The sequence below is a fragment of the Elephas maximus genome, chromosome 21, assembly GCF_024166365.1.
Source record: "Elephas maximus indicus isolate mEleMax1 chromosome 21, mEleMax1 primary haplotype, whole genome shotgun sequence".
NCBI classification, from domain to species: Eukaryota; Metazoa; Chordata; class Mammalia; order Proboscidea; family Elephantidae; genus Elephas; species Elephas maximus.
In genome coordinates, this window is record NC_064839.1 from 7646790 (window position 1) to 7707737 (window position 60948).

The 60948-nt window shown below is 43.0% G+C and overlaps 2 protein-coding genes across 6 annotated transcripts; both read left to right on the top strand.

Moving 5' to 3' along the window:
- The first annotated feature begins 682 nt into the window (after positions 1-682).
- SIAH1 (siah E3 ubiquitin protein ligase 1) lies at positions 683-51517 on the top strand. Of its 5 annotated transcripts, none has more exons than XM_049864929.1 (2): positions 683-785; positions 48782-51517. In XM_049864929.1, exon 2 carries the CDS (start codon positions 48784-48786, stop codon positions 49630-49632), a length of 849 nt encoding a protein of 282 aa, XP_049720886.1. In that variant the 5' UTR covers positions 683-785; positions 48782-48783; the 3' UTR covers positions 49633-51517. The 5 variants fall into 5 exon arrangements, with proteins under 5 accessions (XP_049720886.1, XP_049720885.1, XP_049720888.1 ...); XM_049864928.1 differs by lacking the exon at positions 683-785 and adding an exon at positions 1295-1578; XM_049864931.1 differs by lacking the exon at positions 683-785 and adding an exon at positions 1851-2315.
- A 6975-nt stretch (positions 51518-58492) lies between these two features.
- LOC126065070 (collagen alpha-1(I) chain-like) lies at positions 58493-60442 on the top strand. Its single transcript, XM_049864736.1, has one exon. The coding sequence runs from the start codon at positions 58493-58495 to the stop codon at positions 60440-60442; it is 1950 nt and encodes a 649-aa protein (XP_049720693.1).
- The last annotated feature ends 506 nt before the right edge of the window (positions 60443-60948 follow it).

Here is a 60948-nt window from a genome sequence, read left to right on the forward strand (position 1 = left end):
AATAACAATTAAATTGCCTCTGCAAACACTTGTTGTTTAATGAATGCTAACACCACCAAGAACTGCGTGGATCTGTATAACTCAAGCTCTTCAGCTGACTTCTGGGCTTTGGGGACCAGCACTATTAGTAGTATATGATACTTGCGGCTGAGAACACGTTGTTTTTTTTACTTTTCCAGCCTCAAGAAATATGTTTGGATGTGCTAATAGTCCCAAAGGAAGACAACAGCCACGATAAGCCAAGTATTACGTTGAGAACAGAAGTTGAAGTTTCAACACAGGCACAGTCCACAATTTTGCTGAGGGAAGCTGAAGTTAGCAACTTGCATTTAGTACTGAAAGTAACTTTCGTTGCCTTCAGCTTGTGAGCAAAAACTTCTGTGTTCTCAGTGGTGTGCTTGCATAAAGACTCCCACGAAGAGATCTGCTGCTGGTGGGGAGGTTGGAGGTGAGGGGAAGGCTATTCCCTGGGTGTTTTCTAAAATCCCATATAAAAAGTACCTTCTTGTTTTCAAGCAGAATGCCGTATTTATAAAGAATCCTACATGGAAATCCTATCAGTCTGTAGATGTCTCAGACACCGGGATTGGTTTAAGATCTATACATTACACCCATCAAAGAACTGTCAATGACGTTTTCCACTTATTATTTATAGGACAGGAAGGCAAAGTCCCATTTAGCGTCTAGCGAGCGAGAGACCGAGGACTCGCGTGCCTCCCAGTACCCACTTCAGCTAGAAGCCGCCTCTGGAACTCGTCTCGCTTTTTCTGAAGAGCGACTCAAGCGTAAGGCAGCGGCTCGGGCCTCTTCTCTTTCAGGGGTGGGGGTCCCCGACGGCGGTCCTGCCGGCGAGTTATTTTCTCCGGGAATGAAGGGTTGGGAAGGGCCATGGGGGCGCTGTGCGAAACCAGCAAACAACCCGGGGGTGTAAACAGCCCCCGGCGGCCTCGCAACGGGCGGCGGCGAGTGTGGGCTCGCATTCCAGGTGGGGCCGCGGAAGGGTGGTCGCGCGGGCCCCTGGACAAAGTCCAAGTGGGGCGCGGAGGGAGAGGTCGCGCGGGGCAGGCGCGCGCTCGTTTCTCCCCACGCGGAGGCGGTTGAGGGGAAGAGCGTGGCGTACCGGCGTCGGTCGGCCTGAGGTGTTAAGTCGCGGCAACGGTAACCCTGGGGGCCGAGACCAACCGCCACCCGAGGCGCCCTACGGCCCGCCGGCGAGCACGCGAGCGCCTCTGCGCCTGCGCGAGCGTCCCTGCGCCTGCGCGCCCGCCGAGGCCCCGCCCCCCGGAGCTGCCCGGGCGCGGTGCCGCGCCTCCTCATGGCGGCCGCCGCAGCGTGTGGTATTTAGCGGGAGCGCGCGGCGGGCCCGAGGACGCGCGCAGCGGCGGCAGCGGCGGCGGCCAGGGGGGAGACCGGGCGGCCGTTGCGGGGCGCACTCTCGAGCGGCGGCGGCCCAGGGTGTCCCGTCGGTCTCGGCACGGTGAAGAGCCGGTGGCGTTGCCCGCGGTGGCGGGGATTGGCGGCGGCGACGGAGCGCGTTTGAGCGGGGACTGGGGTCCGAGACGCGCTCTCCGCCCACAGGTAAGTGGGGCCCAGCCTGGAGGGAGGAGCCGGGTGCCGAGGGGCCCCGGGAGGAGGGCCCCGGGAGTAGGGCCCCGGGCCCGCTAATGGCGGCGAGGGCGGCCGGGCCGGGTCGCGCCGCCCGGGCGGGGACGAGGGACCCCGGCGCGGCGACGCCTTTGTCCGGCCCGAGCCCCGCCGCCGGCCCCGCGCCGCCCCCCGCCCCTCCCCTGCCCGCCGCCGCGAGCCGGCTCGCCCCCGCCCCCGGCGTCCCTGCCCGGTGGGCCAGCGGCGGGGTCGGCCCGCGGGGTCGGGCCTGACGGGGAAGGGCGTCCTCGCGCCGGGGGCGGGCCGGCCGGGGGAGGCGCCGTGGCTCCCGCGCCCTCGTGCCGCCTTTGTTGTCAGGGGTCCCGGGGTGTGCGGCCAACATGGCGGAGGTCAGCTGGGTGCGGGCAGCGCCGGCCCTCCCCTCGGGCCTCCCCGCACCGGCCGGGCCCGGGGGCAGCGGAGCGACCCGGCGCCCTTGGGCGCCCCTCCGCCCCCGCACCCCGAGCGCCGTCCCCGATTGGGGTGCGTTCTTTCTGTCTCCGGCCTGAGGCTTCATTGTGCAGCGAGAAGAATGCAGCCTCCTCCCTTGTTTATGTCGCCGGAGAGGAGCGCGTGAAGGGCTGCCAGTGCGGCGCTGGCCTTCTCTGACAAACCCTGGTGCTTCCAGGCGGCCTTTGCCGAGCAGTTTGGGTCCTAACTTAGGAATGTGGGTAAGCTGGGCCACGGCGATGCCGAGGTGTTTTATTTCTGCTCTCGGCCCGTTCCTGGAAAGATTCAGAATTCCTTTGCCCTGACATTGAGCGAAGTCCAGTTTGTGCGTCTGGAAAATCAGAGTCCTGAAGCCACGGACATGGGTACAGGACAGTGACCCGTCTGCCCGTTCCTAAGAGTTGAACATTTACCAGCTGTTGATAGGCGGCTGTCAGGGGTAGATTGTCGGCTCTCCAGCAGTTGAATGTTGAGGGCGTGGGTTGTGAAGTCCCACTCCTGTCCCACCGATTTGTGACCTTGGGCGAGATGCTTAACCTCTCTGTGCTGAATCTTCAGATGACAGTACCTGCCTCCCAGGTTGTTGGGAGAATCGGTGAGAGGACACAGGTGAAGGCCTCGGAGCGGGGCCCGCACATAGTAGGTGCTCAGTCAGTGCTGTCCTTACAGCTGTTGTTGCTCTTAGTGGCTACTGGATTGACCTCGGCATGATGGTTATGTGGGACTCCAAATTGTTAGCACTTGGGTTTTTTTCTTTTAGTGGTAATGTTAATTGTCATAAAGTGAGGGAGGTTGGACCATCAGTTGACAGGCGATCTGAGATGATGGTACAGATATGCTTAACCCCTGTTCGGGCCACATCCGCCTGTGCCTCTGTGGCCCCATAAGGTTATCTTGGTGGGAGAAGGGACTTATTGGAGTGGGGAGATCCCATCTGTCTCTCACGAGCTCTCCTGGCCTTCGTCGGTCCACACCAGCCCTGGGGTGGCAGGGGGTCCCAGCGCCCGTTTGGGGCTGCCTGTCCCACTGCGCCGGCCCCAGGCGGGGACCACGCAGAAACTCCGTGACGCCCGAGGCCGATGCTGAGAGGCAGGATTGCTGCGGTGGCGGAGCGGGAAAGGCGACTGTCCTGCGTGCCTCTCCTGTGTTTAATACGGTGTTCACACAACGTCCAAATCACAACACATCCTGTTTCACCGGACGTTCAGCGTTACCTGTGTTTGGCAGTTTCTATTGTATGGGATTTGAATGGGAAGATCTTATGTGGTTTGGAGTTTAAAAAACCAAATTAGATTAAAATCAGGTTCCCTTTTAGTAGTTTTACGTTTATGGATCAGTTCACTTTCGAGCAGGGCTTCAAACCGGTTCCTTCAGATTTGAACCGCTGCTCAGCATTTGCTTTTCTAACAAGTTTCCTGCTGAGAGTTTGTATTTCCACCCCAGATATACTGAATCAGAATCTACATTTTAACAAGATCCCCAGGTGATTTTTATGTATAACCTACGGGGAACTTGTTAGAAATGCAAATGTCAGCAGGGGTTTGAACCAGAACAACCGGTTTGAAGCCCTGTTTTCAAGAACTTCTGAGTTCACGAACTTGAAAAAGTGGGACAGTAAACCGTTTAAATGAGTGTTAGGTGTCTGTGGTGTCCAGCATCTCTTTTGGAAGTTACTAAAGAGCAGACTATAGTGTGGTGACAAATGCGATGGTAATTTTATCAGGGAGATGCTGCCTTAAATTGTGGTGGAAAGGATTTGGTGAACTGTTGGGAAAACTTTGTTATGGGTGGATTATAGAAATCAGAAAGTAAATAAAGGCATAGATTTCCTAGTTTGGGATGGCTGGTTGCAATCCTACCCAGAAATTTTTGCCTTTTCTTCTTTTCTTTAGATACGTTATAGAATTGGTTTAAATGGCCCCTTTTAGCATCTTTCTAGCATAATTTAGTAACATCTTAGTCATATTTTAAACCGACCAAACCAGTTGATGTTGAGTGGATTTTGACTCAGTGACTTTATAGGACAGGGTGGAACTGCCCCATAGGGTTTCCAAGGCTAAATCTTGAGGGAAGCCAACTGTTACATCTTTCCTGAGGAGAGACTGGTGCGTTTGAACCATTAACATTTTAGTTAGCAGCTGAATGCTTAACCACCATGCCACCAAGGCTCCTCATTTTAAACTGAAGTATGGCATAATTAATAGATATGAAACTTAACTTCCTAGGATAAGTATTCCACAAAATGCAAATTAAGATGCAAACTTAATTCAATTTAGCTAGTCTGTTTCCTCTAAGCTTTGGGAAAATTCTTACAAAATTGCTGGAGAGCAATATTCTTTAATATCTGTAATTAGAATGTTATAATTAGACTAAAATTAATTTGAGTTATAAAGGAAATATCTAGCTATGGTAACATTGACATAAGGTGAAAAATAGGACTTTATATTCAGCAGTGAGTTTTAAGCGTGGTGTTTTGAAAACAGGTCTTTCACAGTCAGGGTAACAAAGCTAGTTTAGTGACTTTGCATAGTGGTAAGTGACCAGGTAAACTGTATTTTAAAGCAATTGGGTAGTTGATTTTTTTCTTTAATTTTACTCATTCCTAGGGTTGGAGGTTTTTCTCTTTGCATAATGAGATCTATTACAGAATTTTTTCTTGTATTAATTATGGAATTTTTGTATATAGTTCGTAACATTCAAATTTTAGATTTTTTTTGATACAGATAATCTCACTTTAAACAAAACCTAGTATATGAAAACTTCAGGGCCCCCCTCACCCAAACAAACAAAAACCAGGAGTGATTTTTTTTCTTCCTTACAAAAAGTACCCTTAATGGTATTCTGTAAAATAGCAATATTGTGAATGTACTGTATTATTTTTTTCTATTGAGCTTTAGGTGAACGTTTACAGCTTAAGTTAATTTTTCATACAAAAATTTACACACGTATTGTTATGTAACCCTACTTGCTATCCCTATAATGTGACAGCACACTCCCCCTTTCCACCTCGCATTTCCTGTGTCCATCCAGCCAGCCCTTATCCCTTTCTACCTTCTCATCCTCTTTGGACAGAAGCTGCCCATTTGGTGTCCTGTATCTGCTTGAACTAAGAACCATACTCTTCATGAGTATTATTTTATGTTTTATAGTCCAATCTAATGTTTATCTGAAGAATTGGCTTTAGGAATGATTTTAGTTCTGAGTTAACAAAGTCCGGGGCCATATCTTCGGGGGTTCCTCTAGTCTGAGTCAGACCACTAAGTCTGGCCTTTTTATGTGAATTTGAGTTCTGCACCACACTTTTCTCCAGCTCTGTCATGGAGTCTCTGTTGTGTTCCCTGTAAGGGTGGTCATTGGTGGTAGCCAGGCACCATCTAGTTCTTTTGGTCTCAGGCTGATGGAGTCTCTGGTTTATGTGGCCCTTTTGTCTCTTAGGCTAGTATTTTCCTTGTGCATTTGGTGTTCTTCATTCTCCTTTGCTCTAGGTGGGTTGGGACCAATTGATGCCTCTTAGATGGTCGCTTGCAAACTTTTAAGGCCCCAGATGCCGCTTAACAAAGTGGGATGCAAAACATTTTCTTAATAAATTTTGTTGTGCCAGTTGACCTAGATGTCCTCCAAAACCATGGTCCCCAGACTCCTGCCCCTGCTACTCTGTTCCTCGAAATGTTTGGTTGTATTCAGGAAACTTCTTAGCTTTTGGTTTAGTCTAGTTGTGCTGACTTGTCCTGTATTGTGTGTTGTCCTTCCCTTCACCTAAGATAATTCTTGTCTACTGTGTAGTTAGTGAATTCTCCTCTCCCTCCCTCCCTACCTTTGTAACCATCAAAGAATGTTTTCTTCTGTGTTTAAACTTTTTCTTGAGTTCTTATAATTGTGGTCTCATACGATATTTGTCCTTGTGACTAATGTCACACAGACAATGCCTTCCAGATTCATCCCATGTTGTGAGATGCTTTGCAGATTCATTCTTCTTCTTTATCATTGCATAGTATTCCGTTGTGTGTATATACCATAATTTGTTTATCCATTTGCCTTGTTGATAGGCACATAGGTTGTTTCCATGTTTTTGCTATTGTGAGCAGTGCTGCAGTGAACATGGCTGTGTATATATCTATTTGTATAATGGCTCTTATTTCTCTAGGATATATTCCAAGGAGTGGGATTGTTGGATCGTATGGTACTTCTATTTCTAGCTTTTTAAGGAAGTGCCAAATGGATTTCCAAAGTGCTGTACCATTTTACATTCCCACCAGCAGTGTATAAATGTTTCAGTCTCTCCTCAACCTCTCCAACATTTATTATTTTATGTTTTTTGATTAATGCTAGCCTTGCTGGGGTGAGATGGTGTTTCATTGTAGTTTCGCTTTGCATTTCTCTAATGGCTAATGATGGTGAGCATTTCCTTATGTATCTGTTAGCTGCCTGAATTTCTTCTTTGGTGAAGTTCCTGTTTGTATCTTTTGCCCATTTTTAAGTGGGTTATTTGTCTTTGTTGTTGAGATTTTGCAGTATCTCGTAGATTCCAGAGATCAGACCTTGATCAGGTATGTCGTAGCCAAAAATTTTTTCTCAGTCTGTAGGTTGTCTTTTTACTCTTGGTGAAGTCTTTTCATGAGCGTGTTTGATTTTTAGGAGATCCCAGTTATCTGGTTTCTCTTCTGATGTTTGTTCATTGTTAGTTATGGTTCGTATTATGTTTATTCCATGTATGAGAGCCCCTAGTACTGTACCTATTTTTTTCTTCCACGATCTTTATAGTTTTAGATTTTACATTTAGGTCTTTGATCCATTTTGAGTTAGTTTTTGTGTATGGTGTGAGGTGTTGATTCTGTTTCATTTTTCTGTAGATGGATATCCAGTTTTGCCAGTACCATTTGTTAAGGAAACTTTCTCTTCAGCATTTTTGGACTTCAGCCTTGCTGAAGATCAGCTGTCCGTAGGTAGATGGATTTACTTTTGAGTTCTAAATTCTGTTGCATTGGTCTGTGTGTCTTTTGTTGTATCAGTATCAGGCTGTTTTGACTACTGTGACTGTATAGTAGCTTCTGAGATCAGAGAGTGTGAGGCCTCCCACTTTGCTGCTGTTCTTCAGTAATGCTGTGCTTACCCGGGGTCTCTTTTTCCAGGTAAAGTTGGTGATTTGTTTCTCTGTCTTGTTAAAGATTGCTGTTGGAATTTGGATCAAGATTGCATTGTATTTGTAGATTACCGTGGATAGAATTGATATTTTAACAATGTTAAGTCTTTCTATCCATGAGCATGGTATGTTTCCATTTACATAGGGCTCTTTTGGTTTCTTTCGATACTGTTTTATAGTTTTCTTTGTATAAGTCTTTTATGTTGTTAGATTTATTCATAAGTATTTTATCTTTGGGGGCTGTTGTAATTGGTATTGTTCTCCTGATTTCTTTCTTGGCATTCTCTTTGTTAGTGTAGAGGAATCCAACTGATTTTTGTCTGTTGATCTTGTACCCTGCCACTTTGCTGAATCCTTCTGTTAGTTCCAGTAGTTTTTTGTGGAATCTCTGGGATTTTCTACGTATAGGATCATCTGCAAATAGGGATAGTTTTACTGCTTGCTTATCAATTTGTATGCTCTTTATTTCTCTTTCTTGCCTTATTGCTTTAGCTGGGACTTCCAGTACAGTACTGAGTAAGATTGGTGATAGAGGGCATCCTTGCCTGGTTCTCATTCTCAAGGGGAATGCTTTCAGTCTCTCTTCGTTGAGAATAATTTTGACTGTTGGTTTTGTATATGTGCCCTTAATTATGTGGAGGAATTTCCCTTCTATTCCTATTTGCTGAGAGTTTTTATCAGGAATGGGTGTTGGACTTTATGAAATACTTTTCCTGCGTTGATTGAGAACATCATGTTGGGCCATCCTTGCATAGCTGGTATGAGTCTCACTTGGTCATGATGTATTATTTTTTTGATATGCTGTTGAATTCTGTTGGTTACAATTTTGTTGAGAATTTTTGTATCTGTATTCATGAGAGATGTTGATCTATAATTTTCTTTTTTAATGATGCCTTGGCCTGGCTTAAGGAGCCCTGGTGGCGCAGTGGTTAAAATCACTCAGCTGCTAACCAAAAGGCCAGAGGTTCAAACCCACCAGCTGCTCTGCGGGAGAAAGATGTAGCGGTCTGTATCCATAAAGATTTATAGCCTTGGATATCCTATGGGCAGTTCTTCTCTATCCAGTAGCGCCGCTATGAGTTGGAATTGACTCGACATCAGTGGGCTTGGTTTCGTTTGGTTTGCTTTGGGTTGCCTGGCTTTGTATCAGGATTATGCTGACTTCATAGAATGAATTCAGGCATATCCTTTCCTTTTCTTTGTTCTGGAATGGTTTGAATAGTATTGGTGTCAACGCTTCTCTGAACGTTTGATAGAATTCTCCAGTTAAGCCGTCTGGGTAGACAAGGGCTTTTTTTTGTTGTTGTTGGGAGTTTTTTTTATGGTCTCTTCAGTTTCTTTTTTTGTTATGGGTGTGTTAAATTTTTGTACCTCAGTTTGTGTAAGTCTAGGTGTGTAATGTGTTTCAAGAAATTTGTGCATTTTTTCTAGGTCTTCTAATTTGTTGGAGTATAATTTTTTTTTATAATACTCTGTTATCCTCTTTATTTCAGTTGGTTCAGTTGTAATATCACACAACCCATTTCTTGTTTGGGCTGTTTGCATCCTTTCTTTTGTCATTTTGGCTAGTGGTATTGATTGTTTCAAGAAACCAACTTCTAGTCTTGTTGATTCTTTAGATTGTTTTTCTATTTCATTTATTTATGCTCTAGTCTTTATTATTTCCTTTCTTCTGGTGGCTATGGGCTTTTGTTGCTCTTTTTTTATTTGTTTCAGTTGTAGGATTAAGGTATTGATTTTGGTCCTTTCTTCTGTTTAATATGTAAGTTTATTGCTATAAATTGACCTCTGAGCATTGCTTTTGCTGTGTCCCAAAGGTTTTGGGATGTGTTTTCATTCTTGGTTTGATTCTAGGAATTCTTTTATTTCATTTTAAATTTCTTCTATTACCCAGTGGTTTTTAAGCAAGGTGTTATTCAATTTCCATGTATTTGATATTTTTCTTTGTTCTTCCTGTTATTGATTTCTAATTTTATAGTGCTGTAGTCAGAGAATATGCTTTGTAATTATTTTGATATTTTTGAGCTTATTGAGGCTGGCTTTGTGGCCATAAAACATCTATTTTGGAGAATGATCGATGTGCATTGGAGAGGAATGTGTACTGTACTGTTCTTGGGTGGAGTGGTCTGTATATGTCTGTGAGGTCAAGTTGGTTGATTGTGTTGTTTGAGTCTTCCATATCTCTGTTGAGTTTCTCTCTGATTGTTTTGTCCTTTATCAAAAGTGGTGTGTTAAAGTTGCCTACTATTATTGTGGAATTGTCTGTTTCTCTTTTCGATACTCTTAGGGTTTGTTTTATGTATTTTGAAGCTCTATTGCTGGGTGTGTAAATATTTCTTACGGCTATGTCCTTTTGGTGGATTGACCCTTTAATCATTATGTAGTGCCTTTCCTTGTTTCCTATGCTGCATTTTATCTTAAAGTCTCTTACCTTCGGTTAATATTGCTACTCCTGCTCTTTTTTGATTACTGTTTGCTTGATTTATTTTTTTATGTCCTTTGATTTTTTTAGGTTACTTTTTTTTTTTTTATTTTTATTGTGCTTTAAGTGAAAGTTTACAAATCAAGTCAGTCTCTCACAAAAAAACCCGTATACACCTTGCTGCACACTCCCAATTACTCTCCCCCAATGAGACAGCCCGCTCTCTCCCTCCTTTTTAGGTTACTTTTATCTTTGGGAAACCTTGGTGGCATAGTGGCTAAGAACTAAAAGGCAGTTTGAATCCACCAGGTGCTCCTTGGAAACTCTATGGGACGGTTCTACTCTGTCGTATAGGGTCATTGAGTCGGAATCGACTCGACGGCAGCGGGTTTTTTACAGGGTTTTATCTCTGTGTCTAAGGTGTGTTTCTTGTAGGCAACATATTGATGGGTCATGTTTTTTTTAATCCATTCTGCCATTCTCTTTCTATTGGGTGGTGCATTTAAACCATTTACTTCAGTATGATTATTTGTAAACATGAATTTACTGCTCTTTTTTTTTTCAGTTTTATGTACTGGGTTTTCTTTGTTTTTGGATTTTCTTTTCATTTTTATCGTTGTTGATTTTGTGTTTACTGAGTCTTTATGATTTTCTTCTTTTTTTATTTTTGGGAGTAGGCTTATCAGTTTCCTTTGTGTTTACCCTGAAGTGTACCTGTACCTTTACCTTTGTATGTTTAAAACAGTCTGTTATATCTTGATTTCATCTCCATATGGAAGTTCTGTAACTGCACCGTTTATTCCTCCTTTTTATTTTGAAGTTGGCGTCACTTACAGATTGATGGCTCTGGTTCCCTGTTTTCAGTATTGTAGCTTTTGCTTTTTTTGTTCTTGAGAATTATTTACCTGAGTTGGTATCTGGGTAACGGTGTTAATCTCAGGTTGTTGTCTGATGTTGTTGGACTTCCTTTATTTAATATTTCTTGTAAGGTTGGTTTGGTTTTTACAAATTCCCTTAATTTCTGTTTATCTGGGAGTGTCCTAGTTTCACCATCATATTTAAAAAATTTACTGGATATATAATTCTCGGTTGGCAGTGTTTTTCTTTAAGGGTTTTATATATATGCTATTTCATTACCTTCTTGTCACTTTTTTTCTGCTGAGAAAGCAGAGCTTAATCTTATTGGTTTCCCTTTGTAGGTGAGAATTTGTATGTCCTGACCTGCTCTAAGGATTCTTTATCTTTGGTTTTGGGAAGTTTGATTATGTCTTGGTGACTTTCTTTTGGGATTTGTCTTGTATGGGGTTTGTTGAATTTCTTGAATGGATATCTTCTCATGTTTCATATTAGGAAAGTTTTCTGCCAGCAAATCTTGAAAAATTCTCTCTGTGCTTTTATTTATTTATTTTTGGTCTCCTGTAATTCTGGTCACACATAAATTAGTTCCTCTTTATAGTGTCCCACGTAACTCCTAGGCTTCTTTTTTCGTCATTCTGTTTTTCTGATTGTTTCTCAAATTTGTATCCAGGGATTTGTCCTCTGTTTTACTGATTCTGTTTCTGTTGATTGAGTTCTACTCCTGTGTCCTTCCATTAACTTATCTATTTCTGATATTTTATTGGTAATCTTCTGGATTTCTCATTGCTGTTTTGGTATGGATTCTAATTGTCTTTTTTGTCATTTTGTTCTCGTACTGTTATTCTGAATTCTTCTAGAGTTTTGTCTTTGTTTCCTTGATTTTGTCTGTATTCCCTGATCTCTTTCTCGATCTCTTGGAGGATCCTCTCTCTCTCTCTATATATATATAGTCTTTTGAATTCCTTATCAGGTAGTTCTGTTACCATTTCTTCCTCAGGAGGGTTTTCTGGCCCTTGAGTTTGGTCAGTTGTTTGAGGCATCTTGTCCTACTTTATGTGATGTGATATGGTCTGTTGTCTCTGAGGAAACTCTGGTGGCATAGTGGTTAAGTGCTACGGCTACCAACCAAGAGGCCGGCAGTTCAGATCCACCAGGTGCTCCTTGGCAACTCCATGGGGCAGTTCTACTCTGTCCTATAGGGTCGCTATGAGTTGGAATCGACTCAACAGCAGTGGGTTTGGTTTTCGGTTTCATTTGTCTCTGAGGCTGTAAGGTGTTATTATATTTATTGATTGATCGAATGTTTGCAGCTTCTTGATTTTTTGTTTGGTTTTGCTACACCTGGGCAGGCAAGGTGGGTGTGCTTTGTTGATTGCTAGTCTGGCAGCACTGGAGCACTCACTACCTGGCTCCAGGTGGGTGGGGCAGTGGCTGGCAGTGTGGACACGGTATGTGTTCACTGGTCTCCTGGAGCAGCTGAGGACAGACTGGGCAGGCATGTCCACCGTCTGTCATTGATCCAGTGGTGCAGGAACTGGCACGTGCTGAGTGGGCAGGGTGGCAGGTATGGTGGGGGAGCAGAGCCATGGGGTGTGTACTCTCCTTTGCTTGACTTGGGTATTTGGGTTGCCAGAGTAGTCCTGGGCCTCTCTGAGGGGTGGGACAAGGGTCGGGAGGCGGGGTCAGGTGGGGTGGGTTGTCTGAGCGGTTCTGCGCTTCTTGGAGGGGTAGGGCGTGGGGACTAACTGGGCAGCCGGACGCAGGGCCACTTGGTGGGTGGGCAGGGGGGCATGATGGACGGGGTTTGGTAGTGAAAAGGGGGGGCTTGGATTATGTCCCCAGCAGTTGGGGCTGCAGGGAAAGAGGGTTTGTTCCTGTAATCACCAGGAGGTTGGTGGAGTGGGAATGAGCACCTCAGGCCACCAGGTGAGGGTGCCTGGGCACTTTGTGTTGGCTGCAGTCAGCAATGGGGATCTGACCCTGATAAATGCAGAGTGGAGTCCGCCTGTAGTCCACGTGGGTGGAGAATTTCCTGCAAAAGCTCTGCAGATCTGTCACCCCATGTGCACCACCCACTCCAGTGGTCAGGGACTGCCGCAGGCAAGCTGCCCTGTCTCTGGGTCTCAGCTCCCTCCTCAGTCTGTGGACACCAGGATCCCTGGAGCTCTTGCCTTCCCTCCGTACACTTCCTTGCTGGGTCCAGTTCAAATCCTGCTCACCCATCTTCCCTCTGGGTATGTCAACGCAGTTTCTCTGTCTTTGGGAATTTCATGAAGTTGCCTTTCTGTGTTCCTCACTCGGGATCATTGTTGGCTTTGTCTCAAGATGGCCACACTGGGTCAAGTCAGCTAGCAGGGCCCCTCTGCTCTGTATGTCTCCTTGTTCGCTGTTTTTGATCAGTTTCTTCTTCCAGTCAGTGTTCGATCTAAGTCTTTATCGTTTCATTTCATGTTCGGGGTTCCAAGATTGTCATTTTTGTCTTTCACTTGGCTCCTCCAGTCTTGGCTGTAGAGGGATGGCAAGGTACTTCTGACTAAGCTGCCGTCTTGGCTCCTCGTCTCCTTTAATATTCTTTTTCAGGCTTATTTCCTGCATTCCTTTTTACTCTACCTTGTAGTCTAGTCAAACTGTATTCCTTGTGTTCTTTGTGTTCCTTGAACACTGTAACATCTCTGTGGCTTTGCTCATGATTGTACTTAATACCTCAAAAGTCTGTCTGTGCTACTTTGGGCAGGTTGTCGAACCTCTCTAAGCCTTAGTTTTCATTAGCACCTGGACAGCTATTAAGCATGTTGTTGCTCTGTATTCCCCATTGCCCAGCACACCTTCCTAATGCTAGAGTGACAGTGTAGTGCAGTGGTTAAGAGGAAAGATGTGGACCTGGATGTGTCTCTCGGTTCTCTCACTTGTTAGTTGTGTGGTCCGTGAAAGCAGGGACACTGGCTCATTTTGCATACAAAAGCACATTTCCTAACACACAGAAGATGCTTAAATGTTAAAAAAAATTGTTGAACATGTTACTCAGTTTCTTTAAATATTACTGCTTATGGGGAGATAGAAACCCTGGTGGCATAGTGGTTAAGAGCTACGACTGCTAACCAAAAGGTCAGCAGTTCGAAACCACCAGGTGCTCCTTGGAGACTCTATGGGGCAGTTCTACCCTGTCCTACAGGGTCGCTGTGAGTCAGAATCCACTCGATGGCAATGGATTTGGTTTTTAGGTTTTTATGGGGAGATAGGGACAGAATAAACAGAATTACAAATTGTGATGTGTACAATAAAAGAGTCAGAAATGCTGCAGTTGAAGTAGCAAGGGTGGGAGGAAGACCTGCTGTCTGAGGTGGTGACATTTAGTCTATAATAAATGGGTAAGAAGCTACCCTTCTGAAGGAGGGAGAAGAGAGCATCTCAGACTGAAGGATTTAGGCCCGGAGGGAGGAATGAACATCCTGAGGCGGGAGTTGGAAGAGTTGAGTTTTTGGAACAAATGGATGAGGAGGATCATGGTTTGAAATGAGGGTGGAGAATAGGCGGGGAATCTGATCCTGCAAAGCAAAGAATTTGATTTTAAGTGTAGTGGGAAGCCATCAAAAAGTTTTAATTAAAGGAGTAATGTAATCCATTTTTAACTTTTAAAATTGCTTTAGCTGTTGTTTGGAGATTTGATTGGTTAGAAGGCTGTTTCTTTAATCATGCAGTAATTGATTTTGACTGAATTGAGGTAAAATGGACAAGTAGATGGATTTGAGATATGTTTTGGAGACAGGATTCATGGGACTTCCTCAGAGGTGATATGATTTGAGAGACGAGGGAGGGAAAGAATTAGGTTTCTGACTTGAGCAAGTGTATAAATTGTGGTGCCTTTTACCAAGATGGCAAACACTTTGGGTGTGGGATAGGACAGGAGGGAATCAGTAAAATATATTGGATTTGAGATGTCTTTGAGACATCTGAAATGATCCAGTGAGGAGGAGAATAATTGGATGTGGTGTCACAGAAGCCCAATGGGATCTACTAGAACATGTTTGGGAGCTGGAGGGAATGATCCACTAGAGAAAGGGAGGGAGAGATTGGTGCAAGAGAGAAGAGGTGATAGAGTGAAGTCTGAAGGTGAGAGGACAGTGCTCAGGTGTAGGATAACTACTTCTGTTTTAACGGGAGGGAAGGAGGTGGTAGGTGAGCTTGTAGGCTTGCTGGTAGGAAGATGAAGTAGTTTGTATTTGGTGGCTTTTAGGAAGCCCTGGTGGCGTAGTGGTTAAGTGCTACGGCTGCTAACCAAAGGGTTGGCAGTTCAAATCTGCCAGGTGTTCCTTGGAAACTCTATGGGGCAGTTCTACTCTGTCCTATAGGGTCGCTATGAGTTGGAATCGACTCGATGGCACTGGGTTTGGTTTTTGGTTTATAATGTTTTTGTAAAAAAAAGTATGGAGTGAGGCCACAATTAAGTACATTTATAGTTAGTGAATACTGTGGCCGGTCAAAGGCGTATTAGAATGACAGGGTGACAGGGAAAGATTCTATGAGGTGTTAGCTGGTATCAACCCTGATTGCTGTTGTTCACAGAGAATTAATACAGAACAATAATATTACTCCCCCCATGTGAACTTTTTGTTCAAGGATAGCATAAATACAGGCAGAGAAATACTCACAGTGTAGGTGTATGGCTTAAATTTTCACAAAGGGAGCACACACTTGTAACCAGCTTTCAGGTCAAGAAACACAACCTTCACAACAGCAGCAGCTCCCTTCTTCTCCTTTCTAATCATCCCCCTGCCTCTAAGGAGACCACCTCTTTTAACACCATAGATTGAGTTTGCCTGTTCTTGAACTTCATGTGAATGGAACAGTGCAGTATGTATTTGACTGTTTTGTTTGACTTCTTTCATTTGAAATTATGTTTATGGGATCCAGGGGTATTCATTACTTCTTAGTTTGTGCAACAATTAATGTTATGTGTTAACTTTGCTAGGCTATGTTCTCAGTGGTTTGGCAGACATTGGACTAATTGCTCTGGCATAATATGATGTAATCATCTCTTTGATGAGATCTGATGTAATGTTATCACCCCATGATGAACTCTGTTATGAGCAGCCAGTCAGAAAGGGAATTTCCTTGGGGGTGTGGCTTGCCTTTGATATATAGATGGGTATTCGAGCAAGGCTCATTCTCTTTTTGGTCCTGCATCTGACTCCTCATTATCTGACCTCTGTTTCTTCGGCCATAAGCCAGTATCCTGCTGCCTGAGCTGCATATTTTGGGTTTGTCAGCCCCTGCAACCACTTGAATCAGGAGGAGCCTCCAGTCTGATGCCTGACCCACGGATTTGGGACTTGCTAGGCTCCACAACTGCGTGAGCCATTTCCTTGAAATTAACTCTCTCCCTCTGTTGATACATATATGTTTCACTGGTTTTGCTCCTCTAGAATCTCAGCCTAAGACAGTTTGTCACCAGCTAATTACCAGGAACTAGCTGATCAGCCATGTGTCCTAGTACTTCTATTTTGATTTTGTCTTAAATCTTCAGGAATTCTAGGCTGAATGATACAGACCAGGTAGTCCATTTGGGATCAGTTTTTTCTTTAGGCTTCAGCCACAGTGACCAGAACGGTATTGGCAAAGATGTTAGGTTTGAGGTTGTCTAACCATGGCTTATATTGAACTGAACTTATTTGTGTTTCACACTGGGCCTGGGGCACATACAGAAGAAAGACAAGATTGAGAGAAAACTTTCGGAGAACTAGGTTATTTTTATAAAGTAGATATTAGCAGTGAGAAATATTTTTTTAAATTAGAATTAATTTAATGTTAGATTTTATAGGAAATATTATACGGTACTTGTATATAAATGTTATCATCACATCGACAGGCTTAGTTAGTGGTGGTTAATATAGTGAAAGTGAGCACACACTACCTTCTTTGCAAAGACTGTACCTTCAGAGGATCACTTTAACTACGTTAAGTAGTCCTCTGTTAAAAATTGCTTACTGGTTTTCAAACCCCTTTGTCTTTTACCCTTTGCTCCTTAGAATTCGCTAAGGCTCAGGCTTAATAGGTAGCATAGCTCTACATTAAGGTATAAGTTTGTCAAGGGCCCTGATGTAGCTTTGTTAGGGACATCTTTAGGAGTCCTGATGGTGCAGTAGTTAAAACACTTAGCTGCTGACTGAACGGTCATTGGTTCGATGTAACAGTTTACTTTCGTAAAGATTACAGCCTTGAAAACCCTATGGGGATTTGTCCTACAGAGTCACTTTAAGTTGGTATTGACTATGGCAGTGGGGTTTAGGGACACCTTTAGATGTCTGTCAGTACACATAGCTGTGAGTTGAGTTAATTTCTGCAGGCTGTTTTTGAGTATTGGAATAATCAGAAATTTTATTTTATAAATTAACTTTTTTTCTTGAGGTGAAATTCACATACATAAGATCAACCATTTTAAAGTGGACAAACCAGTGGCATTTAAATATTCGTGGTGTTATACAAGCACCACCTCCATCTAGTTCCAAAACATCGTTACCACCCCAGAGTAAAACTCTTCACCGGTTAAACAGTTACTCTTCGTTCCCTCCTCTCCTCAGCCCTTGGCAGCCATCAACCTACTGTTTCTATGAATTTACCTACTCTGAATAGTATATGTGACCTTTTGTTCCTGGCTTCTTTGACCTGGCATAATGTTTTTGAGGTTTATCCACATTGTGGCCTGTATCAGTACTTCTTTCTTTTTATGGCTGACTAATATTTTTTTTCTTTAATATGCCACAGTTTATCCATTTAGCTGTTGATGGATATTTGGGTTGTTTGTATCTTTTGATTGTTGTGAATCATGCTGCTGTAAACTTCTGTGTTCAAGTATTTGTGAGTACCTGTTTTCAGTTCCTAGGAGCAGAACTGATTGTCCCTTTGGCAATTTTACGTTTAACTTTTTGAGGAACCGTCAAACTTGTCCGCAGCCATTGCATTATTTTGCATCTTCATCAGCATTGTAGGAGGGTTCCATTTTCTGCACACCCTTGCCGTCACTTTTTACGGTTTTTGTGTGGCTAGAAGACATCCTAGTGGGTATCTCATTATAATTTTGATTTGCATTTCCCTAATGACTTAATGGAAACCCTGGTACCATAGTGGTTAAGAACAATGGCTGCTAACCAAAAGGTCATTGGTTGGAATCCACCAGGCACTCCTTGGAAACCATATGGCTCGGTTCTGCTCTGTCCTATAAGGTTGCTATGAGTCGTAATTGACTTGACGGCAGTGGTTTAATGACTTAATTGGAGCCCAGGTGGGGCAGTGGTTAAGAGCTCGGCTGCTAACCAAAGGTCAGCAGTTTGAATCTACCAGTTGCTCTTTGGAAACCCTATGAGGCAGTTCTGCTCCATCCTGTAGGGTTGCTGTGAATTGGAATTGACAGCAACGGGTGATGACTTAATTGTGCTCATGAGGAAACTATATATAGACCAAGAAGCAGTCAATGGAACAGAACCAGGGGATACTGTGTAGTTTAAAATCAGGAAAGGTGTGCGTCAGGGTTGTATCCTTTCACCATACTTACTCAATGTGTATGCTGAACACATAACCTGAGTAGCTGGACTATATAAAGAGTGCAGCATTGGGATTGGAGGAAGACTCATTAACAGACTGTAATGATGACTCAGCTTTGCTTGCTGAAAGCAAAGAGGACTTGAAACACTGAATGAAGATCAAAGCCTACAGCCATCAGTATGGATTATACTTTGACATAAAGAAAACAGAAATCCTCACAACTGGACAAATAAGCAACATCATGATAAATGGAGAAAATATTGAAGTGGTCAGGGACTTCATTTCACTTGGATCCACAATCAATGCCCATGGAAGCAGCAGTCAGGAAATCAAACGTTGCATTACATTGGGCAAATCTGCTGCAAAAGACCTCTTTAAAGTGTTGAAAAGCAAAGATGTCACTTTGAGGACTAAGGTGCACCTGACCCAAGCCATGATATTTTCAGTCACCTCATATGCATGCGAAAGCTGGACAATGAATAAAGAAGACCAAAGAGGAATAGTGTTTTTTTGGTGCACACAAGTTTTAAATCTTGATAAATTCCGATCTGTTTATTCTTTTGTTGATTATGCTTTCAGTGTCATATGTAAGAGTCCATTGCCAAATCTCAGGTTAAGAAGAATGCATGCCTGTGTTTTTAAGAGTTTTATAGTTTTAACTCTTCCGTTTAGGCCATTGATCAATTTTGAGGTAATTTTTATATGTGGTGTGAGATCGGGGTCCAACTTGAATGTGATTGGTTATCCCTTTGGCCCAGCAACTATCCCACTTGTTAAAGAGACTGTTTCTTCCCTATTGCATGGCCTTGGGACCCTTGTTGAAAGTCACTTGACTAGAGGGTAGTTTTACTTACAGTAGCTGTGTAGTGAGCTCTGAAATTGGGACTATGAGTCCTCCAACTTTGTTGTTCTTTTTCTTGATTGTTTTTGCAGTTTAATATGAATTTGAGGATTGATCTTACCATTCTACACGAAAGGCTATTTGAATTTTGGTGGGGATTGCATTGAATCTGTTTATCACCTTGAGTAGTATTGCCATCTTAAACAATATTAAGTCTTCCAATCCATGAACATAGGATGTCTTTCCATTTATTTAGGTCTTTAATTTCTTTTAACAATATTTTATAGTTTTCAGTGTACAGTTATTTCATCTTCTGGTTAAATTTATTCCTAGGTATTTTATTCTTTTGGATGCCACTGTAAATGGAATTGTCTTTTTCTTCTTAAAGTGTACTATTTTTTTTTTTAATGTACCTTAGATGAAGGTTTACAGAACAAACTAGTTTCCCATTAATAACAGTTAGTACACATATTGTTTTATGACATTGCTTAACAACCTCATAACATGTCAACACTCTCCCTTCTCAACCTCGGGTTCCCTATTACCAGCTTTCCTGTCTCCTCCCGCCTTCTAGTCCTTGCCACTGGGCTGGTGTGCTACTTTAGTCTTGTTTTGTCTTACAAGCCTTTCCAATCTTTGGCTGAAGGGTGAGCCCTCATTACTGAGCTGAAAGGATGTCCAGGGGCCATACGCTCAGGGTTTCTCCAATCTTTGTCAGGCCAGCAAGCCTGGGCTTGCTTTTTGAATTCGGATTTTGTTCTGCATTTTTCTCCAGCTCTGTCTGGGACCCTGTATTGTGATCCCTGTCAGAGAGGTCAGTGCTGGTAGCAGGGCACTATCTGGTTGTACTGGACTCAGTCTGGTGGAGGCCATGGTAGATGTGATCCATTAGTCCTTTGGACTAATGTTTCCCTTGTATCTTTAGTTTTTTCAGTCTTCCTTGCTCCCGAATGGGTGAGACCAGTGGAGTATCCTATTTGGCCATTCATAGGCTTTTAAGACCCCAGACGCTACTCACCAAAGTAGAATGTAGAACATTTTCTTTATTAACTATGTTATGCCGTTTGAGCTAGATGTTCCTCGAGACCCACAGCCCTCAGCCCAGCAATTTGATCCCTCCGGCAGTTTGGATGTGTCTATGGAGCTTCCATGACCTTGCGCTGTACAAGTTGTGCTGGCTTTCCCAGTATTGTGTACTGTCTTACCCTTCTTCAGAGTTACCACTTAACTATTGTCTGTTTAGTGTTCTTCTATCCCCACGCCTCCCTTCCCTCATAACCGTCAAAGATTGTTTCTTTTTGTGGGTAAACGTTTTCATGAGTTTTTACAGTAGTGGTCTCATACAATATTTGTCCTCTTGTGATTGGCTTATTTCACTCAGCATAATGCCCTCCAGATTTATCCATGTTATGGGATGCTTCAAAGATTCATCATTGTTCTTTATGGTTGCATAATACTCCATTGTGTGCCATTCATCTGTTGATGGGCACCTAGGTTGTTTCCATCTTAATGCTATTATGAACATTGCTGCAGTGAACATGGGTGTGCATATGTCTATTCATGTGATGACTTTTATTTCTCTAAGCTATATTCCTAGAAGTGAGATTGCTGTATTATATGGTATTTCTGTTTTTACCTTCCTAAGGAAGCATCATATCGTTTTCCAAAATGGTTATATCATTTTGCATTCCCACCAGCAGTGCGTAAGAGTTCTGATCTCTCCAACATTTGTTATTTCCTGTATATTCGATTTGTGCCAGTAATGCCAGGGGGTGAGATGGTATCTCATTGTGATTTTGATTTGCACTTCTCTAATGGTTAAAAAAAAATTTTTTTTTTTTTAATGGTTAGTGATTGCAAGCATTTCCTCATCTGTCTGTTGGCCACTTGAATGTCTCCTTTGGTGAAGTGTCTATTCATTTCCTTTGCCCATTTTTCAATTGGATTGTTTGTCTTTTTGTTGTAGAGGTGTTGGACTTTCTTGTAGATTTTAGAGATTAGACCTTTGTAACAGGCCAAAATTTTTTTCCCAGTTTGTAGGTTCTCTTTTTACTCTTTTGGTGGATTCTTTTGTTGAGCATAAGTGTTTAATTTTTAGAAGATCCCAGTTATCTAGCTTATCTTCTGGAGTTTGTGTGTTGTTACTTATGACTTTTATCCTGTTAATGCTATGTACTGGGGCCTCTAGCATTGATCCTGTTTTTTCTTCTAGGAATTTCATAGTTTTTGGCTTTATATTTAGGTCTTTGATCCATTTTGAATTAGTTTTTGTGTATGGTGTGAGGTATGGGTCCTGTTTCATTTTTTTGCACATGGACATTTCGTACTGCCAGCACCATTTGTTAAAAGGACCATCTTTCCCCATTTGATGGACTTTGGGCCCTTGTCAAAGATCAAATGACCTTTGGTGGATGGATTTACATCTGGGTCCTCAGTTCTGTTCCATCAGTCAGTGTATCTGTCTTTGTACCAGTACCAGGCTGTTTTGACTACTATAGCTGTATAGTAGATTCTGTGGTCAGGTAGTGCGAGCCCTACTACTTTTTCTTCTTCAATAGTGCTTTACTTATTTGGGGCTTTTTCCCTTTCCATATAAAGTTAATGATAAGTATTTCTGTCTCTTTAAAGAATGTTGTTGGTATTTGGATTGGGATTGCATTGTATTTGTAAATTGCTTTGGATTGAGTTGTCATTTTCACAGTGTTGAGTCTACCAGTCCATGAGCATGGTATGTTTTTCCACTTATGTAGATCCTTTTTGGTTTCTTGCAGTAGTGTTTTGGAGTTTTCTTTGTATAGGTCCTTTAAATCCCTGGTTAGATTTACTCCTAAGCATTTTGTTTTTTTTTAGGGGCTATTATAAATGGTATTGTTTTCACGATTTCCTTTTCATCGTTGTTTATTGCTGTGTAGGAATCCATCCGATTTTTGTATGTTTGTTTATCTTGTATCCTGCTACTCTGCTGAATCTTTTTATAAGTTCCAGTGATTTTCTTGTGGAGTCTTTTGGGTTTTCTATGTATAGTATATCATCCACAAAGAGGGGCAGCTTAACTTCTTCATTACTAATTTGGATGCGCTTTATTTCTTTTTCTTGCCTTATTGCTCTAGCTAGAACTTCTAGCACAGTGTTAAATATGTATGGTGATAAAGGGCATCCTTGTCTTGTTCCTGTTCACAAGAGGAATGTTTTCAGCCTCTCTCCATTAAGAATGATGTTGGCCATTGGTTTTGTATAAATGCCTTTTATTATGTTGAGGAATTTCCCTTCTATACCAATTTTATTGAGCGTTTTTATCAGGAATGGGTGTTGGACTTTGTCGAATGCCTTTTTTGCATCGATTGAGATGATCATGTGGTTCTTTCCTTTTATTTATGTGGTGGATTACATTGATTGATTTTCTAATGTTAGAGCCATCCTTGCATACCTGGTATGAATCTTACTTGGTTGTGGTGTATTATTTTTTTGATATGCTGCTGAATTCTATTGGCTAGAATTTTGTTGAGAATTTTTGCATCTATAGTCATGAGAGATAATAATTGGTCTGTAATTTTTTTTTGTGGTGTCTTTGCCTGGTTTCGGTATCAGGGTTATGCTGGCATTATAGAATGAATTTGGAAGTATCGGTTCCTTTTCTATGTTCTGAAATACTTTGAGTATTACTGGTGTAAGCTCTTCTCTGAGTGTTTGGTAGAATTCTCCAGTGAAGCCATCTGGGCCAGGGCTTTTTTTGTTGTTGTTGGGAGTTTTTAAAATTACCTTTTCAGCCTTTTCTCTTGTTATGGGTCTGTCCAAATTTTCCACGTCATGTTGTGTTAGTTTGGGTCAGTAGTGTGTTTCTAGAAATTTGTCAATTTCCTCTGGGTTTTCAGATTTGTTGGAGTGTAGTTTTTCATAATGGCTCTGTTAAAATCCTTTTTATTTCAGCTGGGTCTGTTGTGATATTCCCCATTTCATTTCTTACTTGAGTTATTTGAGTCCTCTCCTGTTTTTCTTTTGTCAGTTTGCCCAGTAGTTTGTTGATCCTTTCCAAGAACCAACTTTTGGTTTTGTTGATTCTTTCTGTTGTTTTTCTGTTGTGTATTTCACTTATTTCTGCTCTGAACTTTATTATTTCCTTTCTTCTGGTAGCTGTGGGCTTCTTTTGCTGTTACTTTCTATTTGTTCAAGTTGTGTAGCTGAAGTTTTGATTTTGCGCCTTCTGTTTTGATGTGTGTATGTATTGCTATAAATTGGCCTCTGAGGACTGCCTTTGCTGCGTCCTTAAGGTTTTGGTGTGATGTGTTTTCATTCTGATTTACTTCTAGAAGTTTTTTGATTCCATCTCTGGTGTCTACTCTTACCCAGTGGTTTTTAAGCAGGGTGTTATTCAGTTTCCATGTACTTGAATTTTTTTCCTTGCTCTTGCTGATTTCTACTTTGATGGTGTTATGGTCAGAGAAGATACTTTGTATTTCAGCATTTTGGATTTTATTGAGGGTTGCTTTGTGGTCTAAGATGTGGTCTGTTCTGGAGAACGTTCCATGTACGCTGGAAAAGAATGTGTACTTGGTAGCTGTTGGGCGGAGTGTTTTATATGTGTCTGTGAGGTCAAGTTGGCTGATTGTGCGTTTTAGCTCTTTTGTTTCTTGCTAGATGTTTTGTCCTTTACCAAGAGTGGTGTGTTGAAGTTTTCTCCTATTATTGTGGAACTGTCAGTTTCTCTTTTCAGTTCTGTTAGAGTTTGTTTTATGTATTTTGCAGCGCTGTCATTGGGTGCATGGATGTTTATTATGGTTAAGTCTTTATGATGGATCGTCCCTTTAATCATTATACAGTGCCCCTGGTTTTTTAGGGTGGATTTTGTTTTAAAGTTTATTTTATCTGAGACTAGTATTGCCACTCCTGCTCTTTTATGGTAGCTGTTTGCATGATATATTTTTTTCCATCCTTTGATTTTTTTAAAATAAATTTACATCTTTGTTTCTAAGGTGTGTCTCTTGCAGACAGCAGCATGTTGATGGATCCTGTTTTCTTAATCTGTCACTCTCTATGGGTGCATTTAGGCCATTTAAATTTAGTGTAATTATTGATAGTGTGAGTTTATTGCTGTCATTTTGTAGTGATTTTTTTTTTTGTGGTACTGACATTTTCTTTGTTCCTCTTACTCATCTATGCTGCATTCCTTTTGTTTGTGGATTTCTTTTGTTTTTGTAGACTTTATTTTTATTGAGACTTTATGTTTTTCTTCTTTATTTTGATGAGTAGGTTTGTTAACTTTCTTTGTGGTTACCTTGAAATTTACCCTTATCTTCCTAGGTTGGAACCAGTCTGTTATTACTTGGTATCGCCGTGCCTTCCTCTCCATTAGAAAGTTGCGTACCTGTACTGTTTATTCCATCTTTTATTGTTCTGACATTGTTGTCGTTTACAGATTAACCTCTCTGGTTCCCTGTTGTAATTCTTTTGGTTTTGTATGGTCCTTGAGAGTTCATTTCCTAGGTTGGTATCTGGCAGGTACAATCTTGAATCCTAGATTCAGGCTGTGGATATGATGTTTGTTCTCAGACTGAAGGATACCTTTAATAATTCTTGTAAATTTGGTTTGGCTTTTATATATTCCCTTAATTTCTGTTTATCTGGAGATGGTCTCATTTCACCATCATATCTGAATGAGAGTTTTGCAGGATATATTATTCTTGGTTGGAAATTTTTTTCTTTCACCGTTTTGTATATGTCATCCCGTTGCCTTCTTGCCTGCGTTGTTTCTGCTGAATAATCAGAGCCTAGTCTTACTGTTTCTCCTCTGTATGTGACGTTTTGTTTTTCTTGAGCTGCTCTCAGGACTTTTTCTTTGTATTTGGTATTAGCAAGTGTGATTATGATATGCCTTGGTGATTTTCTCTTGGGGTCTGTCCTCTATGGGGTTTGTTGAGCTTCTTGGATGGTCATCTTTTCATCTTTCATGATATTAGGGAAGTCTTCTGTCAGCAATTCTTCAGTGATCCTCTCTGTGTTTCCCGTTTCTCTCCCTGTTCTGGACCTCTGATTACTCGCACATTTTTTCTTTTGATGGTATTGCATATAATTCTCAGGGTGTCTTCATTTTTCTTCGTTCTTTTTTCTGGTTTTTTCTCAAATAGTTGTAGCCAAGTGTTTGTCTTCAATTTCACTGATCCTGTCTTCCATCATTTCAAACCTGCCTCTCAGCCCTTCTGTGACACTGTCCATTTTTGAAATGTTGTTTATCTTTTGGATTTCTAATTCTTTTTGCATGATTTCTGGTTGTGAATTATTTTGGCATTTTGTTCCTGTATTATTTTTCTGAATTCTTCAGTTGTTTTGTCTGTGTTTTCCATAAATTTGACTGCTTTTTCCCTGGATTTGCCTATTTTTTCCTCATTTTTGTCTGTATTTTGCATCAACTCTTGGATAGCTCTGAATGTTAGTGATTTGAATCCCCTATCAGGTAATTCTGGTGCCCTTTATTGTACTGGATAGTCATCTGGTGTTTTATTTTGGATGCCTACTAGAACTATCCTGTCCTGTTTTTTCATGTTTCGATAGGGTCTGCTGTCTTCGGGACATTCAGTAGTTATTTTCTTTGTTTACTGATTGCAGATCTGTTTGTTTTGTCCTGCTTTTTTGTTCTTTTGGTTATGTCTGGGCCGGCATGCTGTGTATTCTTTGTTGTTTACTTGTCTGTGTTCACGACACTTTTCACCTGCTTGTCCAATGGGTAGGGCCAGCTGCTCAGCTATGGTGCAGCAGGGCAGGTCGAGCTGAAGGGGAGGAGCTGGGATGGGTGGTTTGTGGCACGTACTAGGGCCGACAGGGTGGTCTGGGAATTAGTGCAGGGAAAGTTCTGGTAGGCCGTGCTTGTACTGCTTGGGTGTGTTACGTTCAGCGCATAGTGCTGGTAGGCAGGAGGGAGGGGAGAAGTTGTAATGTGTGGAGCTAATATGGGTATGGGAAAGAGGACAGAGAAACAGGAGCCAAAAACAAACAAAAAGTGCTAAGGGAGCTTGGTGTTGGAGTGGAGTGGTAGCAAATGGAGAAAAACAAAAAGGTATGCATGTTTGTTTGATCTATGCAATTCTAATGATGACAGTTTGTGCTTGCGGTTTCTGCATCCCTCAGTTCTTAGTACTTCGTGTACCTGTAGTTCTGTGGTCCCATCTCTTCTCTGTGGTTTCCGATTCTAAACTTGACCTCGCTCTTCTCTACTCTCTTACCTTAAACATTTAAACCACAGCCTGCAATTTGGATGTCCTTCAGGTTCCATTTCTGTTCTATTACATGCCTACATACACGCCTACATACATAGCTATGTCAGTGTGCATGTCTACTTACCTGTTTCTTTTAACATAAATGTTCAGGACATAAATACATTCTGTGGCTTTTTTTTTTCTCTGCCCATTTGTTTGATTTATGGTATGAACCAGTTGCTGTCTGGTCTACTCTGATTTGTGGTAACTCCGTGTGTGTCAGAGTAGAACTGTGCCCCATAGGATTTTCAGTGGCTGATTTTTTTGGAAGTAGATCACCAGGCGTTTCTTCTGAGATGCCTCTGGGTAGACTTGCACTTCCAACCTTTCAGTTAGCAGCCAGGTGCGTTAACTGTATCACCCAGGGACTCCTAGTAGGTATGTGTCCAGCTCATTAAAAAAAAAAAAAAATCTGTTGCATGGACCACCATCTTAATACATGGCTGTTTCACTTTCTTGGGTATCGTGAACAGGGTTGCTGCAACCATCCTTACACGTACATCTTTGCCAACATGTGTGAACTAGAGGATAGAATCTTGGAAGAAAAACTGCTGGGGCAAAGAGTATAGTTTAGATTTTTTACATACTTTTAAATTTTGGTAAAAATTGCTGTATCTTATGAGAAACCTTCACCATGAACATCCCCGGGAGTGCAGACACTTTCCCTACATCTTTGCCAGTCTTTGGAATCAAATCTTCAGAAACAAATTTATAACCGTCATTTCCTTGCTAATGCATAGAATTTGTGATGTTTATCATACCATCTTTGACTTTCTTTTTCCTTTTTTTCTGAAGAGTTTCACATGCACGTATAGGTCAGAATCAGACAGTTCTATCAGTTTGTTAAAATAAAAATCGCCCTGCCTCCATTCTTCTCCAGATCTCCTTTCCCGGAGGCAACGACTTTCACCTATTTTAGCTTATTTTTGTACTTACCATATTTGTCTCTAAGTACGTGGCTTCCCTTGTTATTTCTAGATTTCAGTATTAGTGTTATCTGTTGACCTTCTGTTGTGGAAGATGAGAATTTAACTCTTTTTCCAGACCCCACCACACCTACACAGCCTTTCCATTCCTATATACTCCTAATTTAGTTACAATTTTGTGTTTGCGTTATTATGGCTGTAAAAGTTATTCACTATTTGAGCCATGAAATAAACTGTGATTACTTTTCCCCTGCCCTATTTAATTTATATTCTTCATAGCTGCGTTTTTAAAAATTGTGTTTTCTGCCCACTTTTCCTTGCCACTTGTCTAAAAGTTTGTTCAAATTGTTTGGCTGCTGTGTTAAGCTGTTACTCTGGCATTTCCCTTTTCTGTTATCCTCAGCATTGCTTTAACTTGTCTCCCAGGTTGAGTTTTCTGTTTTCCGTAGCTGGTGCTGTCCTCATCCTTGGTTTACCCCGTTGTGTTGGAAGATCTTGTCTTCCAGGAGCGTCCTGAGAGCATGTACAGGGTAGATGATGCTTTTAGACCTTGCATGATGATGGCGTTATCACTCTGCCCCCACTCTTTTAGGAAAGTTTGGTAATCATTTTTTTCGAGGATTTTAAAAATCATTGCGCCATTGCTTTCTAGCTTTGGTTGCTGCTGCTCAAAAGTCCAAAACTTTTAATTTCTGATTTGTTTAGTCATTAAAAAAACTTTTTTTTGAGCCTCTGCTATGTGCCAGACTCTGTTTGAAGTGTTAGGGATTTATCAGGGAAACAAACAGAACCAAAAAGATACCTGTTTTCCAGGTTTGGGGTGGTGGGAGAGCCGTAAGGCAGATGTCGTAAATCATGCAGGAGTGAATTACGGGGTGCGTTAAAACCAGCTAGTGTCGGGCGACGCCGCCTCACGGCGACCGCACGTGTGTCAGCAGGACTGTGCTCTGCGGGGTTTGCAGGGTTCGGTTCTTTGGGAGTAGGTCACCAGGCCTTTTTCCGAGCTGTCTCCGAGTGGACTCACACCACCAGCCTTTCGGCTAGCTGCCGAGTGCACCACCCAAGGACTCCATACAGCCTGTGGTGGTGGTTGTGCGCTCTTAAGTCGGTTCCGACTCATGGTAACACTATGTAAACAGGTAGAACTGCTCTATAGGGTTTCCTACCCTGGCAACGCTGGTGGCGTAGTGGTTAAGTGCTACGGCTGCTAACAAAGAGGTCGGCAGTTCTAATCCGCCATGCAGTCTTTGGAAACTCTACCGGGCAGTTCTACTCTGTCCTATAGGGTCACTGTGAGTTGGAATCAACTTAACGGCATTGGGCTTGGTTTTTTGGTTTTAATCTTTAGCGGAGCAGATAGGTCTTGTCTCTCGCAGAGCCACTGGTGTGTTCGAACTGCCGACCTTTTGGTTAGCAGCAGAGCGCTTAACCATTGTGCCACTGGGGCTCCTTATATAGCCAGTTACAGACCAAATTCATTGCCATCAAGTTGGTTCTGACTCATAATGACCCTATAGGACAGACTGGAATGCTCCGTAGGGTTTCCAAGGCTGTAATCTTTACAGAAGCAGCCTGTCACTTCTTTCTCCCATGGAGTGGCTGGTGGGTTCCAACCACCAACCTTTTGGGTAGTGCTTAACCGCTGCACCACCAGAGCTCCTTATATAGCCTGTTAAACCAAAAAACCAAACCCGTTGCGACCCTGTAGGACAGAGTAGAACTGTCCCATAGGGTTTCCAGGGAGCAGCTGGTAGATTTGAACTGCCAGCCTTATGATTAGCAGCCAGATGCTTAACCACTGTGCCATATAGCCTGTTAAAAGTTAGTAAATTCTACTGAAAATAAACAGAGATTGGAAATGGTGAGGAGGGAAAGGAAGGGGGTTGGGTAGGCAGAGATTAGGAGTGCATGGGGGAGGGGTCAGTGGCAGACACTGATTGCTATTTTAAATAGAAGGGACAGGGTGGGCCTTACTGAGATGGTAATATGTAAGCACAGATTTGAAGGAGGTGAAAGTTAGCCATGTGGATATCCAGGAGAAGAGTATTTGAAGGCAGAGGCCCAAAGGAGCAGCCTAGTCTTTTCATGGAGCAAGAAGGCCGCTGTGGGTAGAGTGCAGTGGCGGGGGAAAGAAGTGAGAGATGACGTCAGGTAGGCAGTGGGCGCACATCACTGAATTGTGTAGCACCAGGTGGGTTGTTTGTAGAACTTTAGCTTTTGCTCTGGTGCTGTGGCCAGTGAGAGGGCTTTGAGCAGAGGAGTGACATGATCTGATATGAATTTTAAGTGGACTAGTGTTTGCTGTGCTCAGAACATATTGGGGGACAGGTGTGGGGGACAAGGATGGAAGCAGGGAGGGTAATTAGTGGGATATTGTAGTTATCCAGGTGAGAGATAATTGTTTGGATTAAGGTGGCAGTGGTAGAGTTGGTGAGTAGTGGTCAGATTTTGGACATACTTTTAAGGGAAGACAGTGAGTTGTGGTTTGTGTGGCATGAAAGAAAAGAGTCAGGGGATGAATTAGAGTTTTTGGACTGGGAAGGTGGAGGTCCCATCAGTTGAGAAGGGGAAGGCTATGGCTAGTCTCTGGTGAAAAGATAGGAGTTCAGCTTTGGCCATCCCCCCAGGTGGGGATACCTAGGAGGCAGATATGAATCTGGAGTTTAGGACGAATCAGAGTTTTTAAACCTGGACTAGAGATAAAAACTTTTGTTTGGCATATCTGTGAAATTTAAAACCATTAGACTGAATGAGATGACCAAAATTATGAACATAGATTAAAAAAAGGACCATGAGCAACTCCAGTTTCAAGAGTTTAGAGAGAACAGGGACCGGTAAAGGAAGCTGAGAAGCAGTGACCAGTGAGGTAGGAAAACCAAGTGTGGGAAGTCACTGAATAAAATGTATCAGGCAGAAGTGAGTGAGTGAGCAGTTCTGTCAGATGTTGCTGACAGTTCAAAACTTGCAAATTAAATACAAGCAAAACTACAAAACCATTTCCAATCAAGTTAGCACTGGTTTACTAAAATACTGGGTGCCTACAAAATGAAATGAAATGTGCAAAGACCTGGAGATAGAAAACCAAAAGGGAAGAACGCGCTCAGCCTTTCTCCTTTCTCAAGCTGAAAGAACTGAAGAAAAAATGCAAGCCTGAAGAAAAAATTCAAGCCTCGAGTTGCAATATTGAAGGATTCTACGAGGTAAATATTAAACGATGCAGGAAGCATCAAAAGAAGATTGAAGGAATACACAGAGTCACTGTACCAAAAAGAATTGGTCGACGTTCAGCTATTTCAGGAGGTAGCATACGATCAAGAACGGATGGTACTGAAGGAAGAGGTCCAAGCTGCACTGAAGGCATTGGTAAAAAAACAAGAGGAAGACCCTCAATGAGGTGGATTGACACAGTAGTTGCAACAGTGGGCTCAAGCATAACAACAATTGTGAGGGTGGGGCAAGACCAGGCAACGTTTGATTCTGTTGTACATAGGGTTGCTGTGAGTAGAAACCGACTCGATGGCACCTAACATCAACAAAAACAACAACACAAAATGTAAGTCTTAAAACAATATTGGTCATGGTACTGACTACTATGCTGTAACTCCCCTGCGTGGCGCAGTTAAACAGTGGGCTCCTAACTGAAAGGTTGGTTACAAGCCTCCTAGAGATGCTGCAGAAGAAAGGCCCAGGGATCTGCTTCAGAAAACGTTGTCAAGTGCAGTTCTACACGTGGGGTCACCACAGGTTGGGATTGACTCTGTGGCTGCTGGTACTGGTGCTTTGCTGTGGGGTTTTTAAAGTTGAGAATTACTCAGTTGCCCTACATTGTATGGTTTTGTGATACAGTCCTCACCAATACATAAGGGTTTCAGAGAGAACCATGATATCATTTGGGTTTTGCTTCACGTGTGTCTGATTTTTTGGTCTTTCTCTGTTTTTCTCTTTAGCCTGTCTTAATAAAAGTACTGTACTACCCAACTTGGAGCCAGTCTGAACATCAATGCAAATGGGGGCACTGAATGCCTTACCTGGCTGATAGGTGGATTCAAATGCTTTGTAAAGTACCGACGATGTTTTTAGATGATCAAGAACAGGAAAATAAAACATGAGAAGATGATTGCAGACAACTCAACTCCTTGAGAATAGAATCTTGGTTGGAGAACAGTTAGAGTATAAGTTATAGTCTTCTTTGAACTAAACTAAAATGGTTTGCTTAGTTTCAGATGTAATGCTCCTGCAGACCTAGATTATCCTATTTCAATTGAAAAAAAGAATTGAGTATAGTTTAATTCGAATAAGGCTTCATAAATTTTTTCATGCAACATTTCTTTCCCATAAATTCTATTATTTTTCTGTTTTACTAGTAAAGTGCCAGCACACATATGTATTAGACTTTCTACTGTAACTTTGTACCCAATTTCTTCTGTTTTGTAAGCCACCATTTGCTGTCAGTTTGATGCCTACCCATGGCAACTCCATGTCAGAGTAGAACTGTGTTCTGTAGAGGTTTCAATGACTGATTTTGTCTGTTTTTGGAAGGAGATCGCCAGGCCTTTCTTTTGAGGCGTCTCTGAATGGACTCGAACGCCAACCTTTTGATTAGCACTTTAGGGCTTTATCATTTGCCCTGCCTGGGGCCTCTGCCTTGTAAGCAACGTGGTCTTTTCTGCTTAGCTCCCTGGTGGTACAGTGGTTAAGCATCTGGTTGCTAACCAAAAGGTTGGTAGTTCAAGTCCACCATCTGCTCCATGGAAACCCTATGGGGCAATTGTACTCTGTCGTATAAGGTATGAGTCGGAATTGACTAGACGGCAATTTTTTTTTTTTTTTCGTTTTTTTAGTATCACAGACTCTTCATAGGTTGCTGCTGATTTTGATCCGCAAAATTTATTTTTATTTGTGTATGTGTGTGTCATATTTGCGGAAGGGGATGTAGAGTTGAATGGGTTGTGTGTTAGATTGTAGAGCTAGGTTCAGTATGTTTTATAAATGAGGTTTAAGATGCATAGCTTAATGCCAGGATAGGGCAGAAGAATGAGCAGTGTCTGTTGGAATGTGTGAGAATTTTGGATCCTTAGAGAATATAAAACATAATCAGAGCAGTGAACAGGTGTATTCAAACTTAGACACAAATGCTGGACTAGTGAATAGTTAGTATTTGGATGATTTTATCTAGACACTGAGATTTTGTAATACTGCAGGAGTGATTGTAATCATGACTAACATAGTTTCGATGGTTTAATTTCGCCAAAAAATGTAGTATTTAGAAATGTGTGGTATGAAATAAGAAGCCTGGGAAAGCCAGTTTGACCCACTTCCTGCTCTGTTGCTATTCTCTCTCTTCTTGATACTTTAATGTTTAATACTTTAATGACAAACCCGGATTACTAACAGATTCAACCATTTTAGTACTCAAAATACCAAAAAGCACCTGTATGCTACAACTAAAGGTTTAACGTAAAGAATTTAGGAAGATTTAATGTTTTGTTAAAAAAAATGTTTGTAAACTGAAAAGATGCATTGGAGTGCGAAGTTAAATGTTCCATACCAGGTGAGAAGAGATTGTACATCTTTTTAAGGGTCATTTTAAAGAGGGTGTGACTTAGAGCATAGGACGTGGCTTGGCTCTTACCGCCTCTTAATTTTTCTGGTCTTCAATTTCCGCATCTGCAAGATGGAGATGAAACTTCCTTATGAGGAGTAAATAAAATAGTGTGCGAAGTGCCTGGCACAGTGCCTTGCAGGTATGCAGGTGCCCAGTTAATGTAACTTCTTTCACAGCAGAGTCTGACCTTAATCAGTTTTCAGACACAACCACAAATTGAGGTTAGGAAGTTTTCAATATAATCCTGCTGTAAAATCTGGGTCTTTTCTTTAGTTATTCAAGTGCAGGATTCCTAGTTCGGCTTTGTAAACATCACTACATGCGTTACTAGCAACATGCTGAATGTTCCCACATACCTGATCTTAGTTAATATCCGAAAGTCCGTGGTTGGTGGTAGTTTTATTATTTATCTACAAACGAGAAACTGAAGACCCAGAATACTGAAATTTTGCCCACTATCAGTTTTTATCAACCTAATTAGTAAGAGCCAAGTTAAGAATTCAGATTTAGTTCCTGATTTCAACCAAATTCATTGTTTTTTTTTTTCACTACACATAGCTACATTTTCGAAGTGTATTAGTGGTACATTACTAAAAAATGAAATCCTATCTGGGAATAAGTTAGGTTTATGAAACTTTGATACCACAAGCATAAGAAGTATTTTGAATAGGTATGGAACTGCACCCAATTTTAAAGATTATTTTTATAGTGATAAACTTGTTTACTTCTCTTTGTATCATTTTAAGTCTCAGTTGAGAATACTTTTTAAGGTTATATCAAGCAACAGATATGTTCTTGCCAGGGGTGTTAGGGATGAGTGAGAGTTTAGTTCTGTACAGGCTCTTCCTTTTACCTGGAGTCCTTCATACTTTTTTTGTTTTTTTAAACACGATTTCCTTCCAAAAATACTTGAGTACCTGCTCTGGGCTTTGTCCATCCTAGGTGCTGGAGATACGTCGGGTGAGCGAAGGGGGCGGGGGGGATGTTCCTAATGAATTCTCTGCTCTGGTTCAGTGGTTCTCAGTGTGCTTCAGGGACCTCGGAGTTACCCCAGACCCTTTGAAAGGGGCTCTGCAGATTCAGAACTGTTTCTACAATGATGAGACGTGAGGTTACAGTGGAGTCTCCAGAGGCTACATGATGTGGTAGCATAACAGATGAAATGCAGGAGCAGATACTGAGAATACAGCTGTCTTTTATGACATCAGAAACGCGGGTAGCATAGTGGTGAAGTGCTATGGCTGCTAACCAGAAGATCAGCAGTTCAAATCCACCAGATGCTCCTTGGAAACTATGGGGCAGTTCTGCCCTTTCTTATAGGGTTGCTATGAGTTGGAATCAACGGCAGTGGGTTTTTCGTTTATGAAGTCAGACACTATAAAGAGATTTGCAGAAATCTAAAACATGGCCACTCTTCCCATCGTTACTAAGGAAAAGAGTTATTTTTCCTAAATACATTTAACGTATAATAGGTTTATTACTACTTTAAAGTAAATTATAAAGAAATATTTAAAAATTTCTTGGCTTTAATTTCTACTGAATACCAATACATATGTCGTTGTTGTTAGGTGCCGCCGAGTCGGTTCCGACTCATAGCAACCCTGTGCACAACAGAATGAAACGCTGCCCTGTCCTGAGCCATCCTTACAATCGTCGTTATGCTTGAGCTCATTGTTGCAGCCACTGTGTCAATCCACCTTGTTGAGGGCCTTCCTCTTTTCCGCTGACCCTGTACTCTGCCAAGCGTGATGTCCTTCTCCAGGGACTGATCCCTCCTGACAACACGTCCAAAGAATGTAAGACGCAGTCTCTCCATCCTTGCCTCTAAGGAGCATTCTGGCCACACTTCTTCCAAGACAGATTTTTCATTCTTTTGGCAGTCCGTGGTATATTCTTCGCCAGCACCACAATTCAAAGGCATCAACTCTTCTTCGGTCTTCCTTATTCACTGTCCAGCTTTCACATGCATACGATGTGATTGAAAATACCATGGCCTGGGTCAGGTGCACTTTAGTCTTCAGGGTGACATCTTTGCTCTTCAACACTTTGAAGAGGTCCTTTGCAGCACATTTGCCCAATGCAGTGCATCTTTTGATTTCTTGACTGCTGCTTCCATGGCTGTTGATTGTGGATCCAAGTAAAATGAAATCCTTGACAATTTCAGTCTTTTCTCTGTTTATCATGATGTTGCTCATTGCTCCAGTTGTGAGGATATTTGTTTTCTTTATGTTGAGGTGCAATGCATACTGAAGGCTGTGGTCTTTGATCTTCATTAGTAAGTGCTTCAAGTCTTTACTTTCAGCAAGCAAGGTTGTGTCATCTGCATAACACAGGTTGTTAATGAGTCTTCCTCCAGTCCTGATGCCCCATTCTTCTTCATATAGTCCAGCTTCTCGGATTATTTGTTCAGCATACAGATTAAATAGGTATGGTGAACGAATACAACCCTGATGCACACCTTTCCTGACTTTAAACCAATCAGTATCCCCTTGTTCTGTCTGAACAACTGCCTCTTGATCTATGTAAAGGTTCCTCATGAGCACAATTAAGTGTTCTGGAATTCCCGTTCTTCGCAGTGTTATCCATAGTTTGTTATGATCCACACAGTCGAATGCCTTCGCATAGTCAATAAAACACAGGTAAACATCCTTCTGGTATTCCCTGCTTTCAGCCAGGATCCCTCTGACATCAGCAATGATATCCCTGGTTCCACGTCCTCTTCTGAAACCAGCCTGAATTCCTGGCAGTTCCCTGTCGATATACTGCTGCAGCTATTTTTGAATGATCTTCAGCAAAATTTTGCTTGCGTGTGATATTAATGATATTGTTCTATAATTTCCACATTCGGTTGGATCACCTTTCTTGGGAATAGGCATAAATATGGATCTCTTCGAGTCAGTTGGCCAGGAAGCTGTCTTCCATATTTCTTGGCATAGACGAGCAAGCATCTCCAGCACTGCATCTGTTTGTTGAAACATCTCGATTGATATTCCATCAATTCCTGGAGCCTTGTTTTCTGCCAATGCCTTCAGAGCAGCTTGGACTTCTTCCTTCAGTACCATCAGTTCCTGATCATATGCCACCTCTTGAAATGGTTGAACATCGACTATTTTTGGTATAATGACTCTGTGTATTCCTTCCACCTTCTTTTGATGTTTCCTGCATCGTTTAATATTTTCCCCATGGTATCCTTCACTATTGCAACTCGAGGCTTGAATTTGTTCTTCTTTCAGCTTGAGAAATGCCGAGAATGTTCTTCCCTTTTGGTTTTCCATCTCCAGCTCTTTGCACATGTCATTATAATACTTTGTCTTCTCAAGAGGCCCTTTGAAATCTTCTTTTTCAGTTCTTTTACTTCATGAATTCTCCCTTTTGCTTTAGCTGCTCAACGCTCAAGAGCAAGTTTCAGAGTCTCCTCTGACATCCATCTTGGTCCTTTCTTTCTTTCCTGTCTTTTCAGTGACCTCTTGCTTTCTTCATGGATGATGCCCTTCATGTCATTCCACAACTCGTCTGGTCTTCGGTCACTAGTGTTCAATGCATCAAATCTATTCTTGTGACGGTCTCTAAATTCAGGTGGGATATTGCATTCTTTGTCAAAAAGAACATTTCAAGATCTATCCTGAAATACAGTGCTGTCAGTGATAGGGTAATATCCATACACCTACAGGGAAGACCAGTTAATCCGACGGTTATTCAAATTTATGCACCAACCACTAGGGCCAAAGATGAAGAAATAGAAGATTTTTATCAACTGCTGCAGTCTGAAATTGATCGAACATGCAGTCAAGATGCATTGATAATTACTGGTGATTGGAATGCAAAAGTTGGAAGCAAAGAAGGATCAGTAGTTGGAAAATATGGCCTTGGTGATAGAAATAATGCTGGAGATCGAATGGTAGAATTTTGCAAGACCAATGACTTCTTCATTGCAAATACCTTCTTTCACCAGCATAAACGGCGACTATACACATGGACCTTGCCAGATGGAACACACAGAAATCAAACTGACTACATCTGTGGAAAGAGAGGATGGAAAAGCTCAATATCATCAGTCAGAACAGGGCCAGGGGCTGACTGTGGAACAGACCATCAATTGCACATATGCCAAGTTCAAGCTGAAACTGAAGAAAGTCAGAGCAAGTCCACGAGAGCCAAAATATGATCTTGAGTATATCCACCAGTACATATAGGCCACATAAACAAATGCTCTTGGGGTCCTCAATAATTTTTGAAAGTGTAAAGCAGGGTCAGCAACCTTTTCTTAAAGGTCCGGGTAGTAAACCAGGCCTAGGAGTCACAACTCCCCAACCCTCCCCTTGTACTTTAAATGCAGCCATAGACAGTATGTAAATGAATGAGCACAGCTATGTTCCAGTAAGACTATTTACTGAAATAGGCAGCTAGCCTGCAGTGTATAGTTCGCTAACCCCTGGTCTAAAGGGTTCCTGATAACAAAATGTTTTTTGAGAACTCTTATTCTAGTGAAAAGCTGATAGAGGATAGGAGGAGAAAACAGATGATAAGTTTGTTGTTATTAGGTGCCCTTGAGTGGATTCCGACTCATAGCGACCCTGTGTGCAACAGAATGAAACACTGCCCGGTCCTGTGCCATCCTCACAATCTTTATGCTTGAGCTCATTGTTGCAGCCACTGTGTCAGTCCGCGGTCATTGCGGGTCTTCCTCTTTTCCACTCACCCTGTACTCTGCCAAGCATGATGTCCTTCTCCAGGGACTGATCCCTCCTGACAACATGTCTAAAGTATGTAAGAGGTAGTCTTGCCATCCTTGCTTCTGAGGAGCATTATAGTTGCATTTCTCCCAAGACAGATTTATTCGTTCTTTTGGCAGCCCATGGTATATTCAATATTCTTAGGCAACACCACATTTCAAAGGTGTCGATTCCTCTTCAGTCTCCCTTATTCACTGTCCAGCTTTCACATGCATATGATGCAATTGAAAATACCATGGCTTGGGTCAGGTGTACCTTAGTCTTCAAGGTGACATCTTTGCTTTTCAACACTTTGAAGAGGTCCTTTGCAGCAGATTTACCCAATGCAGTGTGTCTTGATTTCTTGACTGCTGCTTCCATGGGTATTGATGGTGGATCCAAGTAAAGTGAAATCGTTGACGTCAGTCTTTTCTCCGTTTATTATGATGTTGCTCCTCGGTCCAGTTGTGAGGATTTTTGTTTCCTTTATGTTGAGGTGCAATCCATACTGAAGGCTGTGGTCTCTGATCTTCATTAGTAAGTGCTTTAAGTACTTTTCACTGTCAGCAAGCAAGGTTGTGTCATCTGCATAATGCCGGTTGTTAATGAGTCTTCCTCCAATCCTGATGCCTCATTCTTTATATAGCCCAGCTTCTCTGATGATTTGCTCAGCATACGGATTGAATAGGTATGGTGAAAGGATACAACCCTGGTGCACACTTTTCCTGACTTTAAACCTCTCAGTATCCCCTTGTTCTGTCTGAACAACTGCTTTTTGATCTATGTAAAGGTTCCTCATGAGCGCAATTAAGTGTTCTGGAATTCCCATTCTTCGCAGTGTTATCCATAATTTATTAAGATCCACACAGTCGAATACCTTTGTATAGTCAATAAAATACAGGTAAACATCCTTCTGGTATTCCCTGCTTTCAGCCAGGATCCATCTGACATCAGCAATGATATCCCTGGTTCTGTGTCCTATTCTGAAACCAACCTGAATTTCTGGCAGCTCCCTGTCGATACACTGCTGCAGCTGTTTTTGAATGATCTTCAGCAAAATTTTGCTTGCATGTGATATTAATGATAATGATCTATAATTTCCACATTTCGGTTGGATCACCTTTCTTGGGAATAGGCATAAATATGGATCTCTTCCAGTCAGTTGACCAGGAAGCTGTCTTCCATATTTCTTGGCATAGATGAGTGAGCACCTCCAGTGCTGCATCTGTTTGTTGAAACATCTCGATTGATATTCCATCAATTCCTGGAGCCTTGTTTTTCGGCAGTGCCTTCAGAGCAGCTTGGACTTCTTCCTTCAGTACTATCGGTTCCCGATCATGTGCCACCTCTTGAAATGGTTGAACATCGACTAATTCTTTTTGGTATAATGACTCTGTGTATTCCTTCCATCCTCTCTCGATGCGTCCTGTGTTGTTTAATATTTTTCCCATAGAATACTTCAGTGTTGCAACTTGAGGCTTGAAGTTTTTCCTCAGTTCTTTCAACTTGAGAAACACCAAACGTTTTCTTCCCTTTTGGTTTTCTTTCTCCAGCTCGCACATGTCATTAAATACTTTGTCTTCTTGAGCTGCCCTTTGAAATCTTCTTTTCAGTTCTTTTACTTCATCATTTCTTTCTTTTGCTTTAGCTGCTCTATGTTCGAGAGCAAGTTTCAGAGTCTTCTCTGACATCCATCTTGGTCTTTTCTTTCTTTTCAGTGACCTCTTGCTTTCTTCATGTATCCTGTCCTTGCACAACTCGTCTGGTCTTTGGTCACTAGTGTTCAGTGCATCAAATCTATTCTTGAGATGGTCTCTAAATAAGTAGTTAACAAGAAAATTTCAGTGGTAAAAGACTGTATGAAGATAATACAAAAGTGTTGTAGGGTTTTAAGTGAAGTTTTCTGGGCGAAGTTTTTGAGGAGGTGACTTGTTATTTCTGCCTTCTTCCTGACTTAACTTGGCATTAGTCCCCTCCTTGTCTGACCTCCCCTGGCTGCTTTAGGGATCTCTCTTGTTGCAGAGGGAAAGGCAAAAGGTAGTATAATTAAAATTTTTCATTTTTGTGAATTTCGAATATTCTTATTCTACATAAATTCAGAAAATAATAATTTTTCAAGTTGAATTAGAAATATCTCCTTTAAAAGATCCAGGAAATGATAACATAAAACCTAGATGAGTACTGCCCAAGGATGATGGAAAGAACATTGATCTGAGGTACATGGCATCTAGTAAGTTACTTCTCTGTGTATGGTTTTTCTCCCTGGAAAAGGAGAGGGTTGGCAAAATGTCTTTATGAGTGTAAAATTTCTGATGTTTGTTTTCTTTGCTCCGGGTGCCCTCAGCTCCCCGCCCCGCCCCGCCCCCGCCAGTCTTCCCTGAGTAGATCGCACCAACTTCTATCTCTTACTAGTTTTATGATCTGCAACATTTACTTTATGTTTGGTACTCTGTTTTCTTATCTGTAAGATAGGCATGTACCACCCATCTGTTAGTTCGTCCTACTATGGTGGTTTACATGTTGCTGTGATGGTAGAAGCTATGCCACCAGGAATTCACATACCAGCAGGGTCACCCATGGTGGACAGGTTTCAGCAGAGCTTCCAAACTAAGACAGTCTGGGAAGAAAGGCCTGGTAATCTACTTTCGAAAGTCAGCCAGTGAAAACCTTATGCAGCACAAGACAGCATGGTCTGACTCACTTGATTTGGAGCATATCGTCAGGAGGGATCCATCTCTGGAGGAGTACATCATATTTGGTGATTTAGAGGGCCATTGAGGGCAAGGGACATCCTTGGTGAGATGGATTGGTACAGTAGCTGCAGTGATGGACTTGAACATGCCGGTAATTTGTGGGGACAACGCAGGACTGGGCAGTAATTGGTTCTGCTGTACATGTATAAGGTGTCTATGAGTTGGAGTCTATCCGACTGCAGCTAATTTCTAAGGTAGGAATAAATGCCTCACATGGAGGAACATTTAGAAGGTTAAGTGAGAGTACACGTAAACTGTTGAGGACAATACCTGGCATGTACTAAATGCTTAGTAAGTGTTTGGGACAGCTGTTTATTAGTGAGAATGGGGGCGGGAGGGGTGTGGTCTCACTGATACATCACATACTGTACTTCAGCTTTTCGTTTCGTGTATCCAATAACTTGACCTTCTTTTCAGTCTCCACTTTGCGTCACTATTGAGCTTGCTGTCCCTGGAACCCATTAAGATTAAATAGCAGCGAAGAAAACCAACAACCAGCAACTACACTCTAGTAAGAGACATGAAATTAACTATGAGAACTTAGAGGGGTTAAGTACAACAGTAACACAATCAGAACTGATACGGCCATTCCAATTTAAGGAAAAGAGAAAAGCAGCCATTCCTGCCATCAGAACCTCTGCTTGTTGGAGTTTGGGGGTACCTATACACGTGGGGTTGGGGGTATATATACATGTGGGATCAGGGCTGTCTATACACGTGGGTCACCTTGAGTTGGGATCGACTTGAGGGCAACTACTGACGACAACAGAGTGTATATTTAATAAAATGCTTTAGCATATCAAGACAGTAATTGTAGCAAAACTAATTTCATAAATTAGAACTTAATGAGTTACTGAAATGCAGGCAACACAAGGTTACTTTCTAAGGAATAAGAATCAAAATGGTGTTGGTCACTAAATGTTAGAAGACAGTGGAGCAGAATTTACATAGCTCTAGGTTGTGACTAGAATTCTAAATTTGTGCAATTTATACAAGAGCTTCGGACCACTAAGGCTAAGAGTTCAGCAGTTTCTGAAACTTTCTTGAGGTACTGTGGCCGTAGTAAAAAATGGACCAAAACTTCACTTTACAGCTAAACAAGGATGATGACTTTATTTGACTCTGTCCTCAAATGCCCTGGAGATGTGACCCAACCAGTCCATAAAAAGTACTTTGCTGTGATTTCACACTTCAAGCCTCGGACACCCCTGCCCTAAAAAAGGCGACTCTGCTTCCTTTAGAGTGCCTGGGTGGTACAAATGACTAACACGCTCGGCTGCTAACTAAAGGCGAGAGGTTCCAGTCAGAACCTATGGCAACTGGTTATGCCTCCTTGATAGAGAAAATAGAAACTAGCTGAGAGAAACTTTCCTAACCTCCTACAGGCTAAGCTAGATATCGCTTCTGACAAAGTCAGGTAGTCCCCCTGCCCAACCTTAAGAGCCTTATCTTACCACATTGCTTCATTTCTTGTGCAATTTTAACCTCTTCTTTTTTTCTGGACTTTGCCAACATTCGGTTTATCCTGACCTCTCCATTAAAAAAGGAACCAAACAAATCCCCTGGGCCTTCAGTCCTCTTCACAGCCACTCTTGAGGCTTGGGCTCACACATCATTCCCTCCAGCCTTCTGCAGGCTGACTTCCACCCCAACCTATCTCCAGAGTTGCACTTGCAAAGGTCACCAGTGACCTCCCATTGTCAATCCCGGGGACGTCTTTTAGGCCTGATCTTACTTGACTCCTCATGGTTGATTTTGCCCTTATGTTTTCTCCTCCTTTACCGTGTGATTTTTTTATTATTTGTATAGTTATTTGTACCTTGCCAAGGCTGATAGCATTTGCATTCTAATGTGTAATTGTAACACCCACAGTTCAGGGTTAGTTCTGTATTGTTGACTGACTTGAGTCTATAAAAATCCATTTCTGAATTAGCTGATGTGATTTCTTCAAGTAGTTTTCTTAAGAAGGACTCACGGGTGCTATATTCCTTGGATTCTTGCATGTTTATTAAGCATGTCAGCTTATTATTCTTAATTTTTTTTATCCGATTACAGAAATAACACAAATTCCTTACAAGAATATAATAAAATCATATTTATTCATTCTTCTGTTGATACAGATGTGAGTTTTTATAGGCCTGTCTTCCTAAATCCTTATCTTCCCTTGGCTTCAGAGATATTAGGCTCTAGTTTTCTCCCACTTTGGATGTCCTTCTCAGCTCTTGCTACTTAAATTGGTCACTTGCGTTGGCCACACCTGGGAGCTTGCGTGTTAAAAATCTCAGGCCCACCTCAGCCTACTAAATCAGAATCTGTGTTTTAACGAGATCCCTAGATGATTACTGTTATTGCCATTTTCAGCTCACAGTGACCCCAGGTAACAGTAGGGCTGCCCCATAGGGTGTCGTTGGCTGTAATCTTTACAGAAGCAGATGGCCAGGTCTTTCCACTGTGGAGCCACTGGGTGGGTTCGACTGACAGCCTCTCAGTTGGCAGCTGAGCACTTAACCATTTGTGCCACCAGGGCTCCACTAGATGGTTAGTGAGCACAGTGAAGTTTGAAAATTATTGTCGTCTAGGGGTGATTACCTCTGTCTTCAGTGAAACTTTAAATGTTGGATTTTTTTTTCTTCTAATTTTAGGCAAGCTCCTCTTCTCTGTGTCTTCAGATGTCATCTGTATGCCAACAACTCAAATCTCCAACCTTGTCCCTCTTTGTATATCGGCTGCCTTATGACAGCTCCTCTCAGACACTGCACAGGCATCTCACTTCTATTTGGCATTTTTCAGCATCTTGCATAGTACCTAACAGGTGCTGAGTAAGTATATGCTGTCTTTTGGCAGAATACGTGGTCAGGTTGGAGATTTGAGTCCACTCAGAGGCACCTTGGAAGAAAGACCTGGGGATCTGCTTCCCAAAAATTCAGCCATTGGAAACCCTATGAAGCACAGTTGTACGCCTGACACACATGGGGTCGTTGTGAATTGGAATCTACTGTATGGCAACTGATGCTTACTGGTGTTAGCAGGCATGGAAGCTTCAGAGTGTGGTGATTTTGGGTCGTGAAAAGCAAATGTACTTTGCTCTACACACTTGAGTTGGGGTTTTCCCTTTCCTTTACTGTATTATCATGTTTGTTCAGACCTCTATCACGTATCAGGTCCTTTGCCCCCCTGGCTTTTCCCACTCAAATCATCTCTTTTATTAGACACATAACTTTTCTTCTGTAGCCACAAAGTTCTGAGGATTATTTTCAGGAAAAAAAAAAAATAAAAGGAGTTTTTAGGAGAAAAAATACATAGTACTTAAAAAAAAATACCACATCACTTTGCCACAGGTCTGGAAACTAAAAACAGGTGAATTCGTTTTCCTCAACATTGTTATGTTTATAACGAAGTTTGATTTTTGACTTCGTGTGTTAAGCTGTTGAAGTTTTGAGACTTGCCTTAATTTTTGTCAGAGAAGAGAAGCATTTTTTAGCATTATAATTTAACCGACATTTTGTACATGCTGTGATACCTGTCCCCACCACGAGTTGCCTTGGAGTTGGCCCTGACTCATGGTGACCCCGTGGGCATTAGAGTGGAACTGTGCTTCATATGGTTTTTCACTGGCTGATTTTCAGCAGTAGATTTCCAGGCCTTTCTTTCAAGGTGCCTCTGGGTAGACTCTTAACCTTCAACCTTTTGGTTAGCACCTGAATGTGTTAACTGTTTGCACCACCCAGGGACTCCAGCTATCACCATATCATCCAAATGTAGAAGCGCCCTTTTCACAAAGAAGAGTTGAGAGGAGGAGGAAAGCCCTAGATGTTTTGGATTGAGGGATTCAGTTTAACCCAGTGATCACTAATCTGACAGCTGTAATTTTATTTTACTATAAACCTCACTGTGTGATTTCTAGGAATGTTTGGTTTGCAATTTGCTTTATGATAACATCGTGATCTCTTCCCATGTCTGACTACTTTTCTTCATTCTAAGCTTTTAATTTTAAGTAACCATTAGTTTCATATTGCTGCTGTAATACATGGACACCTTTGGAAGGAGGGGGCATTACTTGGGGGAGCACAGTAACATTTGTAAACTAAAAGGAAAGGGTAAGCAAAACATCGTGGATTAATTAGAGTAGCCAGGCACTGGGTTGTGACAAGTCAGAGAAATTCTTAGTCATTTATAAAAGGAAACAAATAACTGCCACATGAAATTGAGAACAAAAGTTTAAATCCATCTCTTCCTTCTGCTTTATGTTAATATGGCAGAGCAATAGTTAAATGGTCTGACTGTAATAAGATGCTAATATGTTTTGATTTAGGTTAAAATCCATTTAAACTTTATACCTAACTGGGTTTGATTGAAATGTAGGCTTAGAAATGGTAGGTAATAGCAAACTCTTGTTAAGTTTTGAATTTTTGCTAACTTTGGGTTCTGTGTGCTTGCCTTAATGAAATGTTTTTATGAATTTTTCTAGCTCTAGTGTAAAAAAATATTGTACATAGTTGAGAAATTCTACTAAGGTTTATTGTGCTAAAAATGAATTCAGTAAGAGCTTGTTTGCTAACTAAAAGGTTGGCTGTTTGAATCCACCAGGTGCTCCTTGGAAACTCAATAGGGCAGATCTTTTCTGTCCTGTACAGTCTCTCTGAGTCGGAATCGAATCGATGACAATGGGTTTGGGTTTTTTTTTATAATGTACGTAGAGAATCCCTGGTGGTACAGTGGTTAAGCACTCAGCTGCTAACCAGAAGGTTGGCCATTTGAGCCTACTAGCTGCTCCAAGGGAGAAAGATGTGGCTGCCTGCTGCCTTAAAGATTACAGCCTTGGAAGGCCTATGGGGCAGTTGTACTCTGTCCTGTTATAGGGTTGCTATGAGTCGGAATTGATGTTGTTAGTGGGCATAATGTACATAAATTAGCCATTTTCCCTTAATTTAGACAAAAGCCTGTGAGGCTGAAAGTATTATCCCAGTTTTACAGCCTGGATTTGAATTCAAGTTTGACTCCAAAACTCTCCCACTTTTTCTAGATTGAGGGGTTTGTCTTGTTTTCAGAGTGCTCTAGGGGTGTGTGCTGCTCCTTTGGGAGCCATCAGCTTACTTTAGATGTTAATTTTATACAGAATTATTAATTACGTTTGGAAAAGTGTCGGTGCCTAAAACGTTTGAAGTCTTCCCTGTATCCCTAAGACTTATCTAGAATGAATGGGTATTAGAAAGTAAAAATGCAGGTAATAGTAATTATATTTGCATGTGGGAAATGGGCTATATTTCTGGTTATATTTCCTATATATTCCTAATGATGTTTTGTGTAGCCTAATATTAAATAATGAGTTTGAAGTGCTTGCACCCACGATTTGGGGGAAGGGGTGATAAGTTAAACTTGGTTGCAGAAAAGTGAGCAGTCTGCGTTCACCGCCCGGGGTTCCTGGTCCTGCTGCTTCCACAGGCTTTGCTAAGCGTGATGCAGTGACAGGTTAACAGGCTTTTCTAAGCGTTATACTAAAAACCAAACCAAACCCAGTGCCGTCGAGTCGATTCCGACTCATAGCGACCCTGTAGGACAGAGTAGAACTGCCCCATAGAGTTTCCAAGGAGCGCCTGGCGGATTCAAACTGCCGACCCTTTGGTTAGCAGCCGTAGCACTTAACCACCACGCTACAGTGACTGGTTAACAGCCTTTTCTAAGCGTGGTGCGGTGACAGGTGAGACCTCTGAACGGCTGCCTGATGCAGTGATGTCGGATGCCCAAGGCTTCATTGCGGCAGGGCACGTGGTGGTTTAAAAACAAAGCTGGCCGCTGGGAGTTGAACGAGGCAGTGTAAGCTGGCTTTCCCAGCGTGGCAAGAGGCTACAAGGGCCGTTTGGAGGTTAAAGCAGGAGTTTTAATTGAAGCGTGCGCACACCTGAGGCCCCGCCCCTAGTGCGGAGAGGCAGTGGGCGGGGCGTCGTCGCGTCCCCGTGGCTCCGCCCGGCCTGCGGAGGAGCGTCGGCGCGTCCCTGTGGCACGGCCACCTCCCTGGGTGCCACCTCCCTGGGTGCGGCGGGGACTGGGCCGGCCGGCGGCGCCGCAGCTTGGAGTTCGGCATCACGGTTCGGGCGTTGCAGCTTCCGCCTACAAATGGCTCTTCTTTCCCTGTGGGGTGGACCCTGGAGAAGCTCCGGACTTGGAGAGCGCACTTCCTTTTCCAGCCACCTCTGCGCACCCCTGTAGGCCCGTCCTTTGCCCGGTCTTGGCGGGAGCCCCACTCATGAGTCTGGGGAGGACAGGCTCCCGGGATAGACGGTTTCGGGCGCCGCGGGCAGCTCAACGATGCGCCCGTGTTTGGAGACACAGGCGACTTAGAGCGAGCCCGGAGTGTGGTCGCGCCTGCTCGTGGTCGCCCCTGCTCGGGGTGGGAAACTCTGATTCCTCGTGCCTGTGCAGAGTAGGACACCTGCCGTTGTTCCTGTAGAACCTGATCTCGGGCTCGAGCTGGAGTCTTCCGGGCTTGGGAACACAAGGGGGTGTCCGGAGGGGCCTCTGTGATGAGGACGCGCCGTGAGCAGCCTGACTTCTCATGGCGGGGAAACCTGCCCTGCCTTTTCTCTACTCGTTGGGGGGAGGCTTGTTCCCTTGTCTGCCTGCAGCTAGGACAAGGGAGAGAAAAGGTACTGGCTGGGTTGCTTACATTGTGGGACTTGTATGTTGTCAAGTCAGTGGAGTCTGCCCGGATCAGCCCCACCATGATAACAGCGCTTCCCGGGGTTAGCCGGGACGTTCCATTTGATCTCGTTTTACATCAAACTTGAGGTTTTGTTGTAACTTCTGCAGGACTGTCAAGACGGTTGAGCCCTTGGTGCTTACTGCAAAGCTGCTGTATGGCTGGGGACTGACTGGGTCGCACCTTTGGAGTTCTGGGGTTTTGGGCAGCTACTTCTCTGTAACACCTCCACCACATTTCACTTGGAATAGGAATACAAATTGTACCTTCTACGACGTTTGGAAAAATAATTTGTTGTAACATGATCGTGAACTATCGGTGAATGCATAACGAACTAGGTCAAGCAATTGAACAACAGTGTTTTTCTTGCTTGGTAGCTCTATTATGTTAAATTACAATTTCAGTTTACGGGCCTTCGATGTCCTTAGTTGTATTGGTTTAGTGACCCGAAAGCCCCTGCTGGCTTGGCCTTGCTTTCTGCCCAAGCAATCACTCCGCAGTGTCCTGTTGTTCAGCGGGCGCGACTTTTAGGGTGTTGTGTGGCAGTACTAAGCCCGTTGTCTTACACCTGACAGTGGGTAGATCATCAGATGCGCAAAGAGCCTACATGGAGGGGAACTGACTGACAGAGCTCTCTGGTCCCCATGTTGGGATAGAACGTCAGGGCTTCAGGTGAGCCACGTTCTGAAGGGATTCTGCTGTGCTTCTGTTTCCCCTCAAACTTTAGGATATCCTCTTATTAACCATGGAATTGATCTTTTTTTTTTTTTTTAATACCCTTAACCTGCATTTAAGGTATCTATTGTTAATCATTTGAGTAATCTAGACCCCAAATCGTATTTACCTGGTCATATTGGTAACAAGCATTGTTTCTTAAAAGATAAATTCTTTGCAATGGAGTAACAGTTATAACTGAGAGGAATCAGTAAATTTGCTGTACCTTAGTGTAGAGTTATCGGCATTCTTAGGACAGGAGCAGATGATTGATCTTCATCATCCCTCCCCCTAGACAGTGACCTGCCATATCCTGGCAAAGGTAGATACCTGGGGAAAGGTGCTTGTTTTTGATCTAGGCTGACTAGGTATACTGTTGATCGTTGCTCCCAGGTAACATTTAGTTCTTCAATAATGTTTACTATTACACTGCTAACAAGTGTGTCGGCAGCACAGGTGAACCTCAGGGTGCAAGGAATCCTTACCCCATCGCCAGTGTTCTCTGTGCCTCTCTGGTGCTTTTATATTTTTTGATGTGGAATGAACAGAGTGATTTATGTTAAACTCATTGAGGATGGCCCTTCCATTCTCCTGTCGGCTCTCGTTTTTGAGGAGGGCACTGACCCCTAGGAGACAGGATTATACCTAGCCATGTTAGTGTTTCAGGGAGCTCTCTTAGATGATGCTGGGATGGCAGCAGGCCCTTCCTCTCAGGACTGCCTCTCCTCATCCTCCAAATATACCACTAGAACAAACACTGTTCACCCTTCGAAGCGTTCATGTCAGTACTCTGGTGGTTCCTTGGCATTTGAGCTGTCGGACTCACCTGTAACTCCTATAACTATGAGCAGCTGAAAGGAAAGCGACTGAGTGGGGTTAACTGAATTCAGAGGGAGGATTTGTGATTGGACTTAAGCTGCTCGTATGGTGTTTCCTAGTTGTTTACAGTTCAGTTTCTCTTTCAGCATTTCATTTCTTATTCCATGTGGTTTTGGAATTGGCAGTGAAGCCCATTTTTCTTTTTTTAAAAAAGCAATCCTAAACATATCCTGGAGCGTTTTGAAAACAGTAGGACCCTTAATGATCAGAATGCATATTTAGTATAATTTAACCCTATTTATTTTCCTTTGTTCTTCTCCTTATAGTAAAAAAATTTCTGGCATGTAAATATTATTTGCAAAACAAATGACAGTTGTAACTCTATTTTTATTTCTGTGTTTTTATTTTTTACAGAAATGAGCCGTCAGACCGCCACAGCATTACCTACTGGTACGTCAAAGTGTACGCCATCCCAGAGGGTGCCTGCCTTGACTGGCACAACCGCATCCAACAATGACCTGGCGAGCCTTTTTGAGTGTCCAGTCTGCTTTGACTATGTGTTACCGCCCATTCTGCAGTGTCAGAGTGGCCACCTTGTTTGTAGCAACTGTCGCCCAAAGCTCACGTGCTGTCCGACTTGCCGGGGCCCTTTGGGGTCCATTCGCAATTTGGCTATGGAGAAAGTGGCCAATTCAGTACTTTTCCCTTGTAAATACGCCTCTTCTGGATGTGAAATAACTCTGCCACACACAGAAAAAGCAGACCACGAAGAGCTCTGTGAGTTTCGGCCTTACTCCTGTCCGTGCCCCGGTGCTTCCTGTAAGTGGCAGGGCTCCTTGGATGCTGTCATGCCCCACCTGATGCATCAGCACAAGTCCATCACGACCCTGCAGGGAGAGGACATCGTTTTCCTGGCTACAGACATTAATCTTCCTGGTGCTGTTGACTGGGTGATGATGCAGTCCTGTTTTGGTTTTCACTTCATGTTAGTCTTGGAGAAACAGGAAAAATACGACGGCCACCAGCAGTTCTTCGCAATTGTACAGCTGATAGGAACGCGCAAGCAAGCTGAAAATTTTGCTTATCGACTTGAGCTAAATGGTCACAGGCGGCGATTGACTTGGGAAGCGACTCCTCGTTCTATTCACGAGGGAATTGCGACAGCCATCATGAATAGTGACTGCCTAGTCTTTGACACCAGCATTGCACAGCTTTTTGCAGAAAATGGCAATTTAGGCATCAATGTAACTATTTCCATGTGTTGAAATGGCATTCGAACATTTTCTGGCCAGTGTTTAAAACCATTGCATTCAATTTCACAGAGAATAAGGCACCCATCAGCCTGCCAGTCTGAACCTGCTTTGGTAGGTGGAAGCTAGACACGTGAAGGTAAATAAAAGGAAAGCTCTTAATACAGGCAACAGTTGCATGTAGTAACACTAATATATTTAAAAATAAGTCCACAGTAAACCACTGAGAAAATATATATATATCTCCTCCCAAGACGGGCATCTTTTGTATTAAGAAAGTTGATTCTGCAGGAAGCATTGTAAAATACTTCTGAATTTGTGTGTGTTGTAGATCGATTGTACTGTTGAAAAAATACTGGGGTTTTTTTTTTTGTCTTGTTTTTGTGTGTGTGCGTGCATGTGTGTCTGTGTGTTTGATTTTTTTTTCTACCCCTTTAACTGACAAGCCATGTGGAGTGGTCCTGGGCCGCTGCTTTCCCAACCCCTCTGTGAGTCACTATGTAGTGCTGCTGTGTTTTTTTTTGTGCGTGTGTGCGTGCGTGTGTGTGTTTGCTAATTTTTATTAATTCTAGTTTTTCATTGAATAAATAAATTCGACTTTTTTTTTCTGTAATTCAGGTTTTTCTTTACATTTTTGTACCTTCTTAGTCTTTTTGATATGCATAATTGTTTTTGGTGAAGTTTATACGTATGTGTTTGGTATTTTTTCTCCCCCATTAATCAGTTAATTAGAAATGTTTAAAATTCAGCTATTTTGTGACGATAGTAATTCCAGAAAGGAAAGGTAACATTGGAAGGATTACCAAAAGCTATTTAAAGCAGCTATAAAATGGTCTCAGTCTTTTTTTTTCCATTTGGGTCATACCTTCAAACTTATTTTTTTGAAAGGTTAGGGAATAAAATTCTGGTTTTTTAAAGATACTAAAAAAAAATCAGGCTTTTTTCCCCCCCCCTTTTTCAAATATCTTGGGTAAATCACATGTTTAAAATTTGTTCTTGTATTCATTGGTTTTGCAAAAGAAGGCATTGTCTCACACAGTATTTGTAATTAAAAGCAAATCATTTGTTTAAAAAGACAGTTTGCAAAAAAAAGATGTTTTTGTCTTTTATAATTCTCATTAAAAGAGTACCTGGCAAATTAAAAACTCTTAATGTGTCTGCTTTAGCTCTAAGTTTGATGAAAACCCAAAGTACTTTCCTGTTGTGTTCTGCACTTTGGCAGTCCAGCGAGAATAGCGTGCGGGCATTTGAAGAGCTCAGAGAAGCCCTAAAGCTGAAGAATGTGCCGGAGGCCACTCTTTGGATTACAGCCTTTTCTCCTTCTTGCCCACGTCTGTCACCATCAGCCCTATTAGGAGAGTGACTAGTTGTTAGTCACTGTTTTTCTCTTAAAAACAAAACAAAACAACAAAAGTGAGTTTATTTAGTATCTTATAGCCTAGTGGTTAAGGGCCAGATTGTGCTTGGGTGGCAGTCTGGCTATACTGTACTTATCAGCAGTGTGACCTTGGCCCTTGTTTCCTGATGGTGTGCACTGGGGTTCATAACAGCAGCTACCTCAGAGGGTTAAGTGGGAGTACAAATAAGTTACCCAGAATGTTGCTTTTTGTGAAGTAAGTACCCATCAAAAAAATGTAAGCTGCTGCTATGATGCCTTTAGCCAGTGGCATGCTGTTAATTGTTGCTAATTACCCTGTGAGGTACTTGGCGAGATTCTGAAATTGCCTGCTGAATGGTCAGGGATGATTTTATTTTGTGTGGTTTCTATGGATACCGTAAGTCTAGAAAGTCAGTTAAAATTAATTTGGATTTCCCATTATCCCACCAGCAGTTCCGGACAACAGAGTTCTGTTAGTCACAGTCTTCCCCACCTGGGTGGTGCTTCTCCAGTTGGTTATAACATGGGCTCTTGTAGCCATTTCTTTTTGTGCTGAAAAGGCACAGTTCAGCCACAAATCCAGGCCTACTTCTCTTTGCGTTTGTTTTTAGAAAAGCAACTTTTCCCTCCACTTGGTCCAAACAAAAGCAACAACAACAAAACCTGTTGCAGTTGAGTTGATTCCGACTCCTAGTGGCCCTGTAGGCCCCATAGCGTTCCCAAGAAGCGGCTGGTGGATTCGAACTGCTGATTTTGGTTAGCAGCTGAGCTCTTAACCACTGCTCCACCAGGGCTCCCTACTTGGCCCAGCACATTCATTTTACAGCTGAGGAATCTGCCCTGGACTTGGGAAGTAATTGGCCGGCTAGTTCCCCGCTCCGTTCACACCTGCTCTGCCCACCTCCTGGGCCTGGGTTGCTCCTCTCCATTCACCCCTCCTCCTTGCCGGTCATCTTCTCCTTTGGGACTCTGCTCAGTATTGAGTGCCCCAACTAACATAGCTTCTGACCAGTTTTTTTTTTTTTTTTCCTTGCTTGAAGTATTTTCACCTTTAAGTGGATCTGTTTTTAATTTTGATGAAAATATATACAACAAAACATACACCATGTCAGCTTTTACATGTGTAGTTCAGTGACACAGGTTGTCTCATGACATCCTGTCCTCTGCCCCTTAAAGCTTTCGTCTGTGCATCAGGGTTACTGTGGGTCAGTTTGGTTGCACACAGGTAATTCTTTGAGTGCAGCGCTCAAGGCAAACATTATTAATTGAGGTAAATTGTTGTTTAGTTTAAAAATGACTTCATGGGATAAGTTTCGTTCAAGGTTTCATGACTGCTGTAGAGTCAATTCTGATTGACGGCGACCCCGTGAGACAGCAGGACTGCTCCCTAGGACTTCCAAGGCTATAAAATGCGAACAGAAGCAAACTGCAGCATCCTTCTCCCATGCAACGTCGGGCAAGTTCGAACCGCTGACCTTTCGGTTAGCAGACAAGTGCTTTATTCACCCCGCCACCAAGGTTTGGTTCAATGACCAGCTATTTGTAGTATCTAATCGTTTTACTTTCTGGATAGCACACGGTTTCTGAAATACTATGTTATTTATTGACCGTCTTGGTCAACTAGCGCCCTGGATTCGGACTTCTGGCCTGCTAGACAGAATCAACTTCTCTTTGTTAAAGCCATCCACGTGTAGTATTTGTTACAGTGGCACCAGATGACAGAGACGCTCTGTTCCCCAAGAACTTGAGGATTTGCCTTCATCATTGCTGTATCTGCGGCACTTAAAACAGTGCTGGGAACATGACAGGCACTCAAATGTTTATTTTTTTTTAATTATGAATGAATTAGAACTTGGGGTTATGCTCCTAGGTCATTGCTCTAATATCCCAGTAATAGAAATATTATTCCTCGTCTAATGTACTGGGTATATTTGCAGAGATATCATTTTGTGGTTTTAACATTGTTTCCTAATTATGAAATATGTGCTTATTGTACAGATTTTGGAAATTATAAAATGACATATGAGATTTCACTGCCATTCAGAGATGGCTGCTAGCAGTGCCTTTCCAGTCTCTTGGGTATTGTGTGTATGTTTATACACATTCATTTTGAAAAAATGGAGATCATATAATTAGGTACCTCCACTTTCACCCCAACACATAACATCATTTTGAGCACTTCACCATTTTAATAATCTTTGAAAAACACCATTTTTGGTAATTTCTGTGAGGAGTCACTATAACTTTAGCCAGCTTTTGTTGGATACTTTGATTGTTTATAAATAACCTGTGACTAGGTCTGTGTTTTCTGGTTATAATCTTGGGATTATTTCCTTCTCTAAGAAGCTCTCAAAATTTTTAAACCTTTTTGAGGTACTAAGTGTGGATTGCCAATTTCATTATAATCTTTCATATTTTGCAAGTTTAAGCAAAAAGTACATCTGTATGATGGCTAATAAGGCTGACATTTTAGTACTTGTTAACTATTTGTATTTGTCTTATATCATCCGCCTACAGGAATGAAAATCTGTAGCCACGTTTCTTGGTCCTGTTGAGAAGGAATTTATAACTCCTGTATTCTCAGATCACCTTTGTGTTATAACAAGTACTCCCGTCTATTGACGCCCCTGTTCTTTTGGTGTCTCCTTTTTTTTTTTTTCCCCAGGGAATTCTATGGGGAACGGTGGGTGATCTCTTTGCTCTCTTGTTTTTGAAACTTGAATTTGTCCTGCTGAATTGACTCATGGGCCAGTTTAATAAGTTAACGATAGTTTGGGGAACAATTTTTCCTTTAACCTGAATAATTTTTATTATGTGTGACTTAAAATTATTGTGATAAAGTATAACATTTGCCATTGTAACCGTTCAAAGTGTACAATTCAGTGACGTTACACTCACTGTGTTGCCTGGCCACCACCACTGTCCATTTAGTTTTTAATCACCGAAAAGAAACACAGCTCTCCCTAGGCAGTAACTCCCACTCCCTGCCCCAGCCCCTGGTAACTGCTAAGAAGCCTTGGCCTGTATACATTTATCTCTTCTAGATGTTTTGTATAAGTGGGATCATACAATACTGTCCTTTCCTGTCCATGTGGTAGAGAACATGTACCTAAACTTCACTTCTCTTTGTGGCCGAGTGATAATCCCTTGTGTGTATATACCACATTTTGTTCATCCATTATCTGTTGATGGACGTGTGACTTTTTTAAGGCCCACATTTCTGTAAACTTTAAACTTACGTGAATGACTGCTGATAGCTTGGCTCACCAAAAATAATAGTGTGGGAGGCCCCTCCTCCCCCAACCAGAGCTCGGAAGCTTTTTAGATTCCTAATTGGGAGAGTTGGGTAAGTAATCCAAATTAAAAACAAAACAAACACTGGATCAAACTATACACGTCTTAGTTATCTATGCTGCTATAACAAATACCACAAGTGGATGGCTTTAACAAACAGAAATTTATTTCCTCAGAGTCTAGTAGGCTACAAGTCTGAATTCAGGGCATCAGCTCCAGGGGAGGACGGCTTTCTGTCTGTAGGCTCTGGAGGAACGTCCTTATCATCAATCTTCCTCTGGTCAAGGAGCTTCTCACGTGCAGGGACCCCGAGTCCAAAGTCCGCATTCTGCTCCTGGTGCTTTCTTGGTGGTGTGAGGTCCCCCTCTCTCTGCTCCATTCCCTTTCATCTTCTGAGAGAGAAAAGGTGGTGCAGGCCACACCCCAGGGAAACTCCCTTTAAGTTGGATCATCCCGCCCTAATCCTCTTTAATATAGTCTAATTTTGCCTCATTAATCACAGGCAGAGATTAGAATTTACAACACATAGGAAAACTGTATCCATCACAAAATGGAGGACAGCCACACAATACTGGGAATCATGGCCCAGCCAAGTTGACACATTCCTGGGGGACACAATTCAAGCTATGACAACATACTTGGGGCCAGTCTGTGACTGCTGCATGATCTAGACCAGAGTAAGATCAAAACACAGTGCAGGACAGAGTCTGTGACTCACCCATTAGTACTGAAGTAACTTAAACAGGTTATACAGAAAAGGTGCAGACGAAGTGCTGGGGAAGCCTGTGTACCTTCCGCTGCCTGAGCCTTAGTCATTCTCCTCCCTACCTGCCCATGTGTATAATTCCAAACATAAAGGTTATTTGGTGGCTTATTGCTTATGATCCTAAACTACCAAACGAAACTCACATTTATCTAAAAATTATCATTAAGACACGTTCTACAGATTAGGAGAGCTTTTGGAAACCACGTATCTGATAAGCATTTAATATCCAGAATTTATAAAGAACTCCTACAACTTAACAAAAAGACAATCCAATTAAAAAATGGGCAAAGGAATTGAATTGACATTCACCAGAGAGGATATATATAAGCGGCACGTGGGATCACCAGAAGTCAGAATCTACTCAATGGCAACTAACAACAAGAGCAACCAATAAAGCCAGTTGCAATTGAGGCGACTGTGACTCACGGCAACCCCGTGTGTGTCAGAGTAGAACGGTGCGCCACAGGGTTTTAGTGGCTGATTGGCTCGGTTTTCCTTGGAGGAGCCTCTAGGTGGACTCAGGTTCCAACCTTCTAGTTAGCACACGTTTGCACCATCGTCGTTAGTTATTAAACCAAACCAAACCTGCTGCCATCGAGTCAGTTCTTACGCAAATAAAAAATACAAGACCACCTCACCTGAATTTAGAGACCACCTGAATAGATTTGATGCATTGAACACTACTGATCGAAGACCAGACAAGCTGTGGAATGACATCAAGGACATCACACATAAAGAAAGCAAGAGGTCACTGAAAAGACAGGAAAGAAAGAAAAGACCAAGATGGATGTCAGAGAAGACTCTGAAACTTGGTCTCGAACGTCGAGCAGCTAAAGCAAAAGGAATAATTGATGAAGTAAAAGAACTGAAGATTTCAAAGGGCGGCTTGAGAAAACAAAGTATTATAATAACATGTGAAAAGAGCTGGAGATGGAAAACCAAAAGGGACGAACATGCTCAGCGTTTCTCAAGCTGAAAGAACTGAAGGAAAAATTCAAGCATCGAGTTGCAATAGTGAAGGATTCTATGAGGAAAATATTAAATGACACAGGAAGCATCAAAAGAAGATGGAAGGAATACACAGTCTTTATATCAAAAAGAATTAGTCGATGTTCAACCATTTCAAGAGGTGGCATATGGTCAGGAACCGATGGTATTGAAGGAAGAAGTCTAAGCTGCTCTGAAGGCATTGGCGAAAAACAAGGCTCCAGGAATTGATGGAATATCAGTTGAAATGTTTCAACAAACAGATGCAGCGCTGGAGGTGCTCACTCATCTATGCCAAGAAATATGGAAGACAGCTTCCTGGCCAACTGACTGGAAGAGATCCATATTTATGCCTATTCCCAAGAAAGGTGAGCCAACCGAACATGGAAATTATAGAAACAATATCATTAACATCACACACAAGCAAAATTTTGCTGAAGATCATTCAAAAACAGTTACAGCAGTGTTATCGACAGGGAGCTGCCAGAAATTCAGGTTGGTTTCAGAAGAGGACGTGGAACCAGGGGTACCACTGCTGATGTCCGATGGATCCTGGCTGAAAGCAGAGAATGAAAGCAGGATGTTTACCTGTGTTTTATTGACTATACAAAGGCATTCGACTGTGTGGAACATAACAAATTATGGATAACATTGTGAAGAATGGGAATTCCAGAACACTTAATTGTGCCCATGAGGAACCTTTACATGGATCAAGAGGCAGTTGTTTAGACAGAACAAGGGGATACTGATTGTCTTAAAGTCAGGAAAGGTGTGCATCAGGGTTGTATGCCTTCACCATACCTTTTCAATCTGTATGCTGAACAAATAATCCGAGAAGCTGGACTATATGAAGAACAGGCCATCAGGATTGGAGGAAGACTCATTAACAACCTGCGTTATGCAGATGACACAACCTTGCTTGTTGAAAGTAAAGAGGGCTTGAAGCACTTACTAATGAAGATCAAAGACCACAGCCTTCAGTATGGATTACACCTCAACATAAAACAAAAATCCTCACAACTGGACCAATGAGCAACATCATGATAAATGGAGAAAAGATTGAAGTTGTCAAGGACTTCATTTTACTTGGATCCACAATCACCAGCCATGGAAGCAGCAGTCAAGAAATCAAAAGATGCATTGCATTGAGTAGATCTGCTGCAAAGGACCTCTTTAAAGTGTTGAAGAGCAAAGATGTCACCTTGAAGACTAAGGTGCGCCTGACCCAAGCCATGGTATTTTCAATTGCATCATATGCATGTGAAAGCTGGAGAATGAATAAGGAAGACCGAAGAGGAATTGACACCTTTGAATTGTGGTGTTGGGGAAGCATATTGGCACCTAACACCACCACCATCACCTCACTCCCAGTAGAATGATGTTAGGTACTGTCGAGTCAGTTCTGACTCATAGCAACCCCATGCACAACGGAATGAAACACTGCCCGGTCCTGCGCCATCCTTTCAGTTGTTATTATGCTTGAGCCCACTGCTGCAGCCACTCTGTCAATCCATCTCATTGAGGTTTTCCTCTTTTTCGCTGACGCTGTACTTTACCAAACATGATGTCCTTCTCCAGAGACTGAACCCTCCCAATAACATGACCTGATAACATGAGAGACATAGTCTCGCCCTCCTTGCTTCTAAGGAGCATTCTGGCTGTACTTCTTACAAGACAGATTTGTTCATTCTTCCGGCAGACCAAGGTATATTCAATATTCTTCGCTAACACCACGGCCCAGTGATCCCAATCCTATGAATCCAAATGAACTGAAAGCAGAAATGCAAACAGCTTGTACATCGGTGTTCATCGCAGCACTGTTGACAGTAATGAAAAGGTGGAAATAACCTCAGTGTTCGTAAACAGATAACTGGATAAAATGTGGCCTATCCATACAATGGAACAGTACTCAGCCATAAAGAGAAATGACGTTCTGATACATGCTACAACATGGATGAACCTTGAAAATATGCTGAGTGAAATAAGTCACAAAAGGATAAATACTGTATGACTCCACGTACATGAACTAGGCAGATGCATACAGACAAAAGTTCATTAGTGTTTCCAGGGGTGGGAGGGAGGAGGAAGGGGGAGCTTTAGCTTAAGGAACACTGAGTTTCTGTTAATGGTGGTGAAATAATTTGGAAATAACGGACAGTGTGGTGACAGCAACATGCCGTGATAAACGTAGCCAATGGTACTGAATTGTACATGTAGAAAATGTTAAATTGGCAAGCGTTTTGTTATTTATTTACCACAATGAAACCATTTGAAAAAACTGCATCAAAAAGAACAACAAAAAAGAATACCTATGAAGCATCTATGAATGCTTGGTGGTGGGCGGTGTGAGGCACAGATTCTAACAGCCTGGGTTCCAGTTCTGACCTTGACTTCTCTGCCCGAGTCCTCTTGTAAAAGGGGCGGATGGCATCTACCACAAAGGGGTGAAGATGGCTGAGGGGGACAGTGCTGGGCCTGGTGCTGTGTCCCCGTGCCTGGCTGAGGGGGACAGTGCTGGGCCTGGTGCTGTGTCCCTGTGCCTGGCTGAGGGGGACAGTGCTGAGCCTGGTCCTTTGTCCCCGTGCCTGGCTGAGGGGGACAGTGCTGGGTCTGGTCCTTTGTCCCCGTGCCTGGCTGAGGGGGACAGTGCTGGGTCTGGTCCTATGTCCCCGTGCCTGGCTGAGGGGGACAGTGCTGGGTCTGGTCCTATGTCCCCGTGCCTGGCTGAGGGGGACAGTGCTGGGTCTGGTCCTATGTCCCCGTGCCTGGCTGAGGGGGACAGTGCTGGGCCTGGTCCTATGTCCCCGGGCTTGGCTGAGGGGGACAGTGCTGAGCCTGGTCCTTTGTCCCCGTGCCTGGCTGAGGGGGACAGTGCTGAGCCTGGTCCTTTGTCCCCGTGCCTGGCTGAGGGGGACAGTGCTGGGCCTGGTCCTTTGTCCCCGTGCCTGGCTGAGGGGGACAGTGCTGGGTCTGGTCCTATGTCCCCGTGCCTGGCTGAGGGGGACAGTGCTGGGTCTGGTCCTATGTCCCCGTGCCTGGCTGAGGGGGACAGTGCTGGGTCTGGTCCTTTGTCCCCGTGCCTGGCTGAGGGGGACAGTGCTGGGTCTGGTCCTATGTCCCCGTGCCTGGCTGAGGGGGACAGTGCTGAGCCTGGTCCTTTGTCCCCGTGCCTGGCTGAGGGGGACAGTGCTGAGCCTGGTCCTTTGTCCCCGTGCCTGGCTGAGGGGGACAGTGCTGGGTCTGGTCCTATGTCCCCGTGCCTGGCTGAGGGGGACAGTGCTGAGCCTGGTCCTTTGTCCCCGTGCCTGGCTGAGGGGGACAGTGCTGAGCCTGGTCCTTTGTCCCCGTGCCTGGCTGAGGGGGACAGTGCTGGGCCTGGTCCTTTGTCCCCGTGCCTGGCTGAGGGGGACAGTGCTGGGTCTGGTCCTATGTCCCCGTGCCTGGCTGAGGGGGACAGTGCTGGGTCTGGTCCTATGTCCCCGTGCCTGGCTGAGGGGGACAGTGCTGAGCCTGGTCCTTTGTCCCCGTGCCTGGCTGAGGGGGACAGTGCTGGGTCTGGTCCTTTGTCCCCGTGCCTGGCTGAGGGGGACAGTGCTGGGTCTGGTCCTATGTCCCCGGGCCTGGCTGAGGGGGACAGTGCTGGGTCTGGTCCTATGTCCCCGTGCCTGGCTGAGGGGGACAGTGCTGGGCCTGGTCCTATGTCCCCGTGCCTGGCTGAGGGGGACAGTGCTGGGTCTGGTCCTATGTCCCCGTGCCTGGCTGAGGGGGACAGTGCTGGGTCTGGTCCTTTGTCCCCGTGCCTGGCTGAGGGGGACAGTGCTGGGTCTGGTCCTATGTCCCCGGGCCTGGCTGAGGGGGACAGTGCTGGGTCTGGTCCTATGTCCCCGTGCCTGGCTGAGGGGGACAGTGCTGGGTCTGGTCCTATGTCCCCGGGCCTGGCTGAGGGGGACAGTGCTGGGTCTGGTCCTATGTCCCCGTGCCTGGCTGAGGGGGACAGTGCTGGGCCTGGTCCTATGTCCCCGTGCCTGGCTGAGGGGGACAGTGCTGGGTCTGGTCCTATGTCCCCGGGCCTGGCTGAGGGGGACAGTGCTGGGTCTGGTCCTATGTCCCCGGGCCTGGCTGAGGGGGACAGTGCTGGGTCTGGTCCTATGTCCCCGTGCCTGGCTGAGGGGGACAGTGCTGGGCCTGGTCCTATGTCCCCGTGCCTGGCTGAGGGGGACAGTGCTGGGTCTGGTCCTATGTCCCCGGGCCTGGCTGAGGGGGACAGTGCTGGGTCTGGTCCTATGTCCCCGGGCCTGGCTGAGGGGGACAGTGCTGGGTCTGGTCCTATGTCCCCGGGCCTGGCTGAGGGGGACAGTGCTGGGTCTGGTCCTATGATGTGTGTCCCCGTGCCTGGCTAAGCTGGCAGTTTCCCTGTTGTTTAGTAATTTCCTTTGATAATCTTTTATTACTATGGATGTAGTTTTCTCAGACTCTTGTAAATTCTGAAAAGCATCAAAGGTTCCCAGATACTAATATAAACTATTAATTCTACCCTACAGTCTATAAAGTCACACCTTAACAGGTTTGCACAATCATGTTAAGATTTAGCTTAGAGTTTGAGTGAGAAACGTCCTGCCGATGTTGGAGGGGAACTTGATTTTCAAGTAAAGCTCCAAAATACTAAACAAACATACCGAAGAACTACACTTCATCTCAGTGACAGGAATCACATTTCATGTGTTCCAAATAACTGAATCTTTATGGCAAAGAAAGCTTTCCTTAAAATGTTTAAAAAAATCATTTTTGATAACTGTTGTAACACTTCAGTGGCCAGTGGTCAGTCTGGTCAGATCCTTTACCTATTTCCTTGACGCTTGGGTGCCTTTTTTCATACAGGATCCACTAAACATGAGTTTAAAAAAAA

Excerpts from the sequence above, each read along its gene's own strand:
- LOC126065070 (XM_049864736.1), top strand. The coding sequence starts at position 58,493 with ATGGCTGAGGGGGACAGTGCTGGGCCTGGTGCTGTGTCCCCGTGCCTG.
- SIAH1 (XM_049864932.1), top strand. The coding sequence starts at position 46,691 with ATGGCGGGGAAACCTGCCCTGCCTTTTCTCTACTCGTTGGGGGGAGGC. Across the intron at positions 46,782-48,781 it reads TAGGACAAGGGAGAGAAAAG|AAATGAGCCGTCAGACCGCC; the intron begins GTACTGGCTGGG and ends TATTTTTTACAG.